Consider the following 67,136-nt stretch of genomic DNA (forward strand, 5'->3'; position numbering starts at 1 on the left):
CCTTCACTTCTCAAAAACAGCCACCAGTTAATATGAAAATGCACAGCTAAAAAGGACTAATATTGCAACAAAGCATTAATTCCCTTTGTACCAACAACCAAAAGCACACATACATTTATACCCTGACAATATTTGCAGTTCCTTTGGTTTATACAGACAGTCACACAGTCTCACATAAATTCACAAAGATCTCTGCAGAGAGAACATTGTGAGCTGTGGTTGAGATGGATTTACTTGAGGATTAGCACAGACGTCTTTGTGTGATCATTTTGAAGTTTCTTTGTGCATGGAAGCTGTCCAAAAAGAGAACAGAAAAATCACAGCCAGTTCAGCCGGCGCTGCCAAATCCGCTGTAGCGGGGACCCCTAAGAAATGGGCTGTCACCCAGCGAGGGCACAGATGCAATGCCAAACCTCTGCTTTATTACTTGTCTTCCAGGTATGTGTAAAGTAAGAGCTGCCTCATGTTAACTAAGAGCAACATGTCGATAACAACTTGAGTCCTGGACAAGCGACGTGCTCAAAACCCATCTCTCATATTCCTCTGTTTCCAGAAACACGCAGACACGCTGGGGACAGGCTCCCCGTTATTCCCTGCCGCCATTAGCAAGCCGCCCCAGCAGAGCAGTGACAGGTGCACCGTGACCCCGGCCTTAGGAAATCCAATCGGTTTTATAGCATAGTTTGGGGTTTTTTTGGAGCCATGTGATTTAGGTAGCAGTGCTAGAGCAAGCAGAGCAGGCCCTTCACACAAGAGTCCCAGAAAAAGCACTTGCAAGCAGATCGTAGGCTTGCATGTATTCATAGAAATTGTTCACTGAGCAATTTTAAATAACAAACATACAAATTAAATTGTCAGCAGGAGACTGCTCATGCATAATCTGGGAACAGGGATAATTGCTAAGTGTGATTGAATAAATTGTTTACTGGGCACAGTTTAGATAACTTTAATAGCAAACAATTTTACTCTGCCCTTATACCTCAGGATCATGTACCCGTTGGATAAACATCTACAACAACCAGTGCATCTGTTCAAACTTGGGTACTTTGACAGATCATTTTAGAACAACGTTAGCTTCTGGCTCTAAGTTTGCAACAACCAATTACTATACTATCAGTCAGACACTTGAAAGCCCTGGGATATGATGTTTTATATCTCAGATTCAGAAGGGTTCACAAATAGATAGCCCTTCTTGTATAAACAGGAGACACCCTCCCTGCAGATGCAGCACGGCAAAAATTGCCAGAATATATCACGATACATCAGAAAGCGCCGTTGGAGGGTCTCAGGTAAAAATGCACCAGAATGCACACACCCCTCTTAAATAAACCTACAGAATATTAAAGAGCTGAGAGAGTATTTATCATTCACAATCTCTTCCATACAAACTTCCTTCTAATAAAATGTAATTCTCAAGGATGCTTTCAGGCAAAACACAAATCAATAATTTTTCTGTGGAAAATATGAGTAATTTTTCAGTTATATGGCACGTAATTTCAGCATCTGGGATGGGATTTGTCTCACTAAAATGTGGTACTTCTGAACCATGCCAGCGTATTTCATCCCACTCCAGACAGTTGTCAAACACACAGAGGACTGATTACTTTCTAAAAGAGCTCCCTTGCATTGTCTATAGAGGGAGTTTAAAAGATTAGTTTAGAGGAGGCATCTTTTAGCCTGTAGATGCTGTGTACGCTTCCTGAAACTATAAATGGAAACATTTCATAGTTCTCGCCATTGTCTGAAAATAGCCCTGTCAGCCTGGCACATTTGGGATCCCAGAATACAAAGCATTTGTTCTCTTTAGTGAAAACTTTGCCTAAAAAAGGCTGTGGAATCAGGCGCTCATTTGGAAGAGGCAGAGCTCTTGCAATATTACAAAAAGTTACTTTATCATCTGCTTAATAAAGTCTTTCGATGCCCAGCTAGGCTGAACTGAGAAGCAGGAGAGGGAGGCTCTGGTCTCAGCTGTGCTTCTGAACTCCTGCCTGACCTCCGCTGAGCAACACCTCCCCACATCACCTGCCTGCCTTATTTCCCCTGGAATACAGAAGAACAGCCAGGCACCAAGAGGTTAGGGCGTACTGTTGAAGATCACAAAGCAGGTTGCTGGAGATAAGAACAAGACCAAGCAATTTGCAACATCCATGTGACATTTTCTACTGTGGACCCTTACTGTGGCAAAGAACTAAACAACTGGAGATAGTACTTAAGTGATCAAGACTTCTTTACTAGCAGAAGAGAGAAACATGACAGAGAGAAACCTGCATCAATGAACAGCTGTAACCCCATTAGACCTGTCTCTGCTAAGAAAATGCATCAACTCAACACAAATCTCTAAAAACTGATCAGGCTATTTGAAGCCAACTCCTCATCAATGTAGACGCAAATAGTTTTTATTTCTTGCCTCTGTTAGATTAATTTATATTAGCAGACTTCAGTGAACTTGTACTTTATTGACACAGATAGAAGGTTAAACCAAATCTTTAAGTCTTTAGAGTGGTTTAACAATAGGACATAAAACTGATTTAATTAAACCAGCCCATTCTCCTACAGTACATGAGACCTTGGTTTAAGAGAATAAACTCTACTTAATACATTCTACTTAGAGAATGTGTACGTTATCTATATAACCATAGATATATAGATAACTATATAACTATAACTATGTTTTCTACATTGTCTAATATCATCTATATAACTAAAGGTTATGTAAAGTTATGGCCATTAATATCTGCTATTCTCTATATAAACTTGATGCTAATCAATCTATTAGAGAAAGGAAAGTTTTTCTTCTACGTGCAGGTGCACCCCGCAGCACAAGACTAGAGCCCATCAGAGCCATGTCTACACTCTTCATCTGCTGAAGGTCGTCCTGGAGGGCCAGGAGATGGGGGCAGCTCTCAGATCCTCCCTCATTTCTCTCTTTCTGCTGACAGCTGTACTAGATACCGCCGTCTACGTTACCCATGTAGCCTTGGTTCTTACTGCTCCACTGCGCAGAGGAAATGACATTTAATCACAAATACCCGGAAATATAAAGATCCCAAGAGACTAGCTGCAATTAGGACAAAGTTCTACACCTTCACATGGCTGCAAATATTATTAGTTCATTGCCAAGCTTTCCTAACTAGGATTTTCTGCATTGGGCTAAGCAGATACCGTTTATCACCAAGGTTCCCCACAAAAACTGAGAAGACCTGGAGAGTAATGAGAGAATTACAAAGACTTCATAAAAGACACAACTAGGACAGCAAACTGTGTTTCTCTGATGCGTAACATTCAGTAACATGCTTGAAAATGCTTACACGTCAGTCTAGATTTGGATAGGAACTCTGATAGGCTGCTTGGTGCTGCTTTTGGGAGATACTTGGCTTTGCTCCAGCAAGTATAGCTGAATATTATCAATCTCAAACACATGCTAGATGCTATCTCTCATGATTGTTCCTATGGTCATGCTATCCTGACTCGCTCTTCCTACCCTTTTTCCAACTCACTTACTCTGCGTATCTCGGGGAAGAGCAAATACATCCATAAGAATGACTGGCCAGTCAGAGGAGACATAGTCCCAAATGAAGTTCTTTCTAATAAATTCATAATACATTTTGGAAAATCAGGTCTTATACCAGGCAGCAAGAGTCATAAAAACCCCATTCATATGGCACACATCACCGGAAAGATACAGATCTCTTCTCCAAGACGTAAAGCCAAGAACAACCATAACAAAGCCGGAGTCTCCTGGAACACACGTTGATGTGTATGTGTATAAACAGTTACTTCAAAAATGAGTCATGATTCTGTATTCTTTTTTCCAAATACATTTAAATATAATGCTGACCATATGCTCTCGGCTGCTGAAAAAAACCACCCCACTTTGTAGCTAGCTCATCAGAATGTATTGAAAGAGATTTTCTGCCTTTGCAGTCCTCATTTATCACTGACAGTCAGGTCTTGGGATGGGCTGGGGTGCCCATAGGCTGTGACTGCAATGCCTGTTATCGCTGGATGACACACATCAACATCGTGGAGATGAAGGCAGACTTGGTGGCTACTTTTCCCATCCTGCAAGACTGGTGGTGCAGGAGAGGGCTAGGCAGGACATGGGCAGAGCAATGCGCCGACACACAGGGACACAGTGGCCCGCTTTGGAAGCACGCCATTTCGGGGAGCCGTCAGACTGCCACGTGAGCAAACTCGGTGACATTTCTTAAACATCATGCTCGTGACAGAGCAACCGCAGCAGGTGCCAAGTTGAGAAGAGCAGTTTTATAAAGGCTATTGTGGCTCCTTGACTCACCATATAGGGGAAATACTGCTTGCCGCTCACGTAGCGGAGAATTCAGCTCTTCTAATTTTAACCACCCAAAAGCAAGGCATGCTGCCCGAGCTCTGGGTTCACTCTGCAGTGAATGGAGGCATCTCGGTGGGCTGATTCACCCCGCGTGTTTTAGGCGCCTCCGTTGGGCACCGCTCAGCGCCCACAGGCCTCAAACCAGGAGGGACTGTTCGGAGGTGATGCCCGTAGCCAAAGCGGGGCCCGGAGAACAGGGCCCGCTCCCCACCCGCGGCCCCTCGCGGCCCCCGCCCCGCCCCGCCCCCTGGCGGCCGCGCCTCGCCCCGCGGTCCCGCCGCCCGCAGCCCCCCGGGGCCGGCGGGAGGCGCCTGCGCGCTGCGGCCGCTCGGTGCCGGCCCCGGAGCTGGCGCCGCCCGCAGCCTCCCGCCGGCTTCTGCCTATTTTAGTCACAGCGGCGGCTCGGTGGCCGTGGAGGGACGTGGTGCCGGCGGTGCCGGGAGCGGCAGTCCGAGCCCGTCTCCGTCCCGTCCGGGCGCGGCGTCCTCCGGGCGGCCGGGAAACTTTTCCGAGGGCGCGGGCAGGGCGCGGGGCAGGTAAGGGGCGCTCCTGCCGCCGTGCGCCGCCGGCACCGGGGCGGTGGGGGGATGGCCCCGCGGCGGGCAGGCAGGGAGAGAGCGGCCGGAGGGGCGGTTTACCTGGGCGGTGGCGGCGCGGGTGCCCCCGGCTGGCTGCGTGCGGCAGGCGCCAGCGGCGTCGGGTCCTTCTGCCCACGGGGCCGGCGGCCGGAGGGGTGGGCACCGCGCTGGACCCGCGCTGCTGCCGGCGGCCGGGAGAGACGCGCCCCCAGCCCTGGTCGCCGCGTTCCCCTTCGGGGCGCTCCGGGGCTCGCCGTGCCTGGCTGCGGGCGCAGCTGCCGGGCGCCGTCCTGCCCGCCCCGCTCACGGCCCCGACGGGCGTCCTGGAACGGGGGCTCCGCTGGTGTCCGGTCTCGGAAATGGCTCTTTGCGGGGGAAGGGGATGGGTTGCCTGGTTGGTTTTTTTATTTTTAATTATTTTTTTGTTGTTGTTTGGTGTTTGCACATTGTGGGCTAAAATGAAGCTTCGCGGCACGGGTGAAAAGCGGGGCTGCGGGGTGGCGGCCGTGGTTGCGTCCCTCAGCTTGGGCTGTGTGCGATGTAATCAAACGGAAGAGTGAGCTCAAGTGCAGTTAACAGACTTCCATGGCCATAGTACAGCTACGCTGCGCTTAAGTTGAGCATATGTGAGAGCACGTCTCGTGGTATGGATATTTTTGTTAACTATGTGGAACGAAAATGTTAAATTTTCTCTAGAATAAAGTGTAGAGTAAGACTGACAAATTTCTGTAGTTAACGACATGTGTAATGGAAATGAACTTGTCCCAAAGAGTATATTGAAATACATCTTTTCTTATACCACTTTTCCGTTCACTCCTACTTCATTATAGAAAGGAAATTGGTAACTTAAACTGTGGGATATGAATAATCTCAATAAAGTGGATGACGACGTGAGTAGGATGCTCTGCACTATCCCGTATCAGCTTGGCTGACCTGTTCTCCTACTAGAACCAACTGCTTTAAACTTTTTTCTGCTATGTCTGTCTTCTGTGAATGTTGTGTAGGCAATCATAAACCCCTGTTTTTTAGAAGACATCTTTGTGTCTGAAGATGTAGGGACTAAATACTTTTAGGAATGGCTTTCAGCAGTTTGGCCTCAGGTGTAAAGATGTCCTGAGCATAGAAAAATCCTAGAGTAATCTCACCTCATTTACATTCTGAGAATTTGTCTTTTCAGACCTAAAACCATGATCTATTACCTTAACTCTCTATCAAATTCATTCACAAAAAAAAATTAATAGGCTTTGTTGTTAACTATAATAATTTCTGACAGATTTAATGTTAGAGTGTCAGAGGGGTGGTTTATTGATACTTGTTTTTTTTTTTTTCCTGTTTCAACAAGTCGGCTTGAGTTTTCAATCAGCTGAGTTTTCAAACTTTTCGTTTTGTAAACCTAAATCCCTATGAAAGAAAAATTACTTTACTGGACATTAAAAATATTCTTTTAATTATTTGTCTAATGCTTCATAAAGCTTTCATTTCAGTTGACACTATTACTCCAATTTTTTGGAAATTATTTGCCCATGTTGGTTGCATTTGTAACTTCTAATATTAATACATGTCTTCATGTATTGAAGACTTAGGCATAAGACTTTGAAGTCTTATGCTGTATTAATCCTTAGCACATATAACTCTAAATTAAAGTTTTAAAGACCTGATTCTGTGCTTCCAAAATTAATTTTTGGCTCTCTGAGGTAGCAGAGGGTAGGAAATGAAAACTGCTCATTCATCTGTTGAACATCAGATATTTTGCTGATTCTTCAATCTTATTTGACAACAGTAGATCTTGGGACTAAAGAATTTGATCTAAAAATTACAGAGTTGTTATTCTGAGTATTTGTCTTTCTGGTGTTACCTGTGGACCAAACATTTTAGGTTGGAGCTTGTAACTCTGCCTGCCTGCCTGTTTTGTTGGCTCTCAGGCAGGCTCCCTCATTGAAATTCCTGGGCAGCTCTTCTTCAGAGCCTGTGTCACAATCTGTCCTTGTGTCGTTTTGCAGATAGCATCAATCTATTTCTGCCAGCTTTAAAATACCATCTTGACAGAGAAGCTCTGCAGCTTTCTGCTATCTGTTTTCCAGTGCGTTAGCAGCGCTGCAACGTTTGTGAGTAGTAAGTTAAATTCAAATGTCACCATATAAAGACTTCAAGGTATTAAAGACATAGCTTATAAAAAAAGTGGACATGGCTAGATTTAGGTTCCTAGGTCCCAATTTAGTCAACTAAGTAGGTGGCCTAGACTTTCAAAAGCATTGAACATCCTGTTGTTACAACTGTGGATGCTTTATTGTCAAAGGCTGTCAATTTATTGTGGCTTTATTGTCAATTGTTATTGACTTAGTCAACACTTGTTGGAGAAACGTCTTCCTGTTATGACTATTTATGGGTGGTGGGTTGTGGCATCAGTATCTGTGGCTAACGAGGGGAGCGGTGTTTTGGCTGGGTTGTGAGAAGAACGAGATTATCATGTGCCCTATAGTTGGTTTGGCTCATTGGGTTTACAGTCTTCAAACATGTGATGCTTCACAGCCAAGTCTTAAAGAGTAAGGTAGCCTCTATTCTCCCAAAGATACAGTACAAAATTTTGCTGTTAAAAAAATCCAAGGATCTGGAAAGCTTTGTGGTTTTGTAATCAGATGCATCTGAAGTTACTTCTTGCAGTCGTTTTGATCTTGAGTTGATGGACTTTTGGCTGATTCTGTATCTGGATGTGAGTTTGGTTGTCTTTACTCATTCTGTTACAATGAGATGGCTTATTAAGTGATGTGTTTATTGGCAGATGACTAGGAAAGACTGAATGTAGGTAGAAACTCTGCTGATAACTTTTTGTGAAAGATCTGGAGGTCCTGCTGTTCCAGTGTAGGGGGTTTATATTGTTTGAAAACAACAGGAGCAGGATGATGAGATGTGTGTAAGATGAGCACAAACACAGTTACCTAGAGTTAGCAATTACTTTCTGTTTATGAGCGCATTAAAATGCCAGTCCTGCAGCCTCCTACGGGCTCGTGCTTTGGCTCCATGCGTGAGCAGATTTGTCAGGACAGTGAAACTGCTCTCGTGGATCTGGTCACTAAACTCGTGCAAAAGAGCTGAAAGAAAATAGGAGCGTGTTTGGATGGTGCCTGTATGATACCTGGACCGCGAATTTGTTTGGGCATTGTGATTATTGGTAACAATTTAGTGTAGAATTTGTTTATGACAAACCCCATATTTTAGTTAACCTTTGTGAATAATTAATGTAGGAATGAAAAGAGGAAAGTGAGCTCTTGAGAGAAGAAATGTGAATTATCCATTTGGCAAAAATTAGATCTGTTTTTTTATTTGAAAATAATGTCTCTCCAGAGACTGTGTATACTGTGTTCATGCTGGTGTTTGATCCTGCAAGATGGCTCTGCGTGTTCTGTATCATGCCTTAGCTGTGACAGGCTCTGAGCATCGGAGAGAAGCTATCAGAGGGTTGTGGTTTTCTTTCCGATTTCTTTCTTCACACTACTTAAAAAGGGGATTTAAAAGACTGATTAATTTCAGAAATTGTCCAGCTTGCTTATGCCTTGTACACAAGTTGATTGCGGGGGGGGAAATAATAAAAAGAACGGATGAAACTGAAGCAACTCAAAATTACTTCACAGCCCAAGAAGCACTTCCAAATAACAGAGAAACGCTGAGCGTATTCCAGTCTGCAGGAAATATTGAGTGTAATAACCATGACTCAAAATCTGCTGAGAAGATGAATTACGTGGCAGTTAGTGAGCACACGTGGCAGGGACACACAGCGTCTCTGCAGAATTTACTTGAATGCAAATTCCACTGTGTTACATGTTATAGATCTTGTTTGCTCTGTGATTTGTGCATCTCTTTCATTAATGAGACTCAAGCCGAGCTCCGTACAGCAAGGGACCATACGTGCCTTGCTGGAAGGAGGGTTCTCCAGGTTTCTGACAGCCGGTCTAGGAACAGTCATGTTCCTCCAGCTGGGAACTGCTCTGGCTTGAGAAGACCTTCTGGACTGCTTGGAGCATAGACTGCAGTTCCTTACAGAGACTGGCTTTCAAGATTTTTAAAAGTAGTGTCTGGAAATCTTCCAGTTTCTCTTTGTAGCTTGTTAATAGTAATTTTTCACTTTGTTTTGGAAAGATATTTGCCCATAGATATCTTTTTTCCTTTTAATTGGTGCAAAATGAAAATATGCTAGATTTATTATTACAACAACAAAAGCCTATGTATTTTTAGATTAGAAATCAGCTTTTTTAACTGTCACATTTTCTCCAGGAATTCCACAGACAAGCAAAGATCTTGCAAGCTTGCTCATACTAGGTAGACGAAGTGATTTCCTTGAAAGACTGGCAGCCTTGTCATAAATTAGCAGCCTGGGTATCTCTTTTTCTGATTAGATAGCATCTGATCAACTAGGAGGAGAAACAGTAGTATTTATTTCCAAATTTTGAAATGTACCAGTCTTCAAGCCTAACTCTTAGGTGAAAGAGATGGTAAAGCATTACTGAGCTATAGATCTAGCTTAGCCTTTTTAAAGCATTTGTAGATTTTTTTTTTTTTTTTTCCCCCCATGAATGATAATGGAAAGTATGTCCTGGGAACAGAGAACAAACTCTGAAATCCACATGTATGTCTAATATATTTCAGTTTAATGCACAGTGTTTTTTTTTCTTCTTCTCTCTCTCTCTCTCATTGCAGGAGTCTCCAAGATGAATACAACAATGAGCCCACTCACTGTTACTCCACTAGGTTTTATTCCAGACTTAAAAAACGCCACCCTTGTGCCTTTCAATGAGACTGCATGTGAAAACTGGAAGGAGATTCATCATCTTGTTTTCCACGTGGCAAACATTTGCTTTGCAGTTGGACTGGTTATTCCAACTACTCTGAATCTACATATGATTTTTCTGCGAGGCCTGCTCACCACAGGTAGGAGAATTATTCTGGAGAGATTTGCAACTTTCACGTGACAGGAATAGCAGTTTGTGATCTTACGGAGCTTTCTCCTGGTCCCTTCAGCTTACAGTGAAATTCCAGTGTATATTCATGGTGGTTGTACTATGACAAAGGTGTTTTTGGTTTAAGCGGGGGTCTGTTCTGACCCTGACAGACCTTTTCTAGTAAGGTTATATGTGCCTGGGCTCTTAAAATTTCCCAGAAATGCAACTTACAACTTCAAATCTAAGTAGATGTCAACTTGAAAACAAGTGGACCCCATTTACTTCAGACCTGACTGTCTGCTTAAAATTAATTAAATTCCAAGTCATAGTTAAGTCTGTGGATCCTTAAGACCTTAGTTTAAATTTTCAAGTAAGTACCGGGGCTGTGGACTGGCTGGTGCACCAGCATAGTATGTCTACAATAGGTGAGGTTTTCCTTGAGAAGCTTGATGTCGGCCCACATGTTCTTTAAATGTGGGTTCAAACACGTGGCATTTGTGGGTTACCAGCATTATTTTCATTGCCAATTTAGAGTGCGGGCTTTTGATATGGAGTGCAGTCTGTGTGCTCCTGAAATCAGTTGTATTTCCTCCACCACTGTAGGCATCTTGCGATACCAAAATTTGACTTCAGGGGAAAAACTGAATTTGGCATGCTTGAGACTGAGCAAGGGTGGTTTCATTTGTAACACTCTTGCAGTCCCACAGCTATTTCAAAGCCCCTGTGCTTTGTGTGGGACAAGGTCTTTGTGATCAAAGGAGGAGTAGTGAGTCATTGCAGTGTAAGAAAGATAAACCTGGGTGTGTCACAACACAGAGCATGCTTAAGAGCTTTTAACTGAGAATGCTTATTCCTATAATAGCGCAGGTGAATTTTATGATACAACTTCTATAGTTGAATTTACATTGATCTTGTCTTTTCTTTTTTTATAGCTATTATAGGGTAACTTACCAGAACAGACTACACCGATGACCAAGGGTCTGAGCATTGCAAGACCCTTTGCCTGTGAAGTTCTTGTTTTAAAAGTAATTAGAGCTCTGCACTTGCTGAGCTTGCTGCTTTGGTCTGTAGTTCTTGTTGCAGTTTGAAGAGAGAGAGAATCAGAGTTTTTCAGGCTGAGGTGGCAGCGGAAACAAATTTACTCTGTGGGCAGCAGAAGTAACAAAGCCTAGTTCCTACCGACCTGTCTCCTTCACTTTGATGACCCCGCCCCACCTCTGTACTGCTCCACAATATCGCTCCTCTTCAACACTTCCAGGCCTCATATCCTCCTATCCCTTGTAGTCTAACAAACCAGCTGATCAAGAGTCATCATGTTTTGATTTTTCTGATCTGTACCTAAGTGCTGCTTGGTCAATCAGCAACCCCAACAGAATAAGTAATACTGAGTTCATGAATTCAGCATCATCTTCAGGGAGAAAGGGGAAAGGGACATTAATTTGACACCTTCTCTTTGTTGTCTTGGCATGAAACTTAAAGGAAAATATATCTGTAACCTCTACAGCAATCTCTATCAGACAGTAGATTCACAGTTATTTGGGAGAAACTCACTGATGTATAGTCTATCATTTGATAAATATTGTCTTTGTAGGCTAAAAATAGTATCCCTAAACATACAGCATGCCTTATCTTTTAAAGCAATTGTCTTTATTGAAAGTAAAGTAACTAAAAAAAGACGAAGAATTTTAAATTTTCACTTTGATGTCATGCAGGAGAATTCAGGTTCCTGCTGTGACCTTGACAAAATGCAGCAATGATACTTCCTTTAAAATTTCAAAAATATCTGTGTATGACTTTAGGAGGTTTTTGTGCAACTCCTGCTCACTAGTTGCGTATGAATGTTACTGATATGAACAACAAGCATTCATTTCTAGGCTCTTGTTTGTCTAATTAATGCAATAATAGTAATGAAGTTTTGTGAGCTGCTTAAATTTTTTGTACTTAAGATACAGTTTTCCCCTATTCCATTTCTACTTCATTTTAGTAATAGACCATCGTGGGCTGCGCCTCTCTGTTTTCCCCAGTCCTGATCTGAATTATATCGTCACTCCAGTATTGCAGTCCCATGGAACAGGACTGCAGTCTGCTGTCACCCTGCTCTCAGTGCTTGTTTGTAGCATTGTAGTGATTAGCTCGTGCTACCATTGCATGTGTTGATCCACAGAGCCTAACTGTGGTAAAGTTTGTAGAATATATTGCTTTTAAGTGTAATTACACCCAGTGGACACATTCTTGATGGCTTTGTAAGAGCAGTTTTGTTGTTCAGTGAAATTTAACTTCCTTTTTTTAATTTTTACAGGATGTGCATTGTTCATCATTTGGGCTACGCTCTACCGTTGTGCCTTGGACATAATGATCTGGAATTCTGTGTTTTTGGTTGTCAACCTTTTACATTTCATATACCTAGTGTATAAGAGAAGACCGGTATGTATAACAGCTGAATTGCACAAGCAGTCTAGTAAGATGAAGAAAAGGGAAGTTTTGCCCATGTTTGCTGGACAAACTGATGAATTACACAGCAGCTCTTCAATTAGGCAGGAGTTCTTTTGGACAAAGTCAGTTAGCTACTTCAGGGACAATCTAGACCATAAGTATGGTCTGATGCAATACATAATTATTTCCCTGAAATCCATATTCTTGACAAATGATTTTACTTTAGAAGTTACTATTGGCTGGTTTTGGCTGTTGTGTTTGATTTTCTTAGTAAGAAAGGAGTTACATAGTGCCTTTGCAGAGAGACGAGAATGGTAGTTTGGGGTTTGTCTGCGGTTGTTTTTTTTGTCATTTTCCCCACCCTCCTATCCACAAGAGTGCATGCATACATACCTCCTGAAATAAAATCCTACTAAGACACTTAAAATTGAGCATTCCAGGACAGTACTTTTTTCTTTTTAAATTACGAGTTTGGGAGGGATCAAACTTTCCTACCTCACTTTTAAGTCTTGAACATCCCCATAGTGGGAAAGGAGACTGATAAATGACAAGTGCCCTAATAGGCTGTTATTTCAACATAGAAACAAATGCTCATGTCCATTTATAAATGACCTTCACGCTCTTTGCTTTGCTGACAAGTGCTTTAGCCCATGTTTTGTACTGCCACATTCCTTCTAAATGCAAATGAAAGGTAAGTGAGATGCTACTGCCCTTTTTGAACATCTGTGGGACCGAGCAATAAGGAGCAAAACTGAGTAAGGTGTGGGAAGAGCAGTATGAAGTAAGATGATCCTTCCTTTTATTCCATTTACTGTATTCATTGAGTTTTGAGGGTCATGTCTGGGAATTTTGCAACTCCTTTTGTTGCCTTCAGAAGGATGCATTGGGATAACTTTCTTCAAATGCCCCCTAAGAATGTATTTGAAATGTATACCAAAAATACAGGATTCTTTGCCCTACCTTCAGCTAAATGTATATCCGATAGAAAATAAATTTATTTTTTTGTTAGTGTTATTCATCCAGAAGTATATTCTGTTTCTGCAAAATGATTAGCAACCCAGCCTTCTGTTGGTATATGCACATCAAAACTAGATAATCTTTAATATAATAGTTGCTATTATGTGCCAATCAAATATCAATGAAGTGCTAAGTGTTCAAAGTGTTAATAGTACATTCTGTAGCCTCCAAGATCTAAGGCAGATAGATTTAGAATGTGAACATTACAGCAATATATATGAGGTTACAGTATCAGCAGAATAACTCTGCCTTTGCCCAAAATCAGACACATTCTGGAAGTGTTTAACAGCTGGTACAAAAGAAAAAAAAACCTGCCTGGAAATAAGCTCTTCACCAAGTCAACACAGCCTGTGCAAAAAAGCAGCTAGCAAATTAGCAACCTCCTCCTTTCCTGGCAAGGCAGCATAAAGTTTGACTTCTGTCTTGCCTAGAAGATAGCTTAAAACTAGCTAGACTGATCTACCGCTAGACATTTATAGATGTGGACTAAACATTTCTAGCCATTTAAATTACTCTTGGAGAGTAATCTTTCCAGTTAAAGGGTAAGTTCCTCTTTAGTTTGTATTGCTAATGCTATTATTTTAGCCTAGTCAGTCCATTTATGTCATCATCAAGATACCGCAGCATGGTGACACTGCACCATATTTCTGCTTGTCAGCCATGGCCATGCTGCCCAATGCACAGCACAAAATAACAGCTGTGATAATGTAGAGCCAGTGAAGCCAGACTCCACATGTTTGTGTCTGCAGTTAGATATCCTGTGCAGGTACTCTGGTCTTTAACATGAGATGAGCTCGTGTTGCGTTCTTTTCCCTCAGTGAAGCCACTGTGTTAGCATGTTCTGCTTCCCCTCAACCCACCCACCAACTGTTCCTTTTAATATCATCTTGAGGCTGCTAGTCCTTTGGCAAATGGGACAGGAATTGTCTAACAAAATCAGAAATTATTGCAAAAGGCAGGAGTGAACATCTGATAAACTCATTTCCCTAGAAAACCAAGCCTTAAAACGTATCTGTATTTTTAAAAGTGAGTTGTGGCATGTGTCCTTAGAACATGGGTAACGGTCCTTGGGTTCATACCCATCCAACCCTTTCCAAAATTCTAAATAAAAGATTATTGGAGAGTGAAGGAGCATCTTAGGAGAAGGACACACTGTTTTGTGCTTGAGTAAAAAAAAAAAAAAAAAAATCACATTACAATGTGTAAATCAATACTGAATGAAGAAAGAAAACCATTTTCTTCTGTGATTACAGTTGTATACTAAAAGCTATGTTACCATAGGCTGGGGTTTTTTTGTGCATTATAGTATAGACTTCATCCTTTGAAGTGACAGCTATTTTCACTAGATCCTGTAGTAAATTTGCTAGCAGAATTATTTGTAGGAGTTAGGATAAGTTATAGAAGTGGATGAAGTACTCTATAGGTGGGTTTAAAAGAAGGAATTATGTAAGGACATGAAACTTGACTGATAAACTGTCAGTCACCAAAGCTGGTAGAAAATTACCTCTAAGACAGGAAGGACTGGAGGACCTGCCTTTAACTTTGCTCTCTGTTTCTGTAGCTCTTCCCCACTGGCTATGGAACCACAGCAGAATCAAGGTGCTCAGCACGCCTGCAAACTGTGCACTATACACACGTGGTGCAAACCCACAGCTGTTCTTGTATAGAATAAACTAGAATTCTGGGCAGAGGAGGAAACGTAGGAAAATAGACTTTGGTGGACATCTCCTAAAACGCTGTGCAAGTTAAGGATTTCAACTTAAGTAGAGCCAGAGCAAGCTGTCAAAGGAAGAAGAATTTAAAGGAAATGAAAGAGAGGGTAGAAAGGCTGAAATCTTTACCAGTATGGCTAAAAACAACTGTAGAACAAACACTGATAGGCAACCACAGCATATAAAAAGAGGCTAAAGGTTAAATTGCATCTGTCTACAGCAAGTTGATAAATTGAGTACATCTACGTATATGTGTTAACAAAGGAAAGGTTCTACCTACAGCGGTGTTCCTCCAGTATGGAGCACAGATTCACCCAAAGGTTACCATCTGCAGGGCTATGTGACCTTTACAACTTAAAGCCATTTTTCTTTCCATTAAGTTTAAGAAATTGCAGTATTTATGAACATTGCATGAAAAATATTATACTATTTCAATTGGTGTAATACATAATATTTTCAGTAATTATTTTTAAATCTTTTTTTTTTTTTTTAAAAAAAAAACAAAACACCCACCCTATACACCTTAACGCTAGTTCCTTTTCGGGTTTAGTTCTCAGCATACTGTCCAACAATGAGATGAAACAGAAAGATCTTTTTTTTCAGAAAGATCTGAAAGGAAACAGTGTAACATAAGTCTTAATTTTTTTCCTTTAGAACTTTTATTCAAGGTTCATAATTTGGGCAGAAATTCTAAGAGTGAATAATAGTAGAGTTGCACAATAGCTTTGGGTGGGACAGGATGAGAAACACTGTGGAACAGAAGACCATTCAGGTTTAGGTAAGTCCTGCATAAAGAAGTTCAGTATCTGGTTCTTGTTAGAGCCTACCTAAATACTTCCCATGTCCTGGCAAGAGCACCAAACGGTTCTGCACACCCAACTTGATCCATGGTGTGGGAACGGTTCAGCAAGACACATTCCTACTTCTCTGGCTCCTGAATGAAACCAGAGGAGAGCAGGACTTCTGAGGGTGCTGGAGTTCCACCTGCACCTGTAGACAGAAAGCTTGTGCTCCAGCCACTGACGCCTGAGATGTGGTTCAGCCACAGACTCTGCTGTTTGATTTCATGCTAGAACATTGAAAGGGCTCTTTCACAGCTAGATACCTTACTGGGAGGCAAGCTAATAGGTCTGGCATTCACCTAAGTGCAGTGCCTGCCACACTATATGCTCATGCTTGACGGTGTCCTAACTTGGATACAACATCATAAGGGAACTTGCCTGGACAGCATCCTGGGCTTGTGCTTGAGTCCAGCAATGTTTAAATAGTCTTTGCGATGGTATTTTTTTTGATTTTTTTTTTTTTTAATACTCTAATCTGTCTAGTTCTTTGCATGACTCCCATCTCTGTATCTGATCATGGCCTAGGATTTGTACTTTACTTTAAGGTAATATGTATACCAAATTACAGTGAATGTAAAACTACTCATTTCACCTTTGTCCCTATATGAATTTCTGGACTGTAGCTTGTTCTCTCTGTCCATGTCAAAGCATAGCATTGTGAGAGTACTCACAGTTCTCTTAATGAATGACATATAAGTAGTTGAAGTCAACTGCTTTAAAAATAAGTTTCCTGAATATCTGTGCTAACTTAATGTATCCCATCGTGACCAAAATACAGTCTTCCACCAATTCCATGAACAGCAAAAGTGACGTGGTTCACCTGTAAGTTTCATCTTTCTTGTTTGGTCATGTGGAACCTCTCTGGCACATACATCATAGATAGTCATTTAACCCTGCCCTTTGTAGATGTGCACACTCCTCTTTCAAAATACATTTTTGTGGTGGTTAAAGCTTACAGCACTCAGTTCAGAGCAGTGCCCCCAGCTCCATACGACAGATCTTGAATGGAATGAGACAGCTTGCAGGAACAGTTTTCCATGTGAAGACTTCCTAGATGCTCCTTCTGGGGAGACTGGAGTTACTACCAGAAGAGCCGCCCTAAACCAAATGTCAGTTCTGTTTACTCTAAAAATGAATGACTACATCTTAACATCCTGTATAATTTTGGACAGAGAACAAAGTAGAACCATGAAACCACCACCACAGATGCCTTTACTGAATCTCTCTCTTTTTCCTTCATCTTCTGCAATATTGAACTGCTTTCTCAAGACAGAAATGTGCAAGAAATAAACAGTGAAATGTAGAAGAAATGTCTGATACTTTTAACTGGGAAGTGCTCTACATAGGCATTGACTGTTTTCTTAGGTAGTCTCAGTGACATTCTGATACTTGTACTGAAATATTACATTGTTCAGGACATGGGCGCTCCCAGAAATGAAAGGCCTCTGAGAGGAAGCATGTAATGCTTGAGTCTAACAGTTAAGAGCATTTTCAAAGAGTACAAATAATTATTTGTGGTCTCTGCTTCTGCAACAGTAGCTTTACCTTATGAAGTAGAAATTGGAATCATCTTGTTTCACTCCATCCATCTCCAAGTGAAGCATCTAGTTTAAGCTGGTTGTCCAGTGTAATTCAACCCACCCACCCAATAACTGTTTAATATGTGATAGTGGCATCCCTCCCACTGGCTAGAGAACAAGCCTACACAACCATTATAAACTACTAACCTAGATTTATATAGTGATAGGTGAGGTGCACTTCATTGCTGCTCTCTAGCAGTATAAGGAAAAAAAAATTCAAATTGCTTCATGCTGATCTAAACTGTAATACAGTGAGAACTGGAGTCTGGCTTTCAGATTTGTATTACTACCACTGCAGTTGTGGGCTGGGAACTGTGGGTACTCAGCTTCTCTGAAAACTAGGCTCTAAATACCTAGTAAATTATGGGCATTTAAACAACACTTGAAATTAGATGGAATCAGGGTAATATCCCAAACAATATACGAATCTCTTTGTTACAGACTATGGTCAGCAAGCTTACTTGAAGTGATGCCTGGTAGACACACATGTCTTTTTAGCTGTCTTACACATTCTGTCTGTTATGAGCTTGAATGCTGCTTTTAAGTGCTTTTCCTATAGAAAGCTAAAGAATGGGGAAAAAAAAAAGTTCTCAGGAACTAATTTTGAATGAGACTTTCTGTTTGCAACCGTTGTATTGCCCATCTCAAAATGAATTTTATTTAGTCATCCTTACAAATGACATTTTTAAGAAAAGGAAAGAATGGAAGAATAATTATAAGTTAGTCATATTACAAAATGAATAATTGATATATTCAGTTGTTAAATATTTATTTTATTAAATAGAGCATGCAAAATAGCAGTGAGTTTCTCTTCTGACCAGAAGATTATTTCTGTGGCTTTGACTCCTTGGAGCCTTACAGATTTGGCTTTTTTTAGTCTGAGTGGAAGCTGAAAGAATCTAATCAGTGTCTCTACAGAGCTCTGACTCTGAGCTCTGGCAGCATCCCAGAATATTTCAACTACTGCTGAGCAAAATATTACACCTACCCGTATGGCTCATTTGGAATATGACCCAGAAGCATGACTGGAGAAGCAGTCAGCTGTGCTTGTGAAGGGTAGTCTGTTAGAACGGAGACTATCTACAATATATCTACGGTGTCCAACCTGATTATTCTTTAAGGAAGTGGTTATTCCTGCTTTCTCTTTAAGTATTGTACGTTAGAGGAAGATCATGAAACCTGAATTATGTTCTAGTTAAGGGATTGCATTAGCACTCCAGGGCCAAATCCTGTCCACAGGTCTGTATGTGTTGTTTTGAATTCATGAGTATTGGGAGCTACTTGTACGTTCATCTGAGAAAGGAATTTATCTCTTTGAGTTGCAGTGGCACATATAGGAAGAGGTGCAAATTAAATTGATATGGCTGTTAAAAATGAGGGAGTTCCTGGCAAACCAGTGGGCAAAACCAGTTGTCATCTAACTTCACGGGTATATGAAACATATTTGGAAATCAAACAGTTTAGGGCAGTCCCTGGCACAAGATGATTTCTCTTGCCAGTTTAAGTTTAATCTTTGTTTTGTCCATGTAGATGTCCTCTGAGGTGTTAAAGACTGTGCCATAATGAACATACAGGAAATAAACCCCTTGGTTTCATATAAATGTAGTCACTGGTGGAAGATTTAATGAGTAATTGGTTCAGTGTGAAACCAGTGTAACTTGAGGCCAGGTGACTACTAGGCATATGTAAGTCCATGAGCCCTGATGACATGCACCCACAAGTGCCAAGGGAGCTGGCTGATGTCTCTATGAGACCACTCTTGATAATCTTTGAACAATTGTGTTGACTGGGAGAAGTGCCTGAGGGCTGGAGGAATGCAGATGCCCCTGCTTTCTTCAAAAAGGTCAAGAAGGAGAACCCAGGGAACTGCAGGCTGGTCACCCTCACCTCAGTCCCTGAGATGGTGGTGGAACAAGTAATCCTGGGAAACATTTCCAGGCACATGAAGGACAAGAAGGTGCCCAGGAGCAGTCAGCGTGGATTCACCAAGAGGAAGTCACATTTAACCAACCTGATAATGTTCTACGATGACATAAGTGGCTGGGTAGACGAGGAGAGAGCAGTGGATATTGTCTATCTTAACTTCAGTAAGGCTTTTGACACTGCTTCCCATTAAATCCTCATAGAGAAGCTGTTGGAGTATGGGCTGGATGAGGGGACAATGAGATGGATTGAAAAGTGGCTGCATGGCTGGGCTGAGGGTGGTAATCAGGAGTACGAAGTCTAGTTGGAGGTGTGTACTATACATGCTACACTAGTGTCTATACTAGCGGTGTAATCTAGGGGTCAATATTGGGCCCAGTCTTGTTTGATATCTTCATTAATGTTCTGGATGGTGTGGCAGAGTGTACCCTGATGACACAAAACTGGGAGGAGTGGCTGATAGGCCAGAAGGTTGGGCAGCTAACCGGAGGGACCTTGACAGGCTGGAGAAATGGGTTGACAGGAACCTCATAAAGTTCAACAAGAAGTGCAAAGCCCTGTACCTGGGGAGGAATGACCCCATGCACCAACACATGCTGGGGGCTGACCACCTCCAGAAAGCATCTTTGCAGAAAAGGACCTGGAGGTACTAATGGACACCAGCTTGAACATGAGCCAGCAATGGGTAGTTGCAGCAAAGGGGGTCAACTGTATCCCAGTGGCAGGACCGGAGGCAATGGACACAAACTGAAACACAGGAGGGTTCATCTGAACATCAGGAAACACTTTTTTACTGTAAGGGTGATGGAGCACTGGCACAGGTTGCCCAGAGAGGTTGTGGAATCTCCATCCTTGGGGATATTCAAAAGCCATCTGAACGTGGTCCTGGGCAACCTTGCGCTAGATGACCCTGCTTGATCAAGGGGGTTGAAACAGATGACCTCCAGAGGTCCCTTCCAACTTCCACTGTTCTGTCACTTTACTGTTAATCTTATCCGAACATTTATGTTATAGCCCTCCTGTTCATGGTTCTGATAGCATTTCTTGGGCAAAGATTAATTTTATAGAAGGAGGGAGACATATAACAAAATGTTGACAGTGTAACAAAATGGAAAGATACATTTAAATGTTTTGAGGGGGCAGTACTTCACATTTGATTGAAACTTATGTATGGACAGATCAAAAAAATCAAACAAACTGAATGATTTAATACACTCATGGGTGGTAAATGTACACAGATACTGTACACAAAGTTGGCAATAAGCTCGGCTATGTATAAGGAAAGGAAAGTTCTCAGGAGTGCTCTCACGAGAATTTTTTACACTAAGCCCTTGGAAACAGGTATTGATGCGTGTTTCAGATGGAGGCCACATAAAAATCCTCATGGCTTATAAACTTGCTTTTACTTTTCATGGTTTGAAGCTGTCTGGGTAAAAAGCAAACTCTTCAGGCTTGCGGTACCCTTTTGTTGAGCTTTTGCGGAATTATAAAGGCTGAGAAGTCATGAAATGATAATGGCAAGGTGACATAAGCAGCCTTCTGTCTTCCTGCTTAGCAATTTAATAATGAACTGTATCCTATTTCTGTGGGATTAACCCACCATCTCTGCCCACTGGATTGTCACTTCCAGAGTGATTCTCATGGCATTCAGTAGCCCAAATGTGGGACGGATCACATGACTGACTGAGGCTGTGTGTGAAATACTCCAAACGCAGTTCCACACGTCTAGACAGTTTCTACCTCAGCTCAGTTTGTTCTGTATTTAAATAGACCTGAAAAGTAACAAGGAAACCTTCTGTTTTCCAAAAGCTTTTACACACAGGTAACTACCGCAAACAGCTCAGGGAGGATTTTTGATATGGAATATGTACATCTCTTAGGGGCTAAAGACTAATATTTTCACCCTAAAATGCCCTCCTGGGGAGGGAATGGTGACAGTTTGAAGCCCTTGTGGGCCTTGGACAGCCTGGGGCCTCCCATGGTCATTCTGGATTCCCCACTATCTCGAGCCACAAGGTGACCAGAAGTTTCTCAATTCCCACTGTTGGCTACCGTCAGCTGAAAAGTGACTCCTGGACTCCTGTGCTGCCACCTTCTCTCCTCCTCTGTTTTTAATATTGAAATACAAAAAAAATCTAGAAAATTCTGTAAACTTGGAGTATTCTAATTTGTTGAAGTGGTGACTCCTGTTCTTTTTCTGCCTTTTTTTGTGGTTGCTTTTCCTTATTCTCTGTTCTACATATAATTTAGCTTTTCATTTTCTGATGCTTATTGTTCTAATTTGTTTTCCTCCGAGCAAATATTCAGGCTTTGTTCAGGCTGCCTCTGCTTTTGGGGAGGCTGGGGCACTGTCTCATTCCCTGCTGCCTTCATTCAGGAAAGACTTCCAGGCTTGGGACTTCAGCCAACATCCTTTCCCTCATTGCTGCTGCATGAGTTTGGGTAGGCTCCTAGATGTGGGATGTTCAGCTGGCAATGTGGGGGTTTTTTTCCCTCCCTCATCACATGTGGTTTCAATATGATGGGTTTGTTTTTCACGACTCATAGTACTGCTTTTCTACTGCAAGTAAGCCAAGAAGCTCAGGGATGAAAGGGGCTCCCAGGAGAGCCTGAGAGATGGCCAGAACAAGGTGTGCATGCAGTATGAAAAATGCAGGCAACCTCATTTTTTTCCTGTGTAATTCTGGCTCAAGTCCTATTTGCTGTTACATCAACAGACATCTCAGAAGGCTCCTTGTGTCTGATTTAATGTGCCACTTGGATGGAACAACATCCTAAAGCACCAGTGTGCCAGCCTGGCTGATTTTAGATAAGGTTTTGGTCACTCTATCATAGGCAGTGTTTGTGGATAGATGTCACACGTTTACCAGTTCTTTCCTTGCCTAAACATAACAAAGATGTTCCTCGAACATAGCAACTAAAACATGCATGCAGTCTTATCCTTTTTTAACTTATGCCTCTGTGTTTGTTTATGTCTTTTGGTTTTGCATTCTAGATCAAGATAGAGAAGGAGCTTAGCAGCCTCTACAAGAGAACATTTGAACCTCTCCATGTGCCTCCAGAGCTCTTCCAAAGACTAACTGGACAATTCTGCAACATTCAGACTTTAAAGACAGGTCAAGCCTATGCTGCAGAAGATAAAACATCAGTTGATGATAGGCTAAGCATCCTGCTGAAGGGGAAGTAGGTTCTGTAAAGCTTGGGGACAGTCATGCTTTGTGTGATGGTTGAAGAAATGAGAAAGTTGTTGGGGTTTTTGTTAGCTTTTTAAATTTTATTGTTTGTAGCATGTTATGGTCTACTGCCGAATAGTCTATAGCCATAGATTATTTTGTGACACTGTTTTCAAATGACAGCGATGTCTCTTACTAGAAGCATATTATGTTTCCACTTGTGTGTGCAGTTGCATGGGTTTTAGTGGGAATTATATTTGTATAATACCAAAGGTAGTGTCCTCCAGAAGAAGCAAGTAATTTGTTTGAGTCTTAGATATCTAAGTCGTCCTCTCAGTGTATTCTCAGGTTTTAAGGTTAAAAAATATTGTGCATGAGGGAAGGAAAAAATATCCCTCCAGTAGACTTTAAAACAACGGGCATATTGGAATTGATTCATTGCACGTGTACGTGCAAGCAGAGAGGGGCAGGTGCACTGCCCAGAGGCTGACAGGACCCAGGTGAGAAGGGTAAAATCAATGCCCATGGACAGGCTGTAATCTTGAAGCTCTTGCTAAATTCTGGCCAATATTTTAACCACTTTCTGTTGATGGCAACAGTGACATCAGGTTTCATCGTTTTTCTTTGAAGTCATTCATTACTGCAAAGTTAGTTATCCAAAGGAAGCCTGGTTCTGGTCTGGCTGTATAGCATAAACCTCCAGACGTTTTTCATTTTGAATAGCAATGTTTTGAGGATACACACCATGTCCAGCAACTCAGATTGGCTGGCAGCCTGTTCTTCTTGGAATTGGTGGAGGTTTAGGCAGAAGATAGGGTAGCTTTGGGGCTGAAATTCCAGAAGAACATATTTTTGCCTGTTACCTCCTGCTTTACCATTGTCAATAATCATATCCAAATTTAGATTAAATTAACCAGCCTCCATGACTTTAAAATGTTGTTTCATACATTTTTATTTTCAGAATGAAGGTGTCTTATCGAGGGCATTTTCTGCATAATATTTACCCCTGTGCCTTTATAGATTCTCCTGAATTTCGATCAACGCAGATGAACCGGGGTGAGAAATTCCAGGTACACTTTGGTTTAAATGTCCCTGCATATGAATGGATGAGATCATAAAAAAACAGAGTCTAAATTTGATCAACAGTGAACTATTTGGCCTGCCTAATTTTGCTGGCTTTCTAGTACTGATGTTTCATGGTGGACTATACCAAGGATATCTTTTAAAACTAAATGCTGCAAAACAGTATTATGATGGTTTTCACTGAGCAGTCTGGCTGTTGCTATTCTGTTCTCTTACTGTTTGCAAGTTTGTTTTGTGTTAAGAGATTATTCAGGACAAATAATTTGAGAGCGCTTTACTGAAAAAGAGATGATGTGAGCAGTCTCATCACTGTTTCAAAAACAGAAAAGGAAAATTAGTTATTGTAATATTGGGTGTTACTGGAATGAAAGACTAAAAATTCAGGCAGTAGTAGTTTGAAATTGGTGTTTATCTAAATGTATTAATGCTTCTGTCATTTTGAAAGTTGTTAAAGCAACATGAGCTGAAAGAGATCACATTATTTTGAATAAAAATACTCATATGGAGGACAATAAGGGTATATGTCTCTAGCAGTGTAATTATACTAGTACATTAAAGTATATCTTATACTGTAGCTTGTCAGGGAGAAAATACTGTTAGGGAAGTTTTGTTCGCATAGTACTGAAATGGCTGTTTTGCTGTCTCTTAGTTCATGTTCTTTAACTGTGTATGTGTAGTCATGACCGGACAGTGGCTGAGTGGGTACATCCACACAGATACCCTGGCAGAAGGGGTAGGAGGGGGAGCAAATGTAGGCTCTAAAATCAGTGATTGATGTCATATGTTCTAGTCAAACACTAGGCTTAACGCCAAGGAGAGAGAGTTGTCCAGATGTATTCACTGCGCAGCAGCGAGGTGTCCTGCAGCACGGCCGCCCTCTTGGTATGGCCTATATCCCTCCTCAGTGACTGGATACGAATTGGTCCCTCTGAAGGGCAAAGGCTCGTGCCTCAACTTCTGCCTGCCTTAAAAATTATTGTAATCCGGTGTGGTGTACATCATTCACTCGAGTTCTGCTTGTTAGTGCCATGTGAACACTCTCAGCGTTACCGTTGCAAGAGGACATGGATTCAATCTTAAGGACCCCATCTGCTGGCAACGCCGGCAAATTCTTCCTTGGCCTCTGTGCTTGTATTACAGACTGTCAAGTTAAAATCCGTGGATACGTGACAGGTTCCCGTTATTTCTTAGGCTTTATATATTTTTAATTTTTCAGGAGGCAATGTTAGCTCGTAATAGCAGAGAGCATCTGATTTCTTTGTAGATGACTGTCTTTCCCTTGCGAAACACACCATTGGGTACGAGCGAGCAGTGCAGGTGTCGGTGTGCCATGGCCCTCTGCTGGCACAAGGGGATGAACCTGGCAGGTCCAGCCTCCCTGGACAAGGGTGCAAGCTCCTCTGTAACTATCGATAGCTGAATTATCAGTAACTGAGCAAACGGAGCCTTAGCTCAACTGCTAGAAGGGGGTACTTGTGGGATCAGCAGGGCTGGCAGCGAAGAGAGAAAGGTCAAACATTTTTTTTTTTTTTTTTAAAATCACTAAAACTTTTTGATGGAGACCTTTGGATTATACCAGTTGTTCCTGTTTCGTGATAGCAACATAAAATAGAACCAAGCAACATGTCAGCCTATTGGGATGCAAGTAGTGTCATTACTGTAGGACTGACTTTATATGTAAATCTCCTCTAACAGAAATGCTTTCACAGTCTGGGAACTTATGAAAGATTTTCCCGTATTATCTCCCTCCAGGTTTTCTGAAAAACAAACTGGCAATGCTTATCGGTTAAAAATATGATGATAATAAATATCTGAGGTGTTTTACATTTGTAAATATCATGTTCTAAGGGATACCAAAAAGTTATATGGCTTTAGGAGTTATTTTGACTGGAGGCACAAACAAAACGGTATCACTTATTTTAAAGCATGTTTAAATGTGCTAATTTAAAAACATTTTTAAATGCGCTAATTCTGAGCATGTATTTTCTCAGGTCACCATTATTGCAGATGATAACTGCAAGTTCCTGTGCTGGTCCAGGGAAAGGCTGACTTATTTTCTAGAATCTGAGCCATTTCTTTATGAGATCTTTAAGTATCTTATTGGCAAAGATATTACAAATAAGCTCTATTCATTGAATGACCCAACCTTAAATGACAAGGTAAGCAACTGAAGTTTCATTTGGGAATTTTCCTCCCACACACAAATGTATTGTTACTTCAATTTTAAATCCTCTTAAAGCACCTTTTTTTAACCTGCTGCTGTCAGCTGCTGAATTCACACTCATTGCCTTTTAGTGCCAAAGTATGAGTCAGTGCAACATTTCTGTCAGAAGCAATATTGGTTAAAGTTAGCACAGGAATGTGCAAGAAAGATGAATTACCGAGATTCAGAACTGATTGGCTAGCACAAATATTTCTAACCAACTAGTAGACATGATGGCCGGTAGCTAAAAAGGTGCTTCTCCCTGGATATCCTTTCTCATTAACAAACGGGTGCCTTTGTACAAAGAAGCTTCAGGGTTTTTCTTAAAAAATTTGCTTGCTGGGGTCAAACAACTCAGTAATACTGATTGCCAAGAATAATTTCAGCATGTGTTTGAGGGTTGCAAATTCAAAAAAAAAGAAAAAAAAAAAAAAGGAACATTAGGTTGATACCATGCAGTTAGTGTAAGGAGGCATGAAATGCATATAAAATAGAAATAAATATAAATACATATAAAACATTCAGTGGTCTGACTATAACTCATTCTTCTTTGCATGTGTTCTGGGTGTCATGGTAAACGGTCTGGGTGTAATCATGGATGTATCGATTTTACTTTTATTTTGTCTCCTTACTTAGTTACCTGGCTTTTCAAGATTTGGACAATAACTTGGCTGCTGATGCGCTTTTTTTTTTTTATTATTTATGTAGTGGCTGTAGGGTTCTCATATATAATTTATTCAAAGAACTTTCACCATCATTTATGAAAAGCTTTATAATTCTGTAATACAGTATTTTCGTATTCTATCTGTATTGATTCAACTCACACTAACTCGGAGCAAAAATCCTTCTCATCAGATTGCCCATAAATATCTTATATAGGTTACATAGTTACTTCTGCAGAGTTACAAAGTTACTAGAAAATGATCCAAAAGGAATGACTGCCACTGCTACTACACAACAGACTTCAACAGGCTTAACCTGTCATGTCTTTATGGCTAATTAGACATCGCAAGTTTTCTCAATTTTGTACTGGCTATAGAAAGAGAAAAGAGAATTGCTGGAGAAACAATTTAATAGCAATAAAGCACGCTTATTCTGCCTTCTGGTCAATCAAATAGAGGATTACACTGTCTTGCAGTCAGATCCTCAAAACTATTTCGGTTCAGTGTTTTCATCTTATTACCACAGTAAGATAAAAGTGATCTAGCAGAAATGTACCATCTATAAAATACATCTTATAAAGTGTGTGGTTAAAGCTTTTTTTTTTTTTAATAAAAAAGAATTACAGGGGAATTTATGTAATAAAACCCACATCTGCATGGACAGTAAGTCATTTCTGGAGTGTGGCATCTGGAAGGAACATGCAGCGATGTGTGTGCTAGGGATTGCATTCAGACTCCCTCTCCCGGGAGACTGCTGTTCTCCCCACTCCTTCTCACCTTGCCTTTTTTCTTTTTCCCTTCTTTTTTCCTCTTTCTTCTTTTTTATCTTTTTTTCTGTTTTTCTGTTTTCCTTTTTCTCATTTTTCTCTTTTTTGTTTTCTATTTTATTTTCCTCTTTCCTTTGCTCTTTTCTTCCCTCATTCTCTTTTTTTTTACACGTGGATGACAGCATGAGGATGTCATGCCTATTATACAAAGTCATCTGCAACACACTTGTGCTGCTGACTTCTGGCACTATAGAGCTTCAGCACTAGTATAAATATTTCTCGAAATGGAAGTATAATGAAGTAGTCATTGTAATGTTGTACTTCATTGTTTTTAAGTGAAATCTCCTTATGATACTTTCTAGGTATTAAAAAAACCACCAAACTTCATCCCTCCTTGGACTTAATATCTACATGCTTTAACTTCAGTTTGTACCAAGCCTTTATTTTTAGTGACCATAGTCACATGAATTGAAGATTGTTGTAACTGTTTTAGCACAGTAACTTTTGAAAATGTATGTTATAAAAGTCAAGAGTGAGCATTTGGGAAATTTGTAGTACGTTTTTATTCTTCCTCAAATGAAAATCTTGTTGCACAAGCCCTTCCTACATAATGTAGGACAAGAACTGTCAAGTAAATTCTCCTTCATTTCCCCATTGCCAGCACCCTATGCACATGTCACTTCTCACAGGCTTCATTGTCATGTATACATATTACTGGTGTCTTCAATGCTTTTTAGCTGGTGACAATCTCAACAGAATATTTTGTAGTTGACTTCTGTACACAGGGGACATACAAGAGAACAACTAAAACAAATTCAGTATAGATTATTCATAATCAAGATGGTAAGTAAGAAGATAAGACTATCAATTCGTTGTATGTTGAAAAACAGAAAAGTATCCTTTTATTTGTAAGGAACCTTGTGATTTTTTCCTGCCTAAGGAGATTTTTCTCTACTGTTGGGAAAACAGTCATTCCTCTCCACATGAAAAATAGGGTGCTAATTCCCGACTTTTAAAAGTCAGTAAAGTGGAGTTATCCATTATGCTTTTGTCACTGATTACTACCTTTACGTACACCTAAAATAGCATTCTGACTTGCAGTAACACTTAACAAGGTACACGGTATGGTTTCATAGAAATATTATAATACAAAGACTTCTTAAGATTCCTCAAAGCAAATGGAAGCTCCTAAGACCATTTGACAGGCAGAGGATAATGTTCATGTAATGCATTTAATCTGTCTTAAGTAAAATCAAGAGCCAAATGATCATCTACTAGGAAGGAATGAAATTCACTGTTTTCTAACATGATGAAATGAAAAGCCAGGGAAGTGAACAAATTTCTGTAGAGATATAAATTGCTAAACTCTATATGTAGCATGCTGGTTTTTTTAGCAAGGAGGACCAGGCTCATCATAAAGGCTGTATTTAATTGCAGAGCATCATACCTAAATAATGAATTACCAAATAATAAAAATCAGCCTTTCTGTGGGAAAATACATGGAAAGTCCAGTGCAAAACAGAATTAAAATTGAGTAATTAATCTAAGGTTTCATGATTGTTGGTGTTCTAATTCCAGTATATTACTGGCATCCTCTGTTTTCATTTAAATCAATTTACACTGCGTAGAATCTTCCACTCTAACCAGTTTCTTGATTCATGAATAGTCATAGCTGAGACCAGAGCATCTACTACAGAGAAAATAGTTACTTTTCATTTTTATTTTAATTTACTTGATACCTTTTTAAAAATAATAATAATTTATTTTTTTAGGCTTCAAAAAAGATCGATCGACAGCCTAGTCTTTGCTCACAGCTCTCTGTGATGCAGATGAGAAACAGTATGGCCAGTACCAGCGACAGTGAGGATGGCTTGCAGATGTTTCTTCGCGGGACTTCCTCTGCATCCTCTCTTCGTGAGTGCTCGAAAGAGTTCATGCCACTTTTGAACACAGCTTGATTGATCATTAGAGATGATTGCAGAACTCCTGTTGCCTTCAGTGAGAGCAGACTGTAGCTTTTTGGATGCTGCTGTACATCAACTAAGTTGAGGGACCTAACCGTAGGGAATTTGTAAGATGCATAAGGCTTTGTATGCTAACTGAAGCTACCTTGTGTAGATATGGGAAAAAAACCCAGCACGTATTGTAATAATTTTTGGCATAATGTTAATGTGTAGACATAATATGAAATGTTTATAGCAATGGGGCAAAACTGAATGTACAGTGCCTGTCACAGTAGTATCTCCTTTGGTCTGTGACTGGTGCTTGTAGAAATTAAAAACCCAAACAAAATTTTTTCTCTCAGCGACTTAGTGCTCTGTATTTTCTCCTGAGATAGTTTGTATTGGCAGGGTCTGGAGAAATGTGGTATACAATGAATATTTTGATGCCACCTGGAAAAGCTCCAAATATCCTGTCAGGCTCTCCTTCCCTGTGCTTTGTATGACAGGAGTAGTAGAGAACAGATGAAATGAGGGAGGAAACCATGTCTGACCTTTTTGCTTCTACTCTTGGAATTTATTCCTTTATAGAAACCTTCCAAATGATTCTTTCTAGGCTATTGTTATTTTTTACTTTTAATTTTCCTGAATCTCAACTTCAACAGTAGCCTGAACTCTGAAAGCAGCTTTTGAACAAAAAAAACCCGAAAAGATGCTCAATTTTCTCATTTGGCATAAGTTGTTAGTTTAACGGAATTTAAAAGGATCCTGTAGGATTATTTATTTTTATTTGGGAAATATTATTCTTTAGTAATTAGAATTCAAATATAAGAGGAAAAAAATCACTGCCAGTTATTTATTATGGTTAAACTCTCTGCTAAGAACAGAAAGTGTTTTAAGGTATTTGCACTTTCCCATTTAATTATCTGTTTTTCATTGTGTTCCTCACAGTTCTCATCCACAAACTCATTCAGGCTTGGAGGGCCTATCTGTTTTCACACCTTAATGTTGGTATAGTCTGCATGCCCAGATAGATGGAAGCAAAAGCCCTGCTAGTGTAGTGTTTCACCCTACTGGAACGTCAAGGGTGACAGCTGGGATATAGTTTGAAGAAAATTCCAGTGTCGTTTTCTTTATTTCTCCTCTCCTCCCTGAAAGGACATTTAGAATCGCAAAACAGTTGAGGCTGGAAGGAACCTCTGGAGATCGTCTAGTCCAACTCCATGTTCAAAGCAGGGTCAGCCTAGAGCAGGTTTCTCAGGGCCATGTCCAATCAAGCTTTGAATATGTCCAAGGTGGGAGATTTCACAGCCTCTCTGGGCTACCTGTTCCAGGGCCTTACCACGCTCACAGTGAAAAATATTTCCCTTATTGCAACTCACGACTCTTGTCCTTTGTTCTTTAGTGCATGCCTCCGAGAAGAGTCTAGCTCTGTCTTCTTTATACCCTTCCATTAGGTGGCTGAAGACAACAGTAAGATCCCCTGAGACCCTTCTGTTCGTAAGGCTGAACACACCGAGTTCTTGCAGCCTCTCAGTGTACATCATGTGCTCCAGCCTCTGACCATCTTGGTTGCTCTCCACTGCACTCGCTCCAGTATGTCCATGTCTTTCTTGTACAGGGAAGCCCAAAACTGGACACAGCACTCCAGATCCTGTCTCACAAGTGCCAAATAGAGGGGATTAATCTCTTTCATTGACATGCTGGCTATGCTCTTGCTAATATGGTTCAATATATGGATGGCCTTCTTCACTGCAGGGGCACTCTGCTGACTCATATTCTATTTTGTGTCCACCAGGACCACCAGGTCTGTTGCTGCAAAGCTGCTTTCTAACCAGTTGATGTCCAGACTGTACTGCTGTGTAGGTTTGTGTGTCCCAGGTGTAGGAATTTGCCTTTGTTGAACTTCATGTGGTTTCTGTCAGTTCTTTTCTCCATCCTCTGAAGACACATTCTGACTAGCCACCCTGCCCTCTGGCCTGTCAACAGTTTCCCTGACTACTTGGCTGCTCTCTGTGAACTTGGTGGGAGTGCACTCCATCCCATCATCCAGGTCATTAATATATTGAACATTATAGGCCTTGGTATTTGCCCTTGAGGGATACTGCTGGTAACCAGCTGCCAGCTGGGTTTTGTACTGCTCTTCACCACCCTGTGAACTCAGCAGTCCAGTGAATTTTTCACCCAAGCTGCAGTCCATGTTTCCAGTCCATTTCTCACCCATTTGGCTAGAAGGATTCTATGGCAGGCTGTGGAGGGACATGCTACAGTCCAGGTAAACAACATCGACTGTACTCCATTCATCCACAGGGCCTGTCATCTCACCACAGAAGGTCGTCAGACTGGTCAGGCACAATCTGCCCATGGTACATCCATGCTGGCTGTCCCCAGTCATCTTCCTGTCCTTCATGTGGTTGGACATGGCTTCCAGGAAGGCAGGCTCCATAATCTTCCTGGGGACTGAGGTTAGGCTGATAGGCCAATAGTTCCCTGGGTGCTCCTCCTTGCCCTTCTTGAAAATGGCCATGACATTGGCCTTTTTTTCCTCTCCGCTGACTGCTGTGACCTTCCCAAGATGAGAGAGAGGGGTCTTGCAATTGCATCAGCCAACCCTCAGCACCCTTGGATGCAGCCCATGTGATTCCACAGTCTTGTTTTTGCTCTGTTGATTTAAGTGATCCCTAACTCAGTCTGGCTTTCCTGTAAGTCAAGTATCACTCTCACAGTCTCTACCACTGGACTCAGAGACCTGGGAGGACTCGGGACAAACCTGTAAAATAAAAACTGAAGCAAAAAAGGTATTCAATATCTCAGCCTTTTTCATGTCCCTAGGTCCTGTGCCCCACTGAGCCATGGCCTCACAGTTTCCCTGGTCTTCCTTTTGTTGCCAGTGTATTTGTAGAAGCCCTTCTTGTTGCACTTCACTAGATCCAGGTCCAGCTGAGCTCTGGCTTTCGTAATTCCATCCCTGCATGCTTGGGCCATGTTTCTGTATTCCCCTCAAGCAGCTCATCCCTGCTTTCACTTTGTATGTGTGTGTTTGAGCTCTGTCAGGGCTTTTCCTGTTCATCTGTGCCAGCCTTCAGCCACGCTTGCTCAGCTTTCTGTACACTGGAATGGACCGTCCTTGTGTTTTGAGGAAGGTGTCTTTGAAGATCAGACATCTGTCTTCGGGTCCCTTTGCCCTTGCAGGCCATGTCCCATGGGTTCCTGCCAAGTAGAATCCTGAGCAAGCCACAGTCCCCTGTCCTCAGGTCCACGGTTGTAACTCTACTATTTGTCTTGCACATTTCTCAGTATCTTAAACTCCACCAGCTCCTAGACACTGCAGCCAAGGTTACCATCAGCCTTCAGTTCCCTGATGAGTTCTTCCTTGTTCGTCAGTGACAGGTCCAGCAGACCACCTCCCCTAGCTGGCTCATCGATCACTTGTGTGAAGAAATTGTCTGCTACGCTCTCCAGAAATCTCCTGGACTGCAGTATCTGGTTAAAGTTCCCTACAAGTACCAAGGCCTGCGATCATGAGGCTTCATCCAGTTGTCTAAAGAAGGCTTCCATCTACTTGCTCTTCTTGATCAGGCAGCCTGTAGGAGATACCTGCCATGAAGTCTCCTGTGTTGGTCTGTTCTCTGATCTTTGCCCATAAGCTCTTGACTGGCTTTTCACCTCTTCCACAGCAAAGCTCCATGAAATTGAAGCCGCTCCTTTGTGTGGAGAGCCCGTGGACAAATTTACACACTCGGAAGCCTGAAAGCAATTGTAAAACTGTGTTTGTGAAATTAGCTAGAATTAAAATTCTCTTTCAGACTGAGCAGCAAAACACACCAGTATTTCAGCTTCGGGAGAAAGTAATCTAAATGCATGACATATTCATCTGTAATTACATTAATCCCTAAGATGCATCCATGCTTAGCACACACTCGATAAATACACTGTTTTCTGTTGTACTTTTCCTTGGTTTGTGTACCATGTTTTCTGGTGTACGGGGTATACTTTCCCCAAAAGAAGGTTTTAAACATCTTTTATGTTCTGAAATTGCTCAGTCCACCAACAGCAGTTGGTGTAGTTGATACTGCAATGCCACCACCCCACTGGCAACAGCAGGTGTGGCAGCAGCCTCCCGAGTCCAATACTTCCCTTACTTTTGGGGAGGTAGAGGGGTTACCCACACAGCAGTGTATCATACGCCTCAAGAAATATTGTCACTTATTTCTTCTTTGCATTTTGATTAATGGGAAATTTCTGACTTCTGTAAAAGGCTGATAAAAATTCTTGATGAAAGGTTATTTATCTCCCTAAACTGTAATGCTTCAGTCTTTATTTTTGCCAAGATAGCTTGTTAGTTATTGCTGGGTACTGTCATTGCCAATGAGGGGTTTGCTACCAAGGTGAGCTCTGCTTAAAGATTTGTATTCCATGTGGATTGTGGCCATGTGTGCACTTTTTCTCAGATCACAAGGAAAACTGAACAAAAAAGCTGCCATTTACCTTACCACTGTTGTGTTTTCAAAAACCTTCTCCTGGGTGCTCTCAGTACAGCAGTCTTTTTTTTTTGGTCTGTTTTTTAAGATTTAGTACGAGGTACACACTGAGGCATACTGTCCCAGTGCTGTTCCCCTGGATCCTCCTTCTGCAATCATACATTTCTTTATTTAAAAACAAACAAACAAAATCCAAAAACCCCCAGAAGATTTAGTGAGGAACAGAAGGAAATGACAAACTTTTTTTTTTTTTTTTTTTTTAAATTAGAAGACGAAATGAATAAGAGAAACTTATCTGTACAGGAGCTCTGCAGGAATACTGTCTTGACATTGCTAGGTGATTGATTGCTGTCTGGACAAAGGCTTCCCATTACAAATATAATGTTTGACTACTACGATACAAATAAGTTATTCTCCAGTTTCCGTATTCTTGAAAAATTGGAACATTTATATTTTTGTATAATCCAAACTTTTTAAATTATGCTTTTGTCTGTGCTACAAACAATAAGCTTTGACTCATTTTCTCAAGAAATTGATATAAAGCTTTTTTCAAAGTGTTTAGTAGTGAAAGGGTGAAAAATACTAATTAGGTCACAAACTACGATTACTAACAAAATTGTGTTTTGGATTTTAATTAACTAAGAAACCCAACTAACTGTTTGCTTTTATATTAAGGAAATAACCAACAAGAGTTCTATAATGCTTACGGAGTGAGTCGTTTGCAGCATGATGTTTTCTGTTGATAACATCACATTAACTCAGCAAGCATCCTCAAAAAGGTATTAAAGTGGGATTTGTTTATCACCTCATACTTGTGCTTGACAACCATGGTCCGTCTGTATGTAATTTATTAGTAAATGAAATTGATGTATCTTTTTTCCAAAAACTGAGTTAAGCAGAAATAGTTCAACCTGATCGCAAGGGTAGCTTCACCTGACTTTCAGTGCTTTAAAAAACATTTCAGTATTAGTTCTATTCAATAATTCTATTGCTGGGTAGTCATTCATATACTTATTAGTGGTACAGTCTCTTTTTCTATGCTACTTGGTTTAGATCACTCAAATTTGCTGGTCTGTGAATCTGTACTTGCAAACTTCTAAGCTAAGCAGGAATGTAGAAAGGTTTTGTTTTGTTAATGCTTTTATTGGTGTTATCTCATTATGTGTGCTCCCTGTGTTATACCCAGCCTGTGGTTAAAAGCAAGATTGAGTTTCACGGGAAATGCCATTTTAATAGGTATTTGGGCTTAGGTCCTCAAGAGAGGGCAACAGTCTCTTGAACATCTGTCCAACACTGGATAGAGGCATCAGTAGACAAGGGGTTTGTATTTGGAGAAAATAAGGGCATGTCTTTGAACCAAATAACTTGACAGTATTAGACCTTATATTGGATCCTGTTGAACAGACGAAGTAAGCACTTTTAAACAGAAGAAAACCATTCTGAAAATGGCAATAAACTATACTAATACAAAAACCTGGAAAAAAAAAAATAGCTGAAACTGTAATTCAGCATTTTCAGGCATCCTTTCACCTTTGAGTATTTGAATTTGAATGGTGTAATTTGTAATTTGAATTTGAGTAATTTGAATTTGTTGGTGTCTCCCAGCAAAGTCAATTTTATACCCAAGTGTACCCAAAGTGTACAAAAACCTTGGATTTAGACAATTAAATGATCTGGTCATCACTTGCTTAAGCTGTAAAAACCCATCTGTGTGAAAAGAAGTGCTTAATAATTCCAGTATTTAAAAATGTGTTTGAGTAACTCTTTATCATGGCAGTTAAAGAATTTTTTGAACATCAAAAGAAAATACTAATACATTTTTAACATAAAAAGTTCTAAAAAGCTAATTCCAAACAGTATTTGTGTGAATGTGACTTAAAAATGCAGTAATATGATAACCCGCTGGTCTTGACTGTAGCTGTATTTTGTTCTCTGTAACACATGCAGTGCGAAGGAGTCCTTCATAAATAGGCTTCCTTAGCAGAGCACTTTACTGTATATCTGATAAACTTTTTTAAAGTAATAAGAATAGCCCTGCAATAAGAGTATGTTACAGCTATCAGTATTTTCTTCAAGAAAATTTTAATTTTTAGCTTGTATACAGACAATCTGTCAGACAGGACCACTACTTCTCGCTCTTTTCTTCTAAAATGGTATTTCAAAGATCTCCCTAATCTTTTTGGTCATCATATGCTAGCTGTTTACAACCTTGTACCGTTGTGGTGGTTTAACTCTAGAAGAGGGTACCAAGAGAAAGAAAAGTCCAAGTGCAGAAGCAATTTCAGAGTGAACAATGGGAAATAAACCTGTTTGGCTGATGTCAAAGGAGCTCTGTAGTTTAACCCTCATGCTGAAAATTCAACTACAATAGATGTTGTCTGCAGCTGTAACTTGCACAAAAACTTCATTTAATGTCTTGCCAGCAATGGCTGTGGTGCGTGCTCTGCTCTGGCAAGCTTTGAGTCGCTGCTTTTCTAAATGATTGTCTTAGAGCAATGAAACCACTGTCAGTCAAAAGTTATGCTGCCTTCATCTGTTAATCTTGTTTTCTCTGTGGTTGTTTATGGGAGCATTATATTTTCCATAAGTTTTATGTTATCATGCTTTGAAGGCAGTTAGGGCTGTGATCAGGTACCCACCTGAGGTTTGCCCAGTACACCGAGGAATTTTTTTCACAGCCGAGACAAGTGTGCAAATGTACATCCCTTTTGTATTTAACCATTTGTATTGTCGTTTGTGGAGAAGAACTAGTGGGTGAGTGTAACAGTGAGAAAATGATCACCAGGGACACAGCGTTGGGCACCTCATGCAGTCAGGATTTGCAGTGAATTTGGGGGGAATACTGTGCCTGGGGCTGGCTGCGGGGTTTGAACCTCAGAGGTGTGGCTAGTTCATAGCAGCATGGCTGTCCCACGTCTAGGGTTTCCTGATGCCTGTGGACAAATAACAAAGAAACCTTCACTTATAAAATCCTCTTACGAGGGAACTAGGACGGGGTCATCAGATTGTGTACACTTTGTCACAAATAGGTGTGTGTAGCAGGTATGTGTTGTTAAATTAATTGATAATTTCTTTGTAACTGTGGCAGGCCCAGGCCGGACATCTCCCTACCTGAGAACTTCGGCAAAAATGAAGCCAATAGAAGAAAGTGTTGAAGATGACGTCTTTGAAGCACCATCTGCTGATAACCTTGAACTCCAGCGGCTGCCTTAAACAGATGTGTCCTCAGGCGTATCAGAGCTTGTACAAAGCTCCAGTGCAAGAGGAAGAAGCTGAATTTGGGAGGAATCTGAAAGCTAAAACCACCTCTCCATGTCTGAATTTACCACAGCATCTGTCAGTGGCTTCTAGATGGAAATGTCACATTTTATTTTACTTCTAAATAAAAAAAGAACCAAGTTGTACAGGTTTTATTTTTGTTTTCTGGACATGAGTATTTGCTTTATTTTTACTTTGGCTCTTGCCATCATAAATTTAGTATTAAGTGTCTGACTAGCCTGAAATTTCTGGAGACTTATTCAGTGCAGCATATCCCCAGTTTCATTTCCATAAGATTCTTAGAAGCCTATATCTTAGTGTTTTTCAGGGGGAGATTTTGAAACTGTATTTCCAAAGCCATGTTGCTGTTACCTGCCATCATTGTTGTGAGAGTCTCATGTGAAACAGTACACACACTCTCCTGCGCCTATTGGGAGGTATTTGCCTCTAATTCTGCCATTTCCCGGCCTGACTGCTTGAATCTACAATTGTAATAATGACTTTTTTTTTTTTTTGCCAAATATTTAAATTTAATTTTGCCTTACCAACCATAACTTTTTCTTCTTTAGGTAACTGTATTACACTGAAGACTATGCTTTTCCTTAGCCTTATCCATGGAATGATTGAGCTGTTCTGGATTAACCTTTTCACACAGCAATATGTGAAGTACAAATGACACTTGATGTGGGAAATTAAGTTCAAACCTCAAAACTGGGTAGCTGCAAGTACAGTGAAACACAGTCTCATAATGGGAGGCATTGGGAAGCCTTTATAAGAGGCACTTGTAGCAGTCCTGTCTGTGATATGTGGGGGACACGTAGGTGGTAGCTGTCCTTCTGTGCTTTGACAATTCTTGAAATTTGTTATGCAACAAATAGTATATTGTAACTAAATGTAACAGAAAATAGATACTGTTCCATTTATGGAATTGCATAGAACTCCAATACATGCAATAATAGAAGTTTGGCTTGAACTCTCAAGCAGTCAGAGGTGTCAGAGTCTGGGTTTGCTCTGTTTTCTGTCACTCCATTTTAATTCTAAAATTTATCCTGACAAAGCATCTTTGAATCGGCCTGGATCTGACTTATAGGACCCATTTATTCCCTCCTCGCAAGCTTGTACAGTATCAAAATGTGCAGATAAACGATTGGGAAGTTTGACCTGCATTGTCAGCAGTCCTGTGTCTGTGAATTTAAATCCAGTGTTTAATATTACATCAATATGTCTTGTGGTTTGGTCAGTCTTGCATTATTAAAAAGTTCACACTGAGGTGAGACATACCTACTAATTTGTGTAAATGGATGAAAATATCTTTATGCCACACATACGCAAAAGAGAGCACACTGGCTTCTGTTCACAGAATCACAGAATCACAGAATCAACCAGGTTGGAAGAGACCTCTGGGATCATTGAGTCCAACCGTTGCCCTGACACCACCCTGTCAACTAGACCATGGCACTAAGTGCCATGTCCAGTCTTTTCTTAAACACATCCAGAGATGGTGACTCCACCACCTCCCTGGGCAGCCCATTCCAATGTCTAATAACCTTTTCTGTAAAGAAATTCTTCCTGATGTCCAACCTGAACCTCCCCTGGCGAAGCTTGAGGCTGTGTCCTCTTGTCCTTTCGCTAGTTGCCCGGGAGAAGAGGCCAACTCCCACTTCAAACTGTTGACATAGTTTATCATCTAAATCTGGTTTGATGTTATGAAAGTCTTTATATGTAGAAAATAGGAAGCCCTCCTGCAGCTGTTACAACTTATGCACAAGTGTTAGTTGGAACAGCTTTTAAAAACCACTGTTTGATAAACCAAAATGATAGGTAGAAGTTGTGAGTCTACTGGGGTGCAACTGGAATTCAGCAACTAAAACATAAATGCATGTTTAAAATTATACCACATTTTTAGTACCTGACTGTCAAATACTAGCAACTGAACAGATCACACCATGAACAAAAATACAGTAGAAAACAAGAAAAATTAATATATTAGAAAAATATGAAACATTGTCCATGTAATAAAATGCATACTGAAGAAATATGTATCCTCATAACTCCAGCAACTTCTTAGTGTAAACTTGTAAACTTGAGTTTTCTGATGTCCTGTTTCTTTTAATAAAAAGAATACTTGCGGAACATTTCAATAGGATAAATTACAGAAATATACTTATTTAGGTTGAGACCTCTGTGGGTCATCTGATCCAAGCACCTGCTCAAAGCAGAGTCAAATTCCAAAAGAGTGGAAATGTAATGACGGAGACAAAAATTCTAAGTGCTGTTACAGGAACATGGCTCTGTGTGAGGATCATATATCTAAAATGCTTACCTTCCAAAGTCCTTACACAGCCAGACTTTGTAAATAAAACAATTCTGTGTATTTTTGCAGGTTTTACAAAAGCTGTTCCAAGTAGTTGATTTTCAGGCTGTGTAAGTAACAAGATGGTGAGAGACTTGCAGATCAGTGGGTGAAGGCTTCCTTGCTGGGCAGCAGTTTCAAGCTCTATGTAAGAAGTGACATTTTACTTCCATTCTGGATAAATTGATCCCTGTGGATAAAAAGTACCAATCAGAAGAAGGATTCTGCTACACGATTTTTAGTCATTAGGACTAAAAAAAAAAAAATCGCATAACAAACTCATTTGACCATGCTGAAAATACGCAAAACCCCTCTCCTCCTTCCTGGAGTACAAACAAAAGATCTTTTGTACACAGGAAACAAGTGCATCGTTGGTTCAATGTCTCAAGGGCTGTGGCTGTATCTCTGAGGTTGCCTCTTGGTTACTGGGAAGGTGAGAGAGGAAATAGAAATTATTTTACTTACAGGGAGATACAGGAAGTCATGTCCTTGTCCTGATGTAATTTTCTCTAACTTCTCCTGGTTTTCAGACTCCTTTGAAGAGGAAAACCAAGCTGGTGGAATAGAGCTCATATAGTTTAGCAAGTGAATAACCAGAAAACCAGAGTGAAATAAAAATAGTAGTTTCCTTTCTTCTTCCTTTTCCAGCAGAATAATTTCTTATGCATAGTTATAAATTCAAGCAATATTCAATGCCTGGAGAGATTGCATCTCCTGAACAGAATTTGTCTTATAAATCAGGGAGGCTCTGCAGGAGCAGAGCTCTGCGTACCAGTTGCGTATCCCAGCCTCAGGACCATAAACTGTTGTCTGCTGGGAACAAGAACCAAGTCATCTTCATGCCTGCAAAGCATCACACATGCTAAGGATACTACAGCAATAACACTGCAAATAATGATAAATAACTGTGCTAGTCTACTGGAAACAATGCATTTTATTACCTAAAATTAAGTAACTGGAAATGTTAAAATTCCTGATGAATGGGTAAAATGAACAGCAAATACATTTACTTGATAAACACAACTGGCAAAGGCTGTTTACCTCTGTTCCTTTTGTTTCAAATAGAGTTGTTATGGAGACAAAAGAAGTTTAAAATATACTGTAGCCTGCTTTTCTGTATCGAATGAGGCACCCCTTTCCATGGCTGTTGCAGAAGGTAAGGAAAAGCATCCTGTAATAATTCAGATTAAAGGAGGAGTGTTTGTGTGCATGGGTAGAGGATGGGCTGTCAACCCATTGGTAGCTCATTTCCAGGTGTGACTAGTAAATCGAACATAAAACAACACATACTTTTAAATCAGAACATCATGTTCTGTTGGTCACAACTGGAACTACGCCACAGATGTGAATTGTACTAGCAAATAGTTCTTTTTTACTAACCAGAATGCCTGTGGGGGAAAAAAAAGGAAGGCACATCAAAATGTATTTTTTTTTTCAAGAATTCTGTGATTTTAGTCCATTTATGTAGATACAGTAACACGCATATTGAGTACCTGTTTGGCAGGGAGACTGAACTAAAACATGTTAATCAGCTTTATCAATAATTGTCTTAGAGAGTCATTTCAGGCTCTGTCCTGCTCTCATTAGCAAAGCGCTGTTTGTCTCGCTCTTGAATCGTGTGGCAGGAACTTCACGTGGAGCTGACCCAAAGTCATACACAGGAGCTTGTGTACTCCTACCTCAGGAGGTAAATCTCCTTTGAAGAAGTTGTCCAAAGACTGGAAACATTAATTTGGGCTTTTAGAGAGGATTCAGGAATCAGCTGTAGCCCAGCGCTTGGGAAGTCAGGCATGTACAAAATGCTCCAGCTGCGGAGCTGGGGAACCTCTAGACCTTGGTTAAGGTAAAGAAAGGCACTAGTGACTACCCACAGCACGTTGCTACAGGCTGAAAACCAACTCTCAGGTTCTAGTCCATGATGGATATTTGCAGTAAACAGCAAGCTTGGAACAGGTCAATTCAATGATCAAAACTATTTCAATAATATGCATGTAGTTTAGATAACCCTGTTTTTCAAATCATCATTTTATAAACAAGCCCAATGTATTTAAATAAAAGAAAATGTGTTGAACTGGTATGCAAATACCAAATGCTTTATTTTTTTCCTATACTATTTCCCTTTAAAAAATAAGTGCAACTGAATTATAATCTCCTTATGGAAAATAGGTTGCTTTATTTGATACATGAATTAGAAAGCAAAGATCTAAAAAAAAGACACTTTAGTAAAAAAAATCAAAGAGTAGCAATGCTGATACAGTTAAAAGCCAAGGGCTCGGTTCTGTAGTAAATTTCCCGCATCTAGGTAGAGCCTATTGCAAAAGTAAAGACTTCTAGAAAGTATCTTCACATGTAGAAGGCAGCAATTTCTGGAGCAACATTGTGCACAATAGGCTGTCACAGATACATTCACAAATCATTTGGATGGAGTTTCGGGAAGTGAAATTGTAGTGACACATTTTAACATTATTACTGGAATCACAGCAACAGTTACTTTAATTATTGTTTCAGAAACGTAGTCAGAGGAAGTGCCTCGGAGTAAAATGTTGTTTTTTCCATCTCATGCCACGTTGGTCACAGCTGCTTCCGATTAAAGGGGAATGGGTTCTCAGTACTTAAGGGATTAATAAGAGAAGACAAACCATCTTAATTAATTAGCCCTGACATTTAAACTTCCTGAGATCATGATGATGATGATAATATGAGAGTCATTAGAGAGTGCAGAGAGGGAACAGGAAAGCAGAAGTTGCAGGATCGCTCAGTATTGATTGCAATACAGTCCCATACTTTTTTGAAAATGGAGAGCACTACAGGGTGGCTCGACAACATGGCAAAAGTTGATCGGCTCTTGTTGGGCCATTTAACAGAACAAATTGCTTTTCAGTTGATAAAGTTATTATGACTACAGGTAGAATAAAGCATTTTCAGTAAGCTTAAATATTAAATGAAGTTTAGTTCACAAGAACATTTACTTAGCACTTAATGAACATAAAATAAAGTACAAATCTAAGTAAGTTACAGCCATGCCATGCCATGCCATACCTGTGTGTTTGGTAAATACCTCTAGAAGCCAGAGAGCTTTCTTTTCCAGAAACCTCTTCAAGCCCTGTAAGTCAGAGCTCAAGTGGAAATTAGGGCTTTGCACAGGGATGGACATAAGTTGTGTTACAATCTCTGGACGCCTACTGTAGCTATGGGATGCCTCAAATGAATACTGTCCAGCCACTGCAAATTACCGTACTTGAATTCCTCCTTAACTTGCTCCTGGGGGATTAATATCTGTTATGGCCACATCCTGATTTCCTGTGCAAAGTGCTTTTGGGATAACAATTCCCCATCATCCTTTGTAGCAAAGAACAGATCAAAAGCAAGGCCTCTTGACATGCCTCCACTTGTATGCTATTCCATCAACACTGTCGTGTTCACTGGTACCCAGTGCTCTATTCTGTTCCAGAAAACTAAAGAATTTAATAATAGTCTAGACATTGGCTGCCAAAATACTGTGAAGAAGTATGAATCTTCTACGCTTTTAAATGCTGAAGAAAGCATGCTGTCTTCAATTTTTAAAAAATAATTGCCCTGATCACGCCCTCAGCAGTTTTACATTGTACTTTTTTTATTGTTCAGTGTACTTGGGCTTCTCTCCAAATGATGTAAAACACACAAGCAGCAGGCAAAATGGCTTATGATGAAAGGAAGAAGCAAAACTGACAGTATATAAAATGCTCTAACAGCATGAAAACACATTTCTGCTCTTATTCCATTCGTGTGGAGGTGACTTAAGATGACAGGTTTGTCTAGCTAGAAATAAAGGAAAACCTGGGCAGCTATCTGATAGCATTTGCTCAGACTGGGAAGGTTCATGTGCTGCAGAGGTTCATGTAAATGGCAAAAGGGTGAGAACTGGCCCTAATGCAGGTGTTGCTAAGCAAATGTCAGTCCTAGCTACAAGAGGGCGAGAAGGAGGATCTGGGGAACCCAGGCTCATCAGCCTTATCTCAGGTCCTGAGAAGTGGATGGAGTGAATAATCCTGGAAAATTTCCAAACCTTAAGGACAAGAATGTGATTGGGACTGGCCGATATACATTTATGAAAATGAAATCCTTCTTAACCAACCTCATGGCCTATAGTGAACTGACTGGCTTGGTGGATGAGGGGTGAGCAGTGGATGTTGTTTATCTTGACTTTAGCAAGACTGTTGACCCCATTTGCCATAACATCGTCACAAACAAACTGAAGAAATATGGGCTACATAAGTGGACAGTGGTCTGAACTGTCAAGCTCAGAATCGTTGTGATGGTGGACAGGCACTAGTGGAGTACATCTTGAGTCAATGCTAGAGTCAATATTGTTTAATTTCTTCATTAATGACCTGGGTGATGGGACAGCATGCACCCTCAACAACACTTCAGGCAATAAGAAATTGTGAGGAGCAGCTGACAGACAAGATGGTTGTGCTGATGTTCAGAGAGACCTGCACAGGCTGGAGAAATGGGCTGACAAGGATCTCCTAAGTTTCACAAAGAGAAGTGCAAAGTCCTGCACTTGGGGAGGAACAACCCCATGCTGGGAGCCAACGAGCTGGACAACATCTTCGCAGAAAAAGATCTGAGGGGTCCTGATGGGCCCCAAGTTTAACATGAGCCAGCAATGTGCCCTTGCAGCAAAGAGGGGCAACAGTATCCTGGGCTGCTTTAGGAAGACCATTGCCAGCAGGTGGGGATGATGCTTCCCTTCTGCTCTGCATGGGTGAGACACATCTGGTGCGCTGGATCCAGTTCTGGGTTCCCTAATACAACAAAGACATGGACATGTGGAACCAAGTCCAGCAAAGGGCCACAAAGCTGATTAACACATTGGAGCATCAGCAGAGAGGCTGAGAGGTCTGGGACTGTTAAACCTGGAGAAGAGAAGACTCAGGGGGAATCTTATCAATGTGTATAAATACCTGATGGGAGGGAATAAAGAAGAGGGAGCCAGGCTCTTCTTAGTGGTGTCCAGTGCCAGGACAAGAGGCAACGGCACAAACTGGAATACAAGAAATGTTATTTAAGCATAAGAAAAAAATTTACTGTGAAGGTGGTCAAACATTGGAACAGATTTGCCCAGAGAGGTGGTAGGTCTCTGTCCTTGGAGGTATTCAAAACTCAACTGGACACAGCCCTGAGCATCTTATGGTAGCTGACCCTGCTTTGAGCAGAGGGGCTGGACTAGGTCTCCAGAGGTGCCTTTCAGCTTCAGCCATCCTGTGAGTCTCTGTCAGCGCACTCACTTGCTATCCCATTGCTACCACTGCCGAGCTGGCTTAGTCGTAAACATTTTTTCATTGTTTTTCCTGTAATCTCATGTAGGTAGATTAGGGTACGGCGACCGGAAAATCTCGGGCTGTAACGGAAGGTAGGCGTGGCGAAAGGAGCAGGATGTGTCATTATCGTGCGAGTTCGTACGGGACAAGACGACTATATAAGGCTGTTGCGCAGTTAAATAAACGCCATTTGTTGCATCCTCACATTGGTGTCAGTGCTCTATGGCCCTGGGGTGCGGATAGCCTCAGGCCAGCCAGCAACCGAACGGAGCTTGCCGCAGACAAGCGGCAACAATCTCATTCCTTTCCTCAGCTGTTTTCACCATTTACCCAGACCTTTTTTGCACTCCTTTTCCATTTTGGTTTCATAAGTAATGTTTTTATGAAAGTTTTTTACAGAAAAATCTTTATGAAAAGCTTTTTCTCTAAAAACTTCTCAGCTAAAAATTTCCAGACTTTGGTCACTCATGTCTGAAAATACTTTGTTTGGCTTTCAACAGGAACAATTTCTGAGGACTGCTGCTTACTGAAAGCTGACTTAGAAAACCAAACACCAATCTGTGTTTATCGCTCCACCTTTTCCTCCTTATATAATTTTTCAAAAGCAGTCATAGGACTATGAAGAGGCAATAAGGGAGGATGGAATCCCTTTCAAAAGGCTCCAAATTTTATTGTCTAGCCAAGTCTGTAACCTGGTCCCTTGGGCTACTTTTCCATGCAGGGGTACTCAGGAGAGCTGGCAGGTGGCACTGCTCTTCAGCTGGGCAGCTGGCTTAGATTTAGAAAGGGCATGTCGCACACCTGCTCCTGGCTAAATGGGATATGAAGGTGGTATTGTCCTGATTTCTAAGGGCTTTGGGATGAGTGTGGAGGCACGAGGCACAAGTCATGCAGTCACTTCCAAGGGAGTGAGACAAAAACCTGTTGTACTACTCAGAGGTAGGACTTTAAAGACATCTTTTTAAACATTAGTTAAATGTCTTAAAATCACAGTGTTATTGTTCGTTGACATTTTCCCATCACACCTCCACCACCATTTTCCCTTCCTGGAGCACACAGCCGTTGGCCTATGCCAAAGCACAGCTGGGACCAAGCTGCGAGCTGAGCTGGGGCAACAGGGTTTTTTCCTTGGCATGGGGTTTGCACTAGGACCAGCTGCAATGGACAAGCCCAGGTGCAAATGGCTGGTTCATTTGCCTGGATGTGAGGTGAGAGGAGCAGCAGAGCCAGCAGGAGCAAATCAGCACATGGGTGTGGTAGAGGTGATCTCTGTTTTCTGGGAGGTGAGCCAGACCATCCTCTGTGCTTGGGAAAATCCACTGAAGACGTGTTTGTGGGGTGTGCTTAAAGTGCTGCTGCTGTGGTGCACATCTGTGGTGGTTGTTACTTGTGAGCACAGGGCAAATGGCCTGCAGAGTCCTTGCAGCATATATCTCCACAGGTGTTTGTCCTTAGAAATGAGGCCAGATTTAGTCCTGTGTCCCAGCTGGTATTTCATGCAAGTGTAAGGAGGAATTACAATGACACAATTTTGTCTAAAATCAAAAGATGCTGATGGTGAGGATGGGAAATTTGAGTTGCTCTTTTGGAAAGCCTATAGAGAAGTGAAGCTCACACAAACCTTGTGGGGTTTGTCTGGCTACCTGTCTCTTTCCTGCTCCCTTCCCTCTTCCCTTCTTTGAACCAAATCTGGCAGTAGGGCAGTTACTGAAGGAAACTTTATTATGCTCATTTGTAGATTTTTATATGCTTACCATTAAACTGTGTAATTAGCAGCAGAAAAAAAACTTGCATTGACATCAGTTAGCATTGTATCTGGAGGAATAACTGTCTAATAGATTACTGCTTCTTTTGTCTTAGAGTGTATTGAATAGAAAGTGTTTTTTACATGCACAGGATGTGTTGTAAAACACCTTACAGAATGTAAAAGTTTAAATATATATCCTTATGTAAATGTCAACAGGGAAATCATATTACTTAAATAGAAAAAAGTGGAGTTTGTAAAAAAGTTGGTGTTTTTTTCCCCAAAAAAACTCTCCTGGTGTGTCTCAGACATCCTTTAACTGCGTAAACCTAGTACTATGAGCTCTTTTTGAGGAGGGCAGAAAAAGTAAAAGAGCAAGAAAATGGAATTTTAGTGTGTGATTCCTGGAGAACTTGAATTCTTCTCAACACTCTGCAGTGAATGCCTGCTCCCCCACTGCCTCGTCCTACAAACAGGGGGTCTGAGCCTTTGCAGGTGAAAAGCCAACAGGCGAATAAAGACCCCTAAATAACCTTTTAAAGCAAATATATAACAAGATGAGTGGGGTTTATTTTTATGTTTTGTTTCAGCAGGCTGAGAACCCTGGTTTTCTTCATGGAACAGGCAACAGTTTGGGTTCAGCATATTTAGTTTGTGTCCTAAATGGCACAAGAATACGTAGGTGGTATGTATCCATGGGATAGTACCATGGAATCCATGGCATTTTTCTGTTATATTCTTTTAAATCAGTCAGTTGGAGCTAATTACAGTTTGTCTACCAGTTACTTACATTGCATTCAGCTCAAATTAGTTTATTTTTACATTGACTGTCTTAATGGATGGAGACTCTGCTAAATTTTAAATCTTATCTCCACTCTTCATAAGCATCTCAGAAGACCGATTGCTTTCTGACTGTTACCTTAAAAATGGAAGCAACAAAGAGAACTGAATTGGTAACTCTCCTCTGCTGCAGGTACCTTGTCAGAGTCAGGGAAGATGAAGCTGGGAGGCAGTGTTATGGCCACGCCTGCTCCTAAACTGCTTCTAGATTGCACTCAGCCAGCATAAGTGTTTCTTCCAGTGCAGCCCAATGGCCTGACCACAGCTGAGCTCTCATCAACTGTCAGATGCTGCAACAGAAACGAGTTAGGTATGAAAGCACCCTGGAATTTGTGCTGTTTTGCTCAGCAGAGGAAAAATCTAAAAATCACTCATTTTGGAAGACAAGAATGCAGACAAACAGCAGCCTCTGCTGGGGAGAAACCTCCCATGCTTTGTGCAAATGCTGTCAATATCGGTGAGGAAGCCAAAAAAAATCAGTTAATGGGAAAGACTTTGATTTGGCAAAGACTGTGGAAGCACATGCAAGCTTCAAGTTTGGTGATGAGCCAGATGAGCTTAGAGTATGTCTCATAGTTACCAAAGTGATGGAGGTAACATTTCTCTAGGCTGGGGTGAATAAGTACAGTTATGATCATAAACTCTTGGGGGAAACTACTAAAATGAACAGAATTGTTTTGATAATTGGTAGATCTGTAAGCTGCCCCTCCAACAACTTCACCAGACAGCTATTCCCATTGAAGAGGCACACAGCTACAACAGTGTACCCCAGGTGATGGTGCAACTTAAACCCCAGGTGATGGTGCAACTTAAATCCCCCATCTCTCTTCCCAATTCCTGTCTTCCTCTTAGAGATGCTTCCTCCACCTCTCTGAGTTAGAGGCAACAGAGCCTACTGAAGAAAGACAAGGGAAAAATCAATTGTGCAGTGAGTAACTTAATCGTGTCATGGAAAGAACAATCACTAAGCTCTTTGGGTCTTGAAACAGTTGACCTGAGTTCTGCTCTTGTCCAGTGTCATATTTATCATGCTATACAGCGCATTTAGAAGTACTAAAAAGTGCTGACTGCTGAAAGTAATGGAAATCCCCAATAGACTCAAGCCGAAGAAGGAGATGATGTATGTAAACAGTACAGGAAATATTTTAATGGCTTCTGAAGTGGGGAAAAAAAATAATTTTCTTTTCCAAAGGGGGAAATGTTTCTGGAGAATTTCCACTGTCATCTGGCACTTTCCAGCTCTAAATTAAACTTTGGTTTTGAAAATCAAACCCTCTTACATGCTTTCTTACACTCCTTTTGTTTTTCTTATCAGCTTATGTGTATTAACTTTAATGCACTAATATCCAAGCTCAGCTCTGGCTTGTACTATGAAAAGAAAAAGATAATGTCTACTGAGCTGTTATTGAAGGAATTTTTGGCATCTGCAGTATGGTTCTTGCAGAGTGAGTGCTGCCCTCATGGCCAGGTGAATGGGATATTTCTCGTCAAAGCCTGCCTCGTTATGATTTCAGTACATCGTGCAGTGTAGCAGGGAAGCAGCAGATTGATTTTGACAGCTAATGCTGCCAATGTTGCTATTTTACACATCCACCTAGGCTCTTTGGTGCTGTGAATTTAAGTCTCAGACCTAAGGCAGTCCTAAGGAGTTCAAGATCCCAGATAGCTGCTCTGCCTCTTCCCCGGTGGCCCCTACCCCTTCAGAACCGAGCAGGAAGAGGAAAGAGGAACATGCTGCTTCTGGGCTTGTCTGGCCCGACCTGGGAATCCCTGCCTCATAAGGTCAGATAGGTAGGTGTTCAGTGCTTGCTTACTGCTGACCTGCTTAAAACTGCTGCAAAAGAAAACTGGGTTTAGTGGTTTTTTTTCCCCTCTCCTTTGCACTTGGAGAACAACTCCTTGTTAGTCCCTTTGAGCCTGCTGTCCCTGTAAAAGGAGGCCACTAAAAGAGAGACAACAACATCTGCTTCTTTCAACCTACCCTCACAGCTGGCATTTTTTTGCACTTATTGCCCGTACCAGAAGCTGTCACCTTATGGTGTGGTACCTTCAGCTACAAAACCTGCTCCGGCTGTGTTCTCGGCACTTGTGCCAGAACAGAACAAATTCCCTCAGATGTTTTCTTGTATGATGTTTCAATGTGTATCTTCTCAAACTCCTTTCAGCAACAGTTACACGTTGTTGATACACATCCAGTAGCTGGCCCATCACAATTTTCCTATTTTTTTTTTCTTCCCGTGCTGCCAAATGATCTGCAGGTGTGCTGTGTCCTCTGGAAAGGTATTGCACCCTGCTTGGCGCTATTGAAATCCACCCCACTAAATGTGTGTGTTCTTCCTCTAGCCCTACCATCTGAAGTGCCTGCAGTCATCCCTTTTAGCTTCATGCCATCTGAGAGCACTTTCCATTCCCCCATTGGTGCTGAGAGCATTGAATGGGGCTGGACCCATGACCGGGGCTTTAAATTCCCTTTCAGAGGAGGAAGGTCACTAGTGTAACCACCGCAGGTGAGACTCGGCCCCATTAGAACATTTTCACTGCTGAAGACAAACCCCATCCTGAACTTCAGCTGAAGCGGACATGTTTCAAGAGACGAGCTGTCTGGAAGAGTGATACAAAAATATATGGGACTTGTAATATTAGTAATTAAATGAAAACATGAGGGGAAAAATACCGATTTTCCTCTTTCATCTATCACTGCTTTCCAGCAAAGGCTGACAGCACTGTAGAAAGAAGAGAAAAATAACGCGGTGCTTGTGTTGGTATGTAGGTAAAGCGTGAGAGTGAAAAATAAGAGTTTATCCTACGGGGACATTAGCTGAGACTCTGCAGTGCCTTGGCGAGCAGAGGGCTGAGAGCAGCGGCCGGGCACTAGAGTAATGCGATGTCAGCCCAGTGGTAGCCAGAAAAGTTGCTTAAACATCCTCCCCAACCTTTTCATAGAGCTGTGCCTTGAGGCAGCTGGGCTTTTCTTGTCTTGGCTGGCAACGAGAATAACAGCAGGGGTTTCAGGGTGTCAGACGCAAGTTCCTTCTGTCTGGCAGGAGTGGGCTGAGTGCGTGAAGGAAGGGAATAGTCCTGCTGGGGCTGGCAGACAAAACTTGACTTGGGCCGCTGGGAATCGTAAGGTTGGCTCACAGGTTGGGGAGGGGTTGTTCGAAATCTTAGGTGGGATGTTATTTTGCAACATGTAACCTCTATGGTCCCACTTCTGCTTGAGCTAAAAGTTATGAGTCTTTATACTTTCTCAGGAACATCCATTGGATACAGGGGGTTACACTTATTTGGGGGGAAAATTCCTCATGGAAGCGACATGTACGGGCTGCTGATCTGCATTAATAATGCTCGTAACGGTGACCCTGCAGTTGTGTGTCCTCAGATTCCTTTTGAATGGGCTGCATAATGTATGTGGGCATCCTGCACTTATGGGATCATGCAAGGTGGATCTAGATGTGTATCTAGAGGGACACCCCTGAAATAAGCATCTTTGCACAGGGCCGCAAACAGCTTTTATGTAGAATAAATTCAACAGAGCCTCAGAAAATCCTGAATGAGGTTAAGTATGAGCCCGGGGTTGGATAGTGTGACATTCTCCTCTTGCTTTGAGCTTAAACTATGAATGAAAAATATCTCCCTCAAGCAGATGGCCTCGTGTGAGGACTGCAGCCTGTTCCTGTCAGAGCAAGAATCACTGCTTTCTTTACCTATTTAATCTTTTTTTTTTTAATGGGAAAAAACCAGGATATGAATACCCCCAGGTATTTCTGAGTGCTTCAGTCATGTATAGATCAAAATCACGCTTGTCTCATATGGACTTACCTGTGATGTCCAGTAACGCTGCCAGGAGCTTTCTTTGCTTCAGTGAATTCTGGATCAAGCCTTACAGCTGAAGGGCAATACGTTATACCTGGAAACCCACACTGCCATTTTTGGCTAGCTGATATACCCCCGTACTTTTTTGTATGTGAGGCAGTTTTTCTGATTATATGTGTGGGTTAACTTCAAGTGGAATGCTCTAACTCCATGATCTGTAAACATCTGCGAATGTGGCAAAGTTGTGCGTTGCCCGTCCTGTAAGTGGTGGTCCTGGGGAATGCCTGGCAGCTCTAAGTGCTGCTCTGAACAGCTGGCATCTCTGCAGACCTGGTCCTGGGTTTCCAAAATCAACTCAGCATGTGCGAAAGCTGATGCTTGGCAATAGTGAGGGTGGTGGCAGCAGAGGCAAGGACACGAAGGGAAAAGTTAGCTGCTACCGGCAGTTCGACCAGCTCTGTGAGGCTCAGGTTCACAGCTGCCACTTGAGAGCTGAGCGCTCTCGCTGCTGGCAGAAGGAAAGCAGGCACACCACTGTGTCCCGAGGGGGACAGATACCGTGTTGAGGAAGGGATAAGGTGGGTGTTCAAAGAACAGAGGTGGCTTAACAGTTTGAGAAGTCTGTTCTGCTTTTGTTTTGCAGAAGCACTCACTGCGACACCGGCCCACCACCAGTGCAAGGAGAGGAGGCTCCTTACCTGGAGGTGGTGATGAGCAGCCGTGACACTGGCACCTCCCTCTGCCAGAGCCCCCACCTTGGGCACGGGGATAACCTCACATTTCCCATAGTTTCTTGTGTCCCAAACAGCTGGGTTAGTAACTCTCAGCTGTTGATTCACGTGCCATCTCTGATATTGTGGACCACCTGGTAGCCTGGTTTTGGTGTGTCCAAACTCATTGGCTACTAGTAAAATTTTGTTACAAATACTTTCTGTGGATAGTCTGGTGTTCCTGGTTCTTCACAGCAGGTGTCCAAACCAGGAGGTGGTCACTCACTGCAGGAATACTAAAACATGTTCCTGTTGGCCCAATGAGCGTAATCTGGGGATGTGGCTTCTAGTGCAGCTACTAATACATATAAATTCAAGACCAAGTATTCTTATAATTGCAAAAATCAGTTGTCTCAGGAAACCCTTTCTGTGTAACAGACTAAAATAGAAAAACAGGTATCATAAGAAGCTAGAGGAGCTGTTAGACCTCTGTACGCATGTCCAGCACTAGCTGTAATATGAAATGTACAGGTAAAATCTTCTCCCAGGCATTAGAAGAAAAGGACAATTGCCTGGTGGCCATTAGTAACAATAACAACAGCAGCAAAATTATGCATTGAATTAAAAATAGTTAAAGATACAGAGGAGGCAGATGAGTAGATCTGAAAATTTGCAAGGCAAATAACTTGCTAAATAACCTGGAGGAATAAAGCAGTGCACAATAAAGAGATTTGGGGTACATTTGCCATTCTCATGAGACTGAACAAACCAAGTAATGCCCAGAGAAAGAAGCGCAGGGGCAGTGACTTCGAAGCCCCTGGTCTTCTCACTGTGCCACTGCCGGTGCAGTTCACCAAGCCTGCTTTTACAGAAGGGATGGGCACTTTCTGGAAGCTGCTGAAGCTGCACTTAGGACATTTCAATCCTTTTCAGGGAAGCCGAGGCTTGTCCTCCGAGCTGACCTGTGACCTGGCTGCTGGGGCCTTGCTGAGAGCCAGTGAATAGCAAACAGGGATGAGACGGAGTAATTACAGCGGGTGAATGGGGAAAGTAAAGATGGACCTCTTTCTTCCTTTTATCTCAAATAGAGGAGCTAATTTAGGGAACTCTTCTGACAAAAGCTCACGTGACCCAAATCCTTCCCCCTTTGACTCAATGGGGACAAAACCAGGCTCAGAAGCCCCTCTGGAATAGGTTAGATGGGCACTTAAGAGGCGGCTGGATCCTGGCAGTGCCAGCACAGGTCTGGGAAGCTCTGGTGCTGGCTCCAGGTGACCCCAGGAACCCCGTGGCCCCTGGGACGTGCCGGCATCTCTCTGCAGTCAGAGGAAACCAATTGAAAGAGGCTCTTGAATTTATTTATTCTCCCACCAGCCTTTTCTTCTTGTATGCTGTCACTTCACTTTCTATCTTACACTTTGTGGTGGTGGTGTTCCAGGAAATGGATTATTTTCTTTTTATTTTGAGTATAGCATGTCCTTGTGTGACTCATGGGGTGACAAGGTTTTTCTGGTAACTACTTGTGGCTGCTAGCTGCAAGCTAATAAATACCTTGTGTTACTTAGGGGTTCAAGATCTGTGCCGATCAGCGTATTTTCTTCCATTACATTCCCTGTATCTGTTGTGTCTCCCTGTCTAGCTGTAGCTCCTCATATCTGTGTACTCATTTAAAAGGAGACAGGTAAGCTTTTATTCTCCGGAAAATTTCACCAGGAAATCAGTCCTAATCCCTGCTTTGTGGAAAGCCCTGTCAATGCTGCTGATTTGAGGAACTTCTTGTGCCTGTAGAGAAAAATACCTGTTTAAGCCCCAGAGATAAATCAGCCTATTGTCATTTCCAGCCCCAAGAACTCCAGTTGCCGGAGTGCTCAGACAATGTTTATCTTACAGCCTTGTTGGGAGGTACCCTAGGCCCAGCTTTGCCACCTTGTCAAGCTGAACAACAGGAAATTGTGAGCAGACAAAACATGGGAGGTTTTATGTCATTACCTGCAGAGATGCTGCTGTCTGGTCTAAGAGCTGGAGGAGGGATCTGGAATTTCAACACCATCCCTTGCTGCTTTCTAGGATCTGTGGGAGGATCTGTGGATCAGTGGAAGTTTCTAGAAACCGGTTTTACCTTCCTCTTTGCAATGCACGGCCTTTATCCAGATGGGATAGTGGTAAGCTCTGAGGCAGAGCACAGCACCTGGAGGAAGGATATTCTGCAGAGGTGGCTGTTGCTCAGTGGTACTGGCAAGAGCCCAAGGGGAAATATTCTTAGCCTCTCTTGATTTGGGGCAGGGATCAGTTATTGGGGCTAGAGCACATGGTACCACCCAGCACATGATGCTGTGCTTGCCCATTTAGAAGCTGCATATGCTGGGGAAACTTTTGAAACAAAGCCAGATGATGCACAGAATCCACCTGCTGCTTTGGTGCTAAAAGCTCGTAGGTTTTAAGCTGTCCTTCAGCGACCCCATAGCCCCAAACAGGAATCTGACACAGCTGCTCTTACCAAGATGTATCTTACAGATGCTCGTCTTAGATGTTCTCACCAAAGCCTGAAGTCAGGAAGAGATGCTGGTGGCTCCACTGGGAAGGGAGTATCACAGAAGTATCACAGAATCAATCAGGTTGGACGAGACCTCTGGGATCATCGAGTCCAACCATTGCCCTGACACCACCATGTCAACTAGACCATGGCACTAAATGCCATGTCTAGTCTTTTCTTAAACACATCCAGAGATGGTGACTCCACCACCTCCCTGGGCAGCCCCTTCCAATGTTTAATGAACCTTTCTGTGAAGAAATGCTTCCTAATGTCCAACCTGAACCTCCCCTGGCGAAGCTTGAGGTTGTGTCCTCTTGTCCTATCGCTAGTTGCCTGGGAGAAGAGGCCGACTCCCACTCTGCTACAATCTCCCTTCAGGTAGTTGAGGACTGCAATAAGGTCACCTCTGAGCCTCCTCTTCTCCAGGCTAAACAACCCCAGCTCCCTCAGCCATTCCTCGTAGGTCATACCCTTCAGACCCTTCACCAGCTTGGTTGCCCTCCTCTGGACTCGCTCCAACACCTCAACATCTTTCTTGAAGTGTGGGGCCCAGAATTGACACAGTATTCAAGGTGCGGCCTTACCGGTGTCGAGTACAGAGGGACGACTTTCATGGGCTTGATGCTCTCACGACCACAGCAGAGCATCACAGAGGAGATGATGGGGTCTGTTCTTTGTGCTAAGGTGGGTTAGTCTCACCTGAGTTCAGCTATAAGCACCCTCCTGTCCTTGTAGGTAGTAATTGCACAGCACTGCAGGAGAAGTCTGGGCAATGATGTTCCCTGGGCTGGGAGCTGCTCTAGTTAATGGTCTGCAAATACTGTACAGAGGGGACACGTGCCCTTCACTGAGGCAGTGCAGGTACTTGTGGTACAGGTCCAATGCATACAGACATCAAAAGTGCAAAACAAAACCTAGCCACGTGAAGTGCTCTAGGGAACAGCTACAGCACATGCTCTGGGGCAGGTGTGGTGTGAAAAACCCAAGGAAACAGTTAAACAGAAGACAGGGAAGTGCGGAAGGAAACTGTGGTATGGTAAAACATGTGGGGGAATGTGTGGTACATAAGTGTCCACTGAAGGGAGTGGTAGTCCTCAAGCTGAGCTGTTGAGAGAAACAGCACAGAATCACAGAATCACAGAATGTTAGGGATTGGAAGGGACCTCGAAAGATCTAGTCCAATCCCCCTGCCGGAGCAGGATTACCTAGACCAAATCACACAGGAACGCATCCAGGCGGGTTTTGAATGTCTCCAGAGAAGGAGACTCCACAACCTCTCTGGGCAGCCTGTTCCAGTGTTCGGTCACCCTCACCGTAAAGAAGTTTTTCCTCATATTTATGTGGAACCTCCTGTGTTCCAGCTTGCACCCATTGCCCCTTGTCCTGTCAAGGGATGTCACTGAGAAGAGCCTGGCTCCATCCTCATGACACTTGCCCTTTACATATTTATAAACATTAATGAGGTCACCCCTCAGTCTCCTCTTCTCTAAGCTAAAGAGACCCAGCTCCCTCAGCCTCTCCTCATAAGGGAGATGTTCCACTCCCTTAATCATCTTCGTGGCTCTGCGCTGGACTCTCTCTAGCAGTTCCCTGTCCTTCTTGAACTGAGGGGCCCAGAACTGGACACAATATTCCAGATGCGGCCTCACCAGGGCAGAGTAGAGGGGGAGGAGAACCTCTCTCGACCTGCTAACCACACCCCTTCTAATACACCCCACGATGCCATTGGCCTTCTTGGCCACAAGGGCACACTGCTGGCTCATGGTCATCCTGTTGTCCACTAGGACCCCCAGGTCCCTTTCCCCTACGCTGCTCTCCAACAGCTCTGCCCCCAACTTGTACTCATACATGGGGGTTGTTCTTGCCCAGATGCAGGACTCTACACTTGCCCTTGTTATATTTCATTAAATTTCTCCCCGCCCAACTCTCCAGCCTGTCCAGGTCTCTCTGAATGGCTGCGCAGCCTTCCGGTGTGTCAGCCACTCCTCCCAGTTTTGTGTCATCAACGAACTTGCTGACAGTGCACTCTATTTCCTCATCCAAGTCATTAATGAATATATTGAATAGTACTGGTCCCAGTACCGACGCTTGAGGGACTCTGCTAGACACAGGCCTCCAACTGGACTCTGTCCCATTGACCACCACTCTCTGGCTTCTTTCCTTCAGCCAGTTCACAATCCACCTCACTACCCAATCATCCAGACCACACTTCCTCAGTTTAGCTGCAAGGATGCTGTGGGAGACCGTGTCAAACGCTTTACTGAAATCGAGATAGACCACATCCACAGCTTTACCATCATCTATCCACCGGGTTACGTCCTCATAAAAGGCTATCAAGTTGGTTGACCATGACTTCCCCTTGGTGAAGCCATGCTGAGTGCCCCTAATGATCCCCCTATCCTCGATGTGCCTAGAGACAGCATCAAGAACAAGTTGTTCCATCACCTTTCCGGGGATGGAGGTGAGGCTGACCGGTCTATAGTTACCCGGGTCCTCCTTCTTGCCCTTTTTGAAGACTGGAGTGACATTCGCTTTCCTCCAGTCCTCAGGCACCTCTCCCGTTGCCCACGACTTAGCAAAGATGATGGAGAGTGGCCTAGCAATGACTTCCGCCAGCTCCCTCAGCACCCGCGGGTGCATCCCATCAGGGCCCATGGATTTATGGACGTCCAGATTGCTTAATTGGTCCCTGACCCAGCCCTCATCAACCAAGACAGATTCCTCCTCTATCCTGACTTCTTCTGGGGCCCCAGGGGTCCGGGGCCCCTCAGGACAGCCTCCAACAGTATAGACAGAGGCAAAGAAGGCATTCAGTAACTCCGCCTTCTTTTTATCCTCTGTCTCCAGGGCCCCCACCTCATTCATCAGTGGGCCTACAGTGCCTCTAGTGTTGGCTTTACCTGCAATGTCTTTGAAGAAGCCCTTTCTGTTGTCCTTGACCTCTCTTGCAAGGTTGAATTCCAAGGAGGCCTTAGCTTTCCTAGTTGCCTCCCTACATCCTCTGACAACAGACTTATATTCCTCCCAAGTGGCCAGCCCCTCCTTCCATAATCTGTACACCCTCTTCTTCCACTTGAGTTTGCCCAGCAGTTCCCTGTTTAACCATGCAGGTCTCCTGGTACCCTTCCTTGCCTTCCTACTTGTTGGGATGCTCTGATCTTGAGCTCAGAAGAAGCAGTCCTTGAATGCTAACCAACTATCTTGGGCCCCCTTACCTTCTAGTACCCTGACCCATGGGATTTCCCCTAGCAATTGCTTGAAAAGGCCAAAGTTGGCCCTCCTGAAGTCCAGGGTGGTAATTCTGCTAGCTATTCTGTTCCTGCCACATGAGATCTTGAAGTCTACCATCTTATGGTCACTACAACCAAGGCTGCCCTCAACCTTCACCTCTTCAACCAGACCCTCCTTGTTAGTGAGGATCAGATCCAGCAGCGCTCCTCTCCTAGTTGGCTCATCCACCATTTGCATCAGAAAGTTATCACCAATGCACTGGAGGAACCTCCTGGACTGGGGATGGCTGGCTGAGTAGGCCTCCCAGCAAATATCAGGGTAGTTAAAATCCCCCATGACAACCAGGCCCTGTAATTGCGAGAATTCTCTCAGCTGCCTGTAGAAGGCCTCATCACCCTCCTCATCCTGATCCGGTGGCCTGTAATAGACACCCACAACAGTATCACCCCTGCCAGCCTGCCCCTTAATTCGCACCCACAAACTCTCAACTCGCTCCTGATCCGCCCCTGGACAGAACTCAATACATTCTAGCTGCTCACTCACATAAAGAGCAACTCCACCACCTCTCCTTAGCGGCCTGTCTTTCCTGAACAGGACATAGCCATCCATGACCACATTCCAGTCATGTGAGGCATCCCACCAAGTCTCTGTAATTGCCACTAAATCATAGCCCCTCGACCGAACACGGATTTCTAACTCCTCCTGTTTATTCCCCATGCTGCGTGCATTGGTGTACAGGCATTTCAGGGAGCGAGCTGGGCACACCGATTTCACGCCAGGGGGATGGGAGGCCTCCTGGTCTACCTCAACACTAGAGTGTTGCCCCAGTGGTGCAAGCCCAGCTACTACCCCATCCCCCTTCGAATCTAGTTTAAAGCTCTCCGAATGAGCCCTGCTAATTCCTGTCCCAGAACCCTTTTGCCCCTACGACATAAACCTTTCCCATGTATTACAGTCACGCCTGGTGTCTTATAAAACCAGCCATTATCAAAGAACCCAAAGCCCTGCCTGTAGCACCAGTCTCGTAGCCAGGCATTAATAGAGAGAATCCTACTATTCCATCCCATGTCTTCCCCTGAAAATGGAAGGAGGGAGGAGAAAACAACTTGTGCCCCAGACTCTTTCACCAACCGTCCTAGGGCCTTGTAGTCTTTCTTCATCCCCCTCAGACTACGGGATGCAGCTTCTTCCCCACTTGTCTGGAAGATCAGCAGGGGGTAGTAGTCTGTGGCCTTCACCAGGTTGGGGAGTTGCCTGGTGATATCCCTGATTCGGGCTCCAGGCAGGCTGCAGACCTCCCTGTGATGGGGGTCAGCTCTGCATATTGGGCCCTCAGATCCCTTTAGGAAGGAGTCTCCAACCACTAAAACTCTCCTCTTCTTCCTTGTGGAGGAGGTAGCTATACGCCTGTCAGGTTTTTCTGACTGTGGTGGGACCTCTGATATAGGTTGCCTCTCCACCACATCCCCATTGGACCGGCTGTATTCCACTAGGGCTTCATATCTATTGCTCAGAGGCACCTGTGGAGGCAAGGTAGGCAAGGAGGGCACTCGCCTTTTGCCACGGCCATAGACTTGCCTCCACTCACTCCTCTCCTCTAGGTTATTGTTTTCCACCTGAGAGGGGCAGAGTACAGGGGTCCCTCGATCCTGGGAGCTCTCCGGCAGGTGCTCCCATTTTTGTTGCAGGGAAGGCAGAGCCTGGCTCCACCAGTCTATCTCCATTTCAGCCTCCCGAATGCTCCTAAGCCTTTCTACTTCGGCTTGAAGCCTTTCAACCTGGCTTTGCAGCTGTGCCGCTCGGCCGAGCAGATCATCTACCTGCTCACAGCGCACACAGCCCCCTGACACCACAGAGACGCTGTAGCATTCCCTGCAGCCTGCGACCTGCACCATCGCCTCCTTCTGTGGAAGCAGGACGTGTCCTGATTTGTATGTACTGCTGCCTGGCGTGGGGTTGGCCTGAATCCATAGGGCTGGCCCGGGCCAGGAAAAACCATTTTCAGCCCTAAGTGCCTATGTCTTGTCAGTGCTTGGAACTGTGAGGTGACTCATTCAATAATAAGCGAGATTCGTCTGGTAATGATGTACCTGATGCTTCTAATGTAGTTTGTACCTTACTTGAACATCTATATGCAATTTTCTTAATTGTGTGACAAATTCTTCTTCAAATTTGTTGCTCATTTCAGGGTTTGGTTTTTTTTTTGCTGTTCCATCCAACAGTGCAATGCTGAGAAATGCTAGCAAAAAAACCCCCAAAACAAACAAACAAACAAAAACAAAAAAACAAACCCCACCCCAAAAACCCAAGGGAGTGCACAGCCAAGCTGGTAGAAAGGAGAATCTCAGCCTTCTCCTTCCAAATGCATTAACCAAAACATTTGTGTCACTTGGGAAGCTGTACCTGCCCACAGCAAAGGTCCCACAGTCTAACTGTCCTGCCCGGGGGGGTTTCAGGAGACCAGGGTGAAATGCCTCAAGGAGATGGTCTAAATCCTTCTCCTGACATGAGTGCTCTCTTTAGCATATGAGTGTGTATGTTAAATCACCTCCAAATATGCTAATGAGGTTAATGGCACACTTTGGTGTTGGCTGAGAAGGAATAAGAGCTCAACTAAAACGACTTCAGGGGCACAAGGCTGTAACTTTTAGCAGAGGGGCCAATTCAGGGCCATCAGTTCATGAGTTATTGGGAAAAGCAACACCAGTCCTTGGTCTGGAAATGGAGCTTTACTGCAGCAGGTGGAAGGGGAGCTGGGCCTACTGCTGCTCATTGAAACACCCTCATAGGCTGTCCCTAAACTCCAGGAGCTGCCAGTAATCCCATTTTTCCAGATTCTTTGGTCAGAAGGGCTAGAAAACCTTACCCTCTTTTTTCTTTCTTTTTTTTTTTTTAAATCACCTGATGCTGGAACCATATGCCTGTTCCTGCAGTTCTTTTGCTTGAATTCCCCTTGGCTTTTGCTGACACAGAAACAGATCCTAGGGCTTGGGGAACGCTGGGGTGGCACTTGCGCCTGCCCGCTTTACCCTCCCATGCTGCGGCTGCCACGCAGAAGGTCTCTGAGGGGAGCCTCTGCTCCTCTCTGCGCAGCTTTGTGCCAGACAACTGCTTTTCAGAAACTCTCAGCCTTGAAACTCCACAGAAGTCATGGTTCAGCAGGCTTGACTGTGACTTTTTGTCACGGCTGTCAGCGTAGGTCAAGGAGAGATGAAAGAAACAAGCGCTGGATGGAAAGGAACTCGCTGCGCTTCGAACCCCCACCCTTGCTGTGCTGCCTTGGGGGAGAAGGAGCATTTCTGCTTTCTTTCATAGACAACTTCCAAAATACTTCCAAATTTAACTTATTTTAAGTTACTCCAGTAACTTTTAGCCAGTATTTCCCAAAATGTCTATTTTGTCTAGTCTAATTGCCTCAAATATTTTGAACGCTCCAACTAAAGTTTTTTTAAATTTTGTTTGGTTTTGGTAGGGGGTTTTTTAGCTAGGTGCTTTAAAGAACCTAGGGCATGATAACTCAGCACATTTCTAAAAGGGAAAGAAGGCAAAAGAACTAGTTTTCTAGAATATTGAAGACCAAGAGTGCGGCAGTGCAACCACCTGCCATATAAATCTGTACAGTAAACCAGGACTGAAAACACTGACTTTTGTGTAGTACTGCCAGTAACAGATTTACTCAGCAACAGCCAAGATGAGGCCAATTCTTTTCCAGCTGCAAACCATCTCTTGACATTTAGTATTGAAGACGTCAAAGGAAAGATATCACAGCCCAACTCCGTGTCTTGGTTGGGGGATTGTTCTGCTAGTTAATTATCTTCATTAATGGAAATGTCCACATACTTCTGGCCCAGGCTTTTTGCCTTTTCTCCTGCATGTAGGAAGGCAGTGTTCAACTTCCAGCAGTGGCCCAGCAAATGCCGTATCGCCATGGCTAGTAGGACTATGTTGTTTGGCTAGTGCCTGTTTTGGGTAATGCAGCCTTCGAACCACAGTCTGCCTGACTGAAGACAGGAGGCTGGTTTTAAAGCCAGAGCTGGATACACTATTCCAGCATCAAAGTTGAGGGACACTGGAGGAGGAGAGTAGCAAGTTTCTCACAATGATGATAGAGGAGGAGGCACCTCCTCCTAAAAAAAAAAAAAAAGAAAAAAAAAGATATGGGTCTTGTCTATCATTTTAGAAAAGAAAAAACAAGGGGTTTGCATTTTCTTACTGGTGCACAAAGGGACTTTTTACTCTAGTGGGCAAAGACAAGGAGCTGGAAGTTGAGGCTAGAGGAACTGGAAAAGAGGGACCCTTGTTAGCAGCAGGTGATTAAAACAAGCTGTCATGGAGAGGAGCATCTCTTTTTTTTTTTTTCTCAGGAGCATTCAAGCCTGATATGAAGCCCAATTGGAAAATATGCTTAAAGCAGCCAAGCAAGCAAGGCTCCATTTAAAGCCAAGTGCTAAAATTCAGTACAACAGTGACTGCCTTGAATTTAAAAACTGCCTGTCATGCAGCAGGTCAAACTAGATCAACTACTGATACTTCCTGGCCTTCAGGTTTGGATTATTTGGAAAAAAATGGGTTGTAAGCATCTAAAGCTGGATGGATACCTAAGCTCAGTACTTATTATCTCTTTCTGCCTAGTCCACCTTCTTCTGGCTGGTAAAATGGGAGTAATGACACTGGTTCATCTGCATTGGATCACGAACTGTTTGGCTGCTCCAGCCCTGAATATCTAGGCCGAGTGCTGCACAGTAAGTTAACGCCCAGGGCCAAATATTGAACAGCAAGGGAACAAAATCGACCAGCTGCATGTTAACTGAACATCAGCAGCCTGAAAAAGTGCCCGGGGCCCAATGGCAACTACTCTGCAAACTTGCAGTGGGCAATGCTTGCAAAAAACAATGGCACCCAGTAACCTGCTCTCAAGCGGACGAGTCGTGGAGGTCAACAGCATTGCAGGCAGCAGAGCGCTTTGCTGAAAAGCTCTTTAAATTAATTAATCAAGTCATCATCTAAATCAAACTAATAAACAGGAGCAGGAAAGCAGCATAATGAACTCCCTCCTCTCTGCCAGGTAAAGGCAGATGACAGCACTTTCATTTCCAAAAAAAGAAACAACTTCAAATCATTTTAAATTAGCATGTAATAGATATGTACAAGTTACAGATTATGGAAGAAGTAATAAAGATGGGATGAAAATTAAATATCAAAAGCTTTTCATCCCAGAGAATAACCCAAATGTCTTGATAACTTTAATGACCAGCATACTCTCACAGAGAACAAGTACCAAAAGCTATAATCTTGCAGTTTAATTTCGATAGCTGAATAGGGTTTGGGGTGCAATTTCTGCATCATTGCTAGTATGATCCAGGTATGCATTAATCATTTACTTCTCCCTCCCTCCAACAACAGATTATATAAATAAAATTATCTTTTCTGAAGATGATATCCTAAAACCAAGTGAACATAAGTGCATGTGAAAAGTCTGCCCAGTGACTGTACAATGCTCTTTTATCATGCAAATAAAGAAAATCTCAAAGGCTTGCTGTAAATGCCAACGTTATATGTTTTATTTTTAATCAAGTAATTCTTTTAAACCTCACAATATCCATGACTGATAGGAAAAAAAAGACATTAGGCATGAAATGAGAATATAAAGTACATGATATGTAGAAAGGCAATCAGTGCTTTAGTCCCTCAAGACAGTAAGCAGGTGAAATGACCTTCAAAACTTCAACTCACTGTCTTTTTCTTAAAACATAAAAATTCAAGTGATTTTTCTTTTATTTCACCTTGTAAACAACATACAAGTCAAAATGGACAATGAGGTAATCTATACTACAGAAGATAATTTAAAAACACTAGATAAGACACAGTATTAAAGACATATAGAAATCAGTGTTCACTTTGGTCTCTAGTATGTTTATTGTTATTATTACCACAAGCAACACATACTAGTTTAAGCCAGTCTGGTGATGTTTGTCAGCCAGTTGTTGCTTAACTTAGCAATCCAAGAGGTAGTCAAAACCATAATCCTTTGTAAAGATGGTTGCTCTTACGTTTGGTTCAATGACAATGGTAGCAAATACCTTGGTACTTTTCAACGTTCTCATAAAAACACTGCCGAAGCTGCTAATATACAGCTCCAGTTTAGTATAAAAAAGAAGCGTGTGTTCATAGATCAACCTCTTGTTATCAGTCAACAGTTTTAACAGGGGGAACACAACCAACGGATCTTAAAAGAAGAGGCTGTTGATATACCAAGCAAAATAAGATCGATGCATTTAACAAGGCTCTGCTTGTTTCTAAAACAATACTCAAATCTCATTAAGACTTCTAGAAAATTAAAATCAGTGCATCTGCACATGTACATATCTTCCCAATTACTTTTATATCTAGCACAGGGGAATACATATATATTTTTTATGATAAACATTTCTTACAGATAAATTAATTAAATTAAGTTTAAGACTCGATGAGATTTCCCATGTTCTTTTATAATTCTTCTTACAAAGAATGTTACAAGATCTATAAGCACTTTTTATGGGGCTCTATTCACACAACTAAGTGTGACTAAGCAGGAACTCTAGGATAACACTGGTGCAGAGTAAAACTGGGCTGGAAAAGGTGGCCTGCAAAGGGAAGAGGTAGGATCCAAGTGCGGTGTTTGGCACTCCCTGAAAGCTGGCTAAAAGCAAAATATTGAAAGTGGTATTACAACGCCAGATTTACCATCAACTGCAGCAAAAAGTTATTTGGCTCTTCCTCCAAATACAAGTCTTCCTCAAGGTCTAACTTTTGTAGTGTGTAAGTAAATACCATGACCTCTCCTCGGGGGAGAGTAAAAAGTAACTCACAACGTCCCTTATGATTAAATCGAGTATTTTGGGGTGGGGGAATGGGAGGGAGAGATGTTCTTGTTCCAGCTTTAACCTTATCATCTCCACTATTGTTAGGAGAAAAACACATCTCTCTGAGCAGATATTTGAACTATTTCTACTCAGACGAGTTTTATTGTGAAGCATTCTGTCAAGGCCAGGCTGGTGAATAGGGGAAATCTAGATTGAGCCAATGCTGCAGAATATTAATTTTGTCCTTAGACATGAAGGAAGAATCCCAAACTCAGTCTGTGCCTCTTCCTTTAAAGGGTTCTTTGCTTATTTGAAGCAGCCTATTGAAAGACTATAACTAGATTTTTTTTCTACTGCAGCCCAGTGCTAAGTAGTTACCTGCCGCAGCTTGCACTGCTATATGCTTAACTTAGGCTTGTACAGTTTTGTCTCTTCTGGAGATGTATTTATTTCCATGAACAGTGCCCATAATCCTTTAGACACAAAACCAAAAACTTACAAGAAATGTTTGGAAACGTCTCATTTTCAAATGGATGCTTCATCTTAAACAAGTATTTGCCATAATATATGCAGTGGTGAACTTTCAGTTACATATTTAGTACAGATAAAAAGTATGTACCATAGATCAACAGCCACCTTTAAGGCTAGAGCAGCACAAAGGTGTGTTTATGCAGTAAATATGAGGTAGTCTTTTGCTGTAAACAGAATAATAATTTTATTGTCACCTATGTAAACAAAGTGGGCTTGATGCTTTTGTGTTTTTATTCTTCCCCCTCCACCCCCCGTCCCCCATCCCTCCCCTCCTAGAAAAGCTAAGCACCAGTAACTCCGACTGGAAGTCAGTGGGAGCTGTGGTTGCCCAGCATCTCTGAAAACTCAGACCCTGTGAATGTAAAGACACAAATGCTCACATAAGCAACCAGTACAGAATACCACTTTATCATTTCACAAGATCTTGTAATACAAAATGCTGAGATCTGATTATCAGAAATGTAGGTCTATGTCAACTCAGAGGTAGTTACTAATATCAGTACATAATACTTATACAGAGATAAAAAGGTCTAAGACTATTTGGTTTGTTCTGAGTAAGCAGGTCTGTAGACTATATTGTAAAGAAAAAACATTACATGGTATATTCCCTGAGCAAAGTTCTTTGTCCTGAGTATGTTATGTAATAGTGACAACATTCTAATATATAAAAATAAAACCTTAAGCTTTCAACAATAAGATAGAGTTTGGTATGTGCTCTTAGCAGTTCAGTCTGACTTTGGTGCGCACCGTGATTTCAAACAGCACCAATAAAAATCTGCATGTTGACAATATTTCCTTATCTCAGCTCTGAACTTCTTACATATAAACAGGGAATGACCAGTTTTCAAATCCACCATCGCCTATTTCTATAAGGAACTTTGGTTTAAATTTTCAAAGTGACCTAAGTTTTGCATCTTTGCTGTTTAAGCTGGTTTTTACACCGGCTAGAAGGTTAAGCAATGCCACTTTGATTTGTCTACATAATTTAAATAAGTTTACTATCCTTACGTAAGGCAAGGAAGTTCTTCTCTATAGATATATCACATTCAATATCGTCAAAGGTAAGCTTTGCATTAGCATACTGAGAACTTCAGTATAAACCATCGAGATTCTCGCAAACACTGGCAAGGAATTCACACAAAATAATTTTCTTGAAATCGTGCCCTTCACTGAGGCGTTTGATTACTACCTGTTTACTGAAGCAGCAGCAGCAGCAACAGTAACAGTGAAAGTCTCATCTGGCAGGACAAGTGGGAAGGGGAAGGCCACATAATGAGCCAGCTGCATACCTGTTGTAACTATCAGCTGCAAAAGAGTTACCACGGGTAGGACTTTGTCTCACTGTAGCCTTTCGTGCAGGCTGTTTCTTTAGTTTGATTATCCGAGCTTAAACCTACCTGACTCTTTCAAGCTTTAACAGCCTGTGTTTATTGCCAATGTTAAGGATTATACAGGTTTCTCTAATTAACTTACATCCGCAATGGGATTTGTCAAAGTACGTTATCTTACGTATGACTTGGTAATTCAGAAGTTACAAATGGAAAGCGACTTGAAGTTTTGATAGGCTCCAACTCTATTAACCCCGAGCAAGGGCTACAGCCCAGGGAGTCTCACTCTGAGGCCACCGATCTTTCTCCTCTTTAATGCAGAAGTGTGTGGTCCCAGCGCACTCTGGACCAAGGCTGGTCAGCAACAGTCTCCGGTTCACAATAAGCAGATGATGCCCAGGGCTTCTGGCAAACTTGCAGGTCCCTTCACTCAGGCTTGCCTGCAGCAGACACCTATCCTTGACTGTACACATGCTGTATCATCAGCAAGGGAGGCTGGCTGAGCAACCCAAAGTACCCATCTATCTTTATTCTTAAGAAACTATTTATCCCAGGATCTTAGTAGCTTTACATTTTGTTTTCTTTAAAACCAAAACAGACAACAACAACAAAAATCCCTAGGGAGTTCTCTCGGTGGCATTTCAACAGGAACCAAGGCGGAAGTCCCTTCAAATTGAGGGGCACTACTTGGGACCAAGAGAAGTTGCTGCTGCTGCTGCTGCTACTAATGCCACCGAGGTCCCCTAAATGTTCACAGAGTTCAAAGGGTTAAACAGGATGGTATCCTGATACCACTCAAAAAGGTCTGTTCGGTAACAACTTACACATTCTCTCCTGTACAACAGTCATCTAAATTACAGTTACAACCATATTAATTTAACAAAACATTTTGAGAAACCAGCACAGGAACTACACATTCATTGTCTTTTCTGGAGCTCTAAACTCACCAAGAAAGGATGGTGGCAATGAGA

General features: G+C 42.3%; 1 protein-coding gene across 2 annotated transcripts; it reads left to right on the top strand.

Moving 5' to 3' along the window:
* The first annotated feature begins 4,670 nt into the window (after positions 1-4,670).
* On the top strand, positions 4,671-37,083 carry BVES (blood vessel epicardial substance). 2 transcript variants are annotated; one of them, XM_068411128.1, is made up of 9 exons: positions 4,803-4,887; positions 9,622-9,852; positions 12,163-12,287; positions 22,366-22,553; positions 23,505-23,613; positions 25,618-25,785; positions 29,031-29,172; positions 34,355-34,458; positions 36,768-36,853. In XM_068411128.1, exons 2-8 carry the CDS (start codon positions 9,633-9,635, stop codon positions 34,420-34,422), a joined length of 1,020 nt encoding a protein of 339 aa, XP_068267229.1. In that variant the 5' UTR covers positions 4,803-4,887; positions 9,622-9,632; the 3' UTR covers positions 34,423-34,458; positions 36,768-36,853. The 2 variants fall into 2 exon arrangements, with proteins under 2 accessions (XP_068267315.1, XP_068267229.1); XM_068411214.1 differs by lacking the exon at positions 34,355-34,458 and having other exon boundaries at positions 4,671-4,887; positions 36,768-37,083.
* Positions 37,084-67,136: the final 30,053 nt, after the last annotated feature.

The sequence above is a fragment of the Nyctibius grandis genome, chromosome 1 (assembly GCF_013368605.1).
Source record: "Nyctibius grandis isolate bNycGra1 chromosome 1, bNycGra1.pri, whole genome shotgun sequence".
NCBI classification, from domain to species: domain Eukaryota; kingdom Metazoa; phylum Chordata; class Aves; order Nyctibiiformes; family Nyctibiidae; genus Nyctibius; species Nyctibius grandis.

Coding starts and splice junctions, on each gene's coding strand:
- BVES (XM_068411214.1), top strand. CDS start 9,633: ATGAATACAACAATGAGCCCACTCACTGTTACTCCACTAGGTTTTATT. Junction 9,853..12,162: donor GCGAGGCCTGCTCACCACAG/GTAGGAGAATTA, acceptor TAATTTTTACAG/GATGTGCATTGTTCATCATT. Junction 22,554..23,504: donor AGCATCCTGCTGAAGGGGAA/GTAGGTTCTGTA, acceptor TTTTATTTTCAG/AATGAAGGTGTCTTATCGAG.